Raw genomic sequence first — 72,089 nt, 5'->3', positions numbered from 1 at the left:
GAAGCTTTTTAGCTTGATATAGTCCCACTTGTTCATTTTTGCCTTAGTTTCCCTTGCCCAGGGAGATATGTTCATGAAGAAGTCACTCATGTTTATGTCCATGAGATTTTTGCCTATTTTTTCTAAGAGTTTTATGGTTTCATGACTTACATTCAGGTCTTTGATCCATTTCAAATTTACTTTTGTGTATGGGGTTTGGCAGTGAACCAGTTTCATTCTCTTACATGTAGCTGTCCAGTTTTGCCAGCACCATCTGTTGAAGAGACTGTCATTTCCCCATTGTATGTCCATGGCTCCTTTATCATATATTAATTGACCATACATGTTTTGGTTTGTATCTGGACTGTCTATCCCGCTCCACTGGTCTGTGGGCCTGTTCTTGTGCCAGTACCAGACTGTCTTAATTACTGTGTCTTTGTAGTAGAGCTGGAAGTTTGAAAGCAAGATTCTCCCCTGCTCTATTCTTCCTTTTCAGGATTGCTTTGGCTATTTAGGGTCTTTTGTAGTCCCATATGAATTTCAACACTATTTGTTTCATCTCGTTGAAGAATGCTGTTGGTATTTTGATAGGTGTTGCATTGAACCTGTTGATTGCTTTAGGCAGGATGGCCATTTTGACAATATTAATTCTTCCTAGCCAAGCGAATGGGATGAGTTTCCATTCGTTAGTGCTCTCTTTGATTTCTCTTAAGAGTGTCTTATAGTTTTCAGGGTATTGGTCTTTCACTTCCTTGGTCAGGTTTATTCCTAGGTATTTTATTCCTTTTGATGCATTTGTGAATGGTATTATTATCCAGATTTTTCTTTCTGTTAGTTTGTTGTTAGTGTATAGGTTGCAACAGATATTTGTGTATTAATTTGTATCCTGCAACTTTGCTGAATTCAGATATTAGTTCCAGTAGTTTTGTATTAGAGCTTTTAGGGTTTTTTTTTATGTACAATATCATGTCATGTGCAAATAGCGACAGTTTTGACTTCTTTACCAATATGGATTCCTTGTATTTCTTTGTTTTGTCTGATTGCCATGACCAGGACCTCCAGTACTTTGTTGAATAACAGTGGGGAGAGTGGGCATCCCTGTCTTGTACCCGATCTCAAGGGAAAAGCTTTCAGCTTCTCTCTACTCAGTATGATGTTAGCTGTGGGTTTATGATATATGGCCTTAATTATGTTGAGGTACTTGTCCTCTATACACATTTTGTTGAGAGTTTTTATGATGAATGTATGCTGTTTTGTGTCAAATGCTTTTTCAGCATCCATGGAGATGATCATGTGGTTTTTGTCCTTCTTTTTATTGATGTGGTGGATGATGTTGTTGGATTTTCGAATACTGTACCGTCCTTGCATCCCTGGGTTGAATCCCACTTGGTCATGGTGTATGATCCTACTACTAATGTGTTTTTGAATTCTGTTTGCTCATATTTTGTTGAGTATTTTTGCATCTAAGTTCATCAGGGATATTGGTCTGTATTCTTTTTTGGTGGGTTATTTGCCTGGTTTTGGTATTACGGGGATGATGGCTTCATAGAATGAGTTTGGGAGTATACCCTCCTCTTCTATTTTTTGGAAAACTTTAAGGAGAATGGGTGTCATCTCTTTGTATGTCTGATAAAATTCCGAGGTAAATCCATCTGGCTCGGGGGTTTTGTTCTCTGGTAGTTTTTTGTTTACCAATTCAATTTCATTGCTGGTAATTGGTCTGTTTAGATTTTCTGTTTCTTTCTGGGTGAGTCTTGAGAGGTTGTATTTTTCTAGAAAGTTGTCCATTTCTCCTACGTTTTCCAGCTTGTTAGCATATAGGTTTTAATAGTAGTCTCTAATAATTCTTTGTATTTCTGTGGGGTCCATCACGATTTTTGCAATCTCGTTTCTGATTCTGTTGAGGTGTGTTGACTCTCTTTTTCTCTTAATAAGTCTAGCTAGAGGCTTATCTATTTTGTTTATTTTCTCAAAGAACCAGCTCTTGGTTTCACTGATTTCTTTCTATTGTTTTATTCTTCTCAATTTTATTTATTTCTTCTCTGAACTTTATTATGTCCCTCCATCTGCTGAACATAGGCCTCATTTGTTCTTCTTTTTCCAACTTTGATAATTATGACATTAAACTATCCATTAGGGATTGGTCTTCGTTCTTTAAATATGCCTGGATTGCTATATACTTTTCTCTTAAGACTGCCTTTGCTGCGTCCCACAGAAGTTGGGGCTTTGTGTTGTTATTTGTTTCCATGTATTGCTGGATCTCCATTTAAATTTGGTCATTGATTATTTAGGAGCATCTTGTTAAGCCTCTATGTGCTTGTGAACCATTTTGCTTTCTTTGTATTATTTCTAGTTTTTCACCTTGTGGTTCAAAAAGTTGGTTGGTAGGATTTCAATCTTTTTGAATTTACTGAGGCTCTTTTTGTGGCCTAGTATGTGGTCTATTCTGGAGAATGTTCCATGTGCACTTGAGAAGAATGTATATCCTGTTGCTTTTGAATGTAGAGTTCTTTAGATGTCTGTTAGGTCCATCTGTTCTAGTGTGTTGTTCAGTGCCTCTGTGTCCTTACTTATTTTCTGTCTGGTGGATCAATCCATTGGAGTGAGTGGTGTGTTAAAGTCTCCCAAAATGAATGCATTACATTCTATTTCCTCCTTTAATTCTGTTAGTATTTGTTTCTCATATATTGGTGCTCCTGTATTGGGTGCATATATGCTTATAATGGTTATATCCTCTTTGGTTTGCCTGAGCCCTTTTGCATTGTGTAATGTCCTTCTTTATCTCGTCACTTTCTTTATTTTGAAGTCTATTTTTTCTGGTACTAGTATTGCAACACCTGCTTTTTTCTCTGTTATTTGCATGAAATGTCTTTCTCCATCCCTTGACTTTTAATCTGTGCGTGTGTTTGGGTTTGAGGTGAGGCTCTGTAAGCAGCATATAGATGGTTCTTGCTTTTTTATCCATTCTATTACTCTGTGTGTTTTGATTGGTGCATTCAGTCCATTTACATTTAAGGTGACTATTGAAAGATATATACTTACTGCCATTGCAGGCTTTAGATTCGTGGTTACCAAAGGTTCCAGGTTAGCTTGTTTACTACCTTACTGTCTGACTTAACTCACTCATTCAGCTGTTATAAACAAAGTCCGATGATTATTTCTTTCCCTTCTTTTTCCTCATCCTCCATTTTTCATATGTTGGGTGTTTTGTTTTGTGCTCTTTTTAGGTGTGCTCCCATCTAGAGCAGTCCCTCTAAGATACCCTGTAGAGGTGTTTTGTGGGAGGCAAATTCCCTCAACTTTTGCTTGTCTGGGATTTGTTTAATCCCTCCTTCATATTTAAATGATAATCGTGCTGGATACAGTGTCCTTTGTTCATGGCCCTTCTGTTTCTTTGCATTAAATATATCATGCCATTTTCTTCTGGCCTGTAAGGTTTCTGTTGAAAAGTCTGATGGTAGCCTGATGGGTTTCCCTTTGTAGGTGACCTTTTTTCCCTCTCTGGCTCTCTTTAATACTCTGTCCTTGTCCATGATCTTTGCCATTTTAATTATTATGTGTCTTGGTGTTGTCCGCTTTTGGTGACTTCTGTTGGAATTTCTGTGTCCTTTCATAGTCTGAGAAACTATTTCTTCCCCCCAGTTTGGGTAAATTCTCAGCAATTTCTTCAAAGAGAGTTTCTATCCCTTTTTCTCTCTTTTCTTTTTCTGGTACCCTTATAATGCAGAAATTGTTCCTTTTGGATTGGTCACACAGTTCTCTTAATATTGTTTCATTACTGGAGATCCTTTTATCTCTCTCTGCATCAGTTTCTATATGTTCCTGTTCTCTGGTTTCTATTCCATCAATGGCATCTTGCATCTTCTCCATTCTGCTTATAAATGCTTCCAGTGATTGTTTCAATTCTGTGATCTCCCTCCAGACATCATCCCTTAGCTCTTGTACATTTCTTTGCATCTCCATGAGCATGTTTTTTATTTCAATTTGAATTTTTTTTTCAGGAATACTGGTTACGTCTATCTTCTTCTCAGGGGTTGTGAGTTTGGTCTTTATCAAATTCTTCTGCCTTTTCATGGCAATATTGTTTGCAGAGCTGGCGCAAGTGATGGCTGGGAGAACATCCCTTCTTGCTGGTTTGTGGGCTTCCTCTCCTGGGAGAACAGCGACCTCTAGTGGCTTATGCTGGGCAGCTGTGTGCAGATGGGGCTTCTGATTCTTGCCTGGCCGCTGTGGAGTTTAGCTCCGTGGTTGCTGTGGGTGTGGCCTACTTCAGGCTGCTGCTCTGATATGGCGGAAAGCACTTGGAGGCTGTTTATCCCCGTAAGGGGCCTCTGAGCTGCACTGCTGCCCAGGGGGTTAGGATGCCGTGAGTTCCCTGGGATTCCCAGCTGCTGGGCTAAGTGTCCCGGGACACTTCCATCCAGCTGTGGGGTCCCTGTCCCTATACTTTCAAAAAGCACTCACTTTTCTTTTTCCCCAGGGTGCCAGCTGTGGGGACCCACTCACAAGTCTTACTGTTCTGTTTCCCAATTTCCAGCACCCAACTCACGCACTGTGTCTGCACTCTGGTGCGGATGACTGGGGCTGGGTGTTCAGCAGTCCTGGGCTCCCTCTCCCTCCCCGCTCCAACTCCTGTCCTTCTCCCTGAGAGCTGGGGTGAGGGGATTCAGCTCCCGCCAGGCCACGGCTTGTATCTTACCCCCTTGCTGAGGTGCTGGGTTCTTGCAGGTGTGGATATAGTCTGGCTGTTGTCCTGTGTCTTCTGATCTCTCTTTTAGGAACCCTTGTATTTTCAAAAATACATGTGGTTTGTGGGGAGATTTCTGCTGGCCTATTCAAGCTGCCACCTTGGCTCCTCCAGTAAATATTCTTAAGTGATGGATTTGGTTCAAGTTACTTATTCCAACTACAATACTTTCCAGTAAATCAGAACCACTTAATACCTGTAATTTTTCCTGGGAGGTATCAGTAATGTGCTGTTGAAGGTCTAATCTTTCTTGAGTCATATTGCCATGAGTTAACAATTGCCTTTTAACATTGTTCCATGGAAAATAAGAACAATTATAAGGTATAGGGGTAACACAAAACCCAGTCGTATTACAATCACATTTCATAGAAATTTGATGCTGCAGCCTAACAATTTGATCTCCTAACATAATAACTGCTTGTTGCAAATCAGTTAGTTGTGCATTAATTTAACTATATATTTGCCTTTGGGTGGTCCACAATTTTGATGAATAAGATTACCAGTTATTAACAAAGTCCACAGTCTGAATGTTTTGCTGAAGGGCAACTCCAGTGGTCATGGAAGTTGTGGTTATAGCTATGATTCCCAGGACAACTGCATTGATTAATCTAAACATGTTTAGTTATTTTCAGAAGATTTTAAGAGTATATTCAGGAAGCATCATACTTGGAGAATCTTGCCACTTCTGGTGTAGAAGACCTGGAAGCCAGAGACCTGCTCTAGCCTTAAGAATATAAAGACTATCTTTTGTGGAAGAGGCACAGAGTTATTAATACAGGTATAGAATGAACAATTTACACAGGAGATGGAATATCCATATCAAGTCCATGTTTGGGACCAATCATAATTAAAAAGGACACTCTGACACAGGCTGTAATATAATGAATTTCGTTTCTTGTAAAATTCAGTTGGCTATATTTTTGTAATAGTGTTATTCCAAATATGGTCTTTCCAAGCTGTGAGACCCCATAGAGCCAAGGGAATTTTCCATAAGTGATATTGTAGGGGCCCAAAAGATAAATGTGGGGCAAGAGGAGACATTCCACCTCCATGCTAATAAGTGGTCCCATTAGAAAATGTATAAATGGTGTAATTAGTGCCATTAATAGATTTATGCCATCTCGGGTTATGCCCCTGTCCTCTGGTCTGGGTGGTACCTTGAGGGCTCCAATCAATGACATTTCCATAGGAGGTATTAGGTACACTGTTATTCCAGGAATATACAAGAGGCCAGCTTCCAGAACTTTCTTCCAAGGTGCCAGAAGGGCCAGCCATTGCTGGTCCATGTGTCAAAATGTCCAGAGCCAGATTCATCCCACAGTGTCTCCAGAGCTTAATGCAGTAGGGACAGGCAGCAGCATGTTGCTCTGCTGGCCATATCATTGCTTCAATAACTCTTCTTCCATTTGGACATACAATTGTGTAGGAGATGCAAGAAGGTGTGTGAGCATATCCACAGGGCCCACAGCTCCTTTACTTGGCTTCCCATTCAAACGCTGCAACACTGTCCATAGGTGAACTGAACAATCCCACAGACTACTGGTGTAGTGTATGACTTCAGGCCAGATTTCAGCAAGCCATTGTACCTCTCTGTCATGCCTGCTCTGATATGATGATATGGTACATGAAATTTCTACTTTATTCCTAATTGTTGCACCCATTTTTGTAATCCAAGTCCAGTAAATTGGGTGCTTTGATTGCTCTCAGTCACCTGCTGCTGGCCATAAGCTTCAAAGAAAAGCTCCAGGCCCCTCTAGGTGGTTTTCTGACCTGTGCAACATGCAGGAAAAGTAACCATAGTCCAATACCTGTGTCCACAGAAGTCATGGCATACTGATTTTCTTCTGATATGGAAAGAGACCCAATATAGTCTATTTGCCACTGGACAAGTGGTATTGGCCCCCTTAGTATTGTTCCATGTTGCTGTGAGGCTTGGTGTAAGTCCCTATTAAAGCACACAAGGCACTTCTTTGCTGACTTCTTCAGAGGCCAAAGGCAAGCCCCACTGACAGCCTACATTGCTTTTTTGCTCTGCATGCAACAAAAGTTGGTGTAGTCATTGTGCAACATCAGAGGCAGGCTTTCCTTCAAGCCAACCCACCTGGGCCAGTGTGTCTGCTTCACCATTCCCTGCAGATGTGAAAGGCAAATGGCCAGTCACATGACACACAGTAACAGTCTTAGTCTGACCAGAGGCCCTAGGTCTTGCCACAACTTTTGCCCCAAAAGGGGCTGCTGACCCACCATCCAGTTGGCATGATACCATGTTGGCAGCCACAGAGTCAAGCCCTGATAGATGGCCCAGCTGTCAGTGCAGATCCTATGGGGGAAGGCTCCTGGGTGATCACAAGCCATACTGCCCACAACTCAGCCCATTCTCTGCTCTTACCCTCTCTATCCTTCATCCATATTGTCTCAGCTTCCCACAGCTGGAGCCATCTGTGTACCAAGGATCTTCACATATAGGGGCTTTTCTCTCTTGATAAGAAGTCTCAGCTACCAAGGCCTCAAAAGTAAGTCCTTCCTGTTTTCCACTGGTGTAAGTCACTGGCCTCCATAAGCGTTGGAGTTTTTCCACTTAAGGGGTTAGTACAGAAGGTGCTGAGCTGCTGTAAATACGTACCCCACTTGACCAGTGTCTGTGCCACGCCACTCCATGGCCTTTGGGTCCAGTCTCGTATCCACTCTGTGATGGGATAGGTGGTTATTACCTTGGTTGGAGCTGTTCCGGTGATGGGGTCCATAGCCAGCAAGGTAGGGAACACAGCAGCCAGTTTCTTCTCTATCAAGGTGTATCGAACCTCTGCTCCTTTCCCCATACTTGTGACCAGAATCCAATAGGTTGGTGTGTCCATTCAAGCTGCTACCAAAGACCCATCCATAACCATCTTTGGTTATAGGAACATCTAACTCACAGGGCCTTGATGAGTCCATTACTTTCAAGGTCTATATAGCCTTGACTGCTCTCTTGGCAGCAGTAAAAGCAGCTGCACATGTCTCATCCTAGTTCCACCTGATGCCCTTTCATACCAACCAGTATAAGGGCTTCAGAATTTGTGCCAAGTGTGGAATAAACACTCCCTAGTAGCCCAAAAGACCACAAAACTCTTGTAATAATGCCACAGTGGTAGGGGTGGGGAAAGCCTGGGCCTTGTCTGTGACTGCTTCATGATCAACTTTAGTTTTACCCGATCAGAGAACCTCCAATAATTTCACAGACAAACCAGATCCCTGAAACTTGGTGCTTTTTACAGCCCAACCTTTTTCCTGTAGATGTTGCAACACTCTAGGAACTGCCCCTTCTAAATCTGAAACTCCTTTAGCATTTCTCCACTTTCCTTGTGCCCCGCAGGCAATTTGTACTGCTTAATATTTGTCACCTGCCAAGGTACAGGCAGAGCTACAAATGGGTGCTTAGCATGTCCTCTCAGAAATGCCTTTACCACATGCACCCTCAGTCTGAACTTACTGGCAGTGACCTGTAACCAGAGGCCTGCAGGATATCTACCCCAAAGTTTATTCACAGATGGGAGAAATGTACTGCATACTCCATTGGGAGTAAATGCCTTATCCCCAATAGGATTTGGGCTCTCTTCACTCTAACTGCCTTGTCCCCATAGTCATCTATCACAGCAGTGGTCCCAGGAAAATGCTCAGGGTTGCCATGGATCAGAGAACATTCAACTCCTGTGTCCACCAGTACCAGGACATGTATGTTCACAGGGGACCAATGAATTGCTAATTCTAAATGTGTCATCTGGTCCCCACCATGTCTCCCAATGTGAGGACTTTGATCCCCCTCAGTCAAACTGCAATGCCCAATCATCCTGTGGGGTTGAGGGCTCAGGGCTGAGTACTGTCTCCCATGAAGTTCTTCATAGACACAGGCTGGGCATGAGGCCTTGACTCTGGTTCCCATGTCCTGGACCTCAGTGGCTGGAACAGTTACTCTGGCTTCAACTGGTGTCACAGTTCTAACAATATTCTATTGGGCTGCACACTGAGTTTTTCTTTCACCACCCCGACCTTTATCAAGTCAACCCACATCTGGGTTCTCAAGACCTTCACGGGGTCTTTAGCACCTCTCCTTTCAGTCGTGGCCCGTAGTTCCCTTTGTGCCCTTATTGTTTCAACCTTCCCCAGATCTGCTAACGCAGAGTAGCCTCACTTATGGGGTGCCCTAGGTGGTTGGCAAGAGTATTCAGTAGGGACCCAAAGACAGATGCTGAAGCTGTATGCAGCACCAGGTTTCTCATTCCTATAGTGAACACCACCTCATCAGGGCCCTGGGGGTCCAATTATACATGCTGTTTTTCATACCCAATTCCCACAGTACCTTTTGGAGGGCTGCATATATTTTACAACTACTGGGAAAATATGGTAAATCACCCTGATTAGGCCAAAATATCCTGATGACAGCTGTAGGCCATTGCAGCCGTGTCTGACTCTCTGAAGTATCATGTGCATTTTGCAACCACTGCTGGAGGGAAGGGTGAGTCATCAGGGAAGCCATTCCACTCATCTCAGTACCCAATACAACAATGCTTTCTGCCCCCATATCCCATAGTCATAAAAGCCATGAAGGCAGAGATTCCAATGGCCTCTGCCTATAACCGATGCTCATGTCCACCAGCTCATCCTGGGTTTAGAGGTGGAGCATAGAGTGCTCCACAACCTTGGGAGGGGGCTTCTCCTCCCCCAGACGAGTCCGTGGTTGTTTCATTTTTAATTTCTTGTTTATACCTGGGCGGGCCTTTAAAACAGGAGAAGATGGTACGTCAGGCTGTGCCCTGGGGAGCAGATCTGCCAATGACCCTGCCTCTTCTTCTCCCTTGGGCTTTTCAACCAACCACTCCTCCTCCACCCTTTCTGGGGTTGAAGGCCCTGTTCTTTCCTCCCCTCACCCAAGGCCTCCTGTAAGGTAGCCTTTCCTGCTATCTCCCCCCTTGATGCTGCTAAGGAATCTTCTAGGAGCATGACCTGCCTTTTCAGTAACTGTCTCTCTTCTTTAACAGCATCCCGTAGGTTATCATCCAGCTCCTCCAAGTGATGCTGAGGTATGTCTCTCTCCCAAGTCCCTTGATAATCCTCTCTTTCTCCTTATAACACTTTCCTTTATCTCAATGAAAAAAGATCCTACAATGCCAGCTACTATGTGGCCTGATAAGGTCCCCAAGCAGTTTTCCAACTCACAGAGGGTTAATTCTGCAGCTTCTGGTGTTTTCACCCTCCCGTAGTTCTGGGGAAGTCTCCACCCCACTAAGAGGTACTTTACCCTAGACAGTTCCCCACTAGGGGCTCCCAACTTGGAAGCTCCACTGCTGGGGGATAATAACAGGTGAAGTGGCACCCTCTGCTGCTGCATCCACTGGGACTTCCCCATTATCCACAGGATCAGCCCCCCAAAAGTTCACACCCATTATGACAGATTTTGGGTTCAGAGGCATCCTGCCAACTACACCAGATGTAACTCTAGGGAGAGGATATCCTGGGGCAAAATACCTCTAAAAACCAAAATTAGTCAAAGGGAGAAATAAAGTTTAAAATTTGTTTATTGCTCACAAACTGCAGTTTCAGGCTGTCTTTCTCCTCTGCTCTGGAAGAAGCAAGCAAGCAAGCTCTTCTCCTTAAACTCTCAGGTTCAGACACACTCTTGGTTGCCAAGGTAATTACCTAGTGATATGGAGATGAACTCTCCACCCCTGAGGATATGCAAATGCACTAACGCCAGGTGCGATGTTCTGGAAATGTTATAATATTACTGATAACAGTGTAAATAAATTTTACTGTATATTCAACATATTATAAGTCAGTAACAATATTAAGGGGGCTTGTAACAACTTGTAATATAATAACAGCATGTAATTCAACCTTTTGTATTAAGTGATAAGAAGTTTGGACAATTTTTGTTAGTGTTTCTACTGCTTTGCCTCCTTTATTAGTATCTGTATAAGAAGTATCAGCTTTTAGGAGAGGATGAGTTTTATTAATGTCAGTACAAATCAACTGAGTTTTTTAAGAAATTGAATACGTTTGGCTTTTGGAAAATGATTACTGATAGTTCCTAGATAATTAGCAAAGCTATTTGTTAGTTATCATTCTATTTCCAGTTGTCAGCTACTTGTGTGTTGGTAAGGGAAAAAACACTTTGGGAAGGGTCTAATGCAATCAAGGTAATGCAATTGTAAGTGCACACGAATGATTAACTAACAAATTTTCCCATATATGTAATTTCTTTGATGCCTTTTATGGTAAAAAATATCCATTCTAAAATTTTTCCTTTTTGCCATAAAATACCAATAGGGGAATGCTCAGAAGGGAATACTAGTAACTCAACATCATATTGTGTATCAGTACAACCTAAATAACTATTTCTCATCTGTTATTTTATACATTCTAATTCTTTTTTGGCTTGATGTGACAATTGTCCAGGGCTATTTAGTTCAGAATTCCCAGGTAAAGTATTAAATAAATGCTTGAGTGAATAGGTTGGAATTCCTAATGAAGGGTGAAGCCAACTGATATCATCTAAGAGCTTCTGAAAACCATTTTGAGTTCTAAGACTGTCTCCTAATTTGAATTTTTTTGTAGATTTTTGTTCTTTGAATTATACTTCCTAAATAATTATATGGAGTACAATACTGTACCTTTTCAGAAGTAATAATAAGACCATAAGTGGTTAATTCTGCAACAGCTTGCTCATAGAGGTTTAGCAAAATGGGCAAATTTTTATAAGCAATTAAAATATCATCCACATAATAACTAAGGAATCAGGACATTCTTCCCTAATTTTTTTTAAGGTTGAGTAACAAAGTACTGGCATAATACAGGGCTATTTAACATTACTTGAGGCAAAGCTTTCCATTGATATTGAGCGGTAGGTTTATAATTACTGAGAGATGGAATAGTGAAAGCAAATTTCTCACAATCAGAACAAGGCTGTAATGGAATGGTGAAAAAACCATTTAAATCAATTACTTCAATATTCCAATCTAGGGGAATCATACTGAATTGTGGCAGTCCAGGTTGTGAAGGACACATAGGTTGAATGACTGCACTTATTTTTCTTACATCTGTCAGCATTCTCTATTTTCCTAATTTTTTTCTTAATAACAAAACAGGAAAATTCCATGGACTAACAGATCCTTCTATATGTCCAGGAGACAGCTGTTCTTGTATTAATTGCTGTAATGCTAGAAGGTTCTCTTTTGTTAAAGGCCACTCCTCTACCCATATTGGTTTATTAGTAAACATTTTAAGGAAAGGGTGAAGCTATGTACAGTGGCCTCTGTTATAAATGTGAATAACCAATGGCAGATTGATCTATTTTGGGCTGAGTTATTATATTAGTTAAGTACCTTTTGGTTTTCTCCTAGACCCTTTCTAAAATCATAACTCACTTGAGCCATAGTATTTCTAGACTGGGGAGAGATAGATGGCATATTTATAGTTGTTCCACATTGGGACAATAAATCCTAACCCCAAAGATTAATTTGTATAGGTTCAACAAAAGGTTGCATCATAGACTTTTGTCCTTCAGGCCCAATACATTGATAAGTTGACACACTTTTAAAACTCTCTGTAAGTGTTCCTATTCCTGTAAATGTAGTGGACACAGGAGTCAAAGGCCAGGTAGAAGGCCAATCCTCTTGAGATATTATAGAAACATAAGCTCCTGTATCTACCAACCCTTTAAAGGGAACATTATTTATATAAACATTCATCTTGTGTTGATTGTCATTCACACAAGTCTGCCAATGTATCTTTTTACCAGTACTGCGAAATCCACCTTGTCTTTGAATGGGGTCAGATTTTCCCTGTTTGTAAGGCAATAAAAGGAGTTGTGCAGTTCTCTGTCCTGCCTCTAACAACACTGGTTTATTGGTACTCACCATAATTTGAATTTTGCCTTCATAATCACTGTCTATAACTCCCAAATGAACTTGAATTCTTTTACCCGTAAGACTGCTCCTGCCAATTATTAATCCAACAGAAGTTTTGGAATGAGGCCATAAATTCCAGTTGGTACTTTAACAATGCCAGCTTCAGGTAGTAAACATAAATGACCTAAAGTAGGAATATCTAATGCTGCACCCCCTTTTGTGGCATGAGTAAGGTCATTGATTGAGCGATGGCATGATCCTTGCCATTGCTCAGTTGCTGACTGGATATTGCTGAATGTCATATTGTTTTACTTGGGGCCCTGAGCTGGGCCCATATTTCAGTTTCCCTGTTTCTGTAAAGGTTTCCCATCTTTATCCCGATTTGACCTACATTCATTAGTTCACTATTTCCCTTTTCAAGGGCATGCATTGGGGGGAGGCTTCTTTCCTTCTTTCCTTCTTATCAATCTATTTTTTTCTGCAGTCTTTTCAAAGATGACCCAATCCATTACTAGTTAACTATTCTGAAGTTATTGGTAATTGATTGCCCTGGTTTCTCCTAGCTACCTGCTCTGCCTCATCTATCCACTATAACAGTTAGTTTTATTTTTATTTAATGTATCTTTAAGACCCATGGCCAATAAATGAGCTTTATAAGGTTCACTTGCAACATCCAGACAAGCTTTGATATACTTGTCTAGAGGGGCATTTTTGGCTTTTAAAGGATGAAGGATCTTTTGACATTCTACATTAGCATTTTCAAAAGGAAGTGTTTGCATCAAAAGGTCTTGGAGTTCTGGGTGGGAAATGGTTTCTTGAATAGCATCTTTCAATCAGGATAAAAAAATCCACATAAGGCTTCCCTTGGGATTGAATCACTTTAACGTAAGACTTAGCAGCATTCTGGGTGGTTCAATTCTATCCCAAGCATGGATGCAACAATAAAAGACTTGGGCAATAGCCTCATTAGGATATTGTAATTCTGCTCTAATCACGAATCACTCTCCACCACCAGTTAATTGTTCTGAAATTATTGGGAACTGATCAGCCTGGTTTCTCCTAGCGACCTGCTCTGCCTCATCTATCCACCATGTTTTAAATTGCATATAGTGGCTGGAATCTAAAACTGTTCTAGCTAACATATCCCAATAATGAGGGATTAAGCAGAATTCTGGAGCTAATCCTTGTAACAGCTCTTTAACATAATTAGATTGTATCCCATACATAGTCACTGCTGGTTTCAAGTCCTTTATAACTTTAAAAGATAATGTTAATGCTTATATCCCTGAGGATATTGATCATTACCAGGCATTTGTTGTACAGTAACAGGGAATGCAGAAACTGTGATAAGCAGTGGGAAAGCATCAAGATATCCTTCTTTTGTTGTTTTTGTTTTTCTTTTTTCTTTCTTTCTTTCTTTCTTTCTTTCTTTCTTTCTTTCTTTCTTTCTTTCTTTCTTTCTTTCTTTTTTTCTTTCTTTCTTTCTTTCTTTCTTTCTTTCTTTCTTTCTTTCTTTCTTTCTTTCTTTCTTTCTTTCTTTCTTTCTTTCTTTCTTAATTTTGGTATCATTAATATACAATTACATGAGTAACACTATGGTTACTAGACTCCCCCCATTATCAAGACCCTGCCACATACCCCATTACAGTCACTGTCCGTCAATGTGGATGGTGCTATAGAATCACTACTTGTCTTCTCTGTGCTATACTGCCTTCCCTTCCCCTCCCTGCTGCATTATGAGTGTTAATCATAATGCCTCTTATTCCCTTTCCCCCTCCTTTCCCACCCACACACCCCCAGTCCATTTCCCTTTGTCTGCTGTTAGTCCATTCTTGGGTTCTGTGAGTCTGCTGCTGTTTTGTTCCTTCAGTTTTTGCTTTCTTCTTATATTCCACAGATGAGTGAAATCATTTGATAGTTCTCTTTCTCTGCCTGTGTTATTTCACTGATCTTATAATACCCTCTAGTCCCATCCGTGTTGTTGGAAATGGTAGGATATTTTTTCTTCCTGTGGCTGAATAATATTCCATTGTGTATATGTAGCACATCATCTTTATCCATTCATCTACTGATGGACACAGGTGGTTTCCATTTCTCATCTATTGTAAATAGTGCTGCGATAAACATAGGGGTGCATATGTCTTTTTAAAACTGAAAAACTGCATTCTTAGGGTTAATTCCTAGGAGTGGAATTCCTGGATCAAATGGTGTTTCCATTTTTAATTGTTTGAGGAAACTCCATACTGTTTCCCACAATGGGTGAACTAGTTTACATTCCCACCAGCAGTGTAGGAGGGGTCCCTTTTCTCCGCATCCTCACCAGCACTCGTTGTTCCTATTCTTTTCTATGTTGGCCATCCTAACTGGTGTGAGGTGATATTTCACTGTGGTTTTAATTTGCACTTCCCTGATACTTAGCAATGTGGAGCATCTTTTCATGTGTCTGTTGGCCATTTGAATTTCTTCTTTGGAGAACTGTCTGCTCATATCCTCTGCCCATTTTTTAATAGGCTTATTTGTTTTTTGAGTATTGAGGCATATGAGATCTTTATATATTTGGATGTTAACTCCTTATCAGAAATGTCATTTACAAATATATTCTCCCATACTGTAGGATGCCTTTTTGTTCTGATAATAGTGTCCTTTGCTATACAGAAGCTTTTTTTGCATGATGTAGTCCCATTTGTTCATTTTTGCTTTTGTTTCTCTTGCCTGAGGAGATGTGTTCAGGAAAAAGTTGCTCATGTTTGTATTCAATATATTTGCCTATGTTGTCTTCTAAGAGGTTTATGGTTTCATGACTTAATTTAGGTCTTTAATCCATTTTGAGTTTACTTTTGTGTATGGGGTTAAACAATAATCCAGTTTCATTCTCTTGCACTTAGCCATCTAGTTTTGCCAACACCAACTGTTGAAGAGGCTGTAATGGCTCCATTGTATACCCATGGTGCCTTTGTCATATATTAATTGGCCATATATGCTTGGGTTTATATCTGGGCCTCCTCATCTGTTGCATTGGTCTATGGGTCTGTTCTTGTGCCAGTAGCAAACTGTCTTGATTACTGTGGCTTTGCAGTAGAGCTTGAAGTTAGGGAGTGTATAGATATTTACAATAGTCATATCCTTTTGTTGAACTGACCTTTTCATCCTTATATTATTTCCTTCTTTGTATCTTGTGACTTTCTTTGTTTTGAAGTCTATTTTGTCTGATACAAGTACTGAAACTCCTGCTTTTTTCTCCCTATTAGTTGCATAAAATATCTTTGTCTATACCTTTACTTTCAGCCTGTGTATGTCTTTGGGTTTGAAGTGACTCACTTTTAGGTAGTATATAGACAGGTCTTGCTTTTTTTATCCAATCAGTGGCTCTGTGTCTTTTCGTTGGTGCATTCAGAATGTTTACATTTAGGGTGATTATGTGTAAGAATGTACTTATTGCCATTGCACACTTTAGATTAATGGTTACCAAAGATTTAAGGGTAATTCCCTTAATATGTAACAATCTAACTTTAGCTCACTTAGTATGCTATTACAAACACAATATGAATGTTCTTTTTTCTTTCCTCCTTTTTCTTCCTCCTCCATTCTTTAAATGGTAGGTATCATATTCTGTACTGTTTGTCTATCCTTTGATTGACTTTGGGGGTAGTTGATTTGATTTTGCATCTGCTTAGTAATTAATTGTTCTACTTTGCTGTTGTTTGACATCCCCTGGTGACATCTATTTAGCCTTAGGAGCACTTATATCTATAGGAGTCCCTCCAAAATGCACTGTACAGGTGGTTGTGGAAAGTAAATTCTCTCAGCTTTTGCTTATCTGAAAATTGTTTAATCCCTTCTTCAAATTTAAATGATAATCTTGCTGGATAGAGTAATTTGGCTAAATGCCCTTCTTTTCTATTGCATTGAGTATATCATGTCACTCCCTTCTGTCCTGTAATGTTTCTGTTGAGAAATATGTTGATAGTCTGATAGGTTTTCCTTTGCATGTGATCTTTTTTCTCTCTATATCTTATTTTAAAAATCTGTCTTATCCATGACCTTTGCCATTTTAATTATTGTGTCTTGACATCTCCTTCTTTTCTTGCATTTAAGGTGAATTGAGCTATTTGTGAAGCTTGAGGAATGGGAACAATTAACTTAGGTGAAATTTCCAGATATGGAGGTAGAAGAGGGCCTGTAAAGAGAAGCTCCCTTTCTCTACTATGAACAGCTTACTGAATAGATGTATCCATCATCTTCCTTAATTGAAGGATGTTTGACTTTGCTTCTTAATGGAGTTAGTGTTGAAATTAGTTTGTCCAATAATGTTGTCAAAATAACTATTTGCTTTTCAGTCAAATGCTGAGAGCATTATTTAAAGATGGAGTTTCTGCACACAGCTGAGAAAAGCTATGTTTTTCTATCCCTTGTTAGCTCCATCCAAGAATCCTCTTCCATATCTGATTCCTTATCAGGAAATAATGATTCCATGTGTAAAGTCCCTAGACTTTCTTATTGACCTGCATAAGATTCATGAGTATTTTCTGGGACTCACCTTCCTTTTCATTTTGATCATTAAATACAGATTGACTGCCCTCACAGATTCTTCAGACTCAGATTGCAAACTTTCCATCGCTAAACTAATTAAGTTACACAGAGACCAGAAATTCAGGACAACTTTCACTTGTGGCTTAACCAATAACAATGTTTTTTTTAACACATTCAAAGAACTCTATCATGGTTGATTTCTTTACTTTAAACCCAGAACTTTTAAGGAAGGTATGGAATAAAACAGCATATTGCTGTTGGATGGTCTAGGAATTTCCCGTGGCTCAGCAAAAATAGCTTCAAAAGTTTCACTTACATCAGAGTGTAGATTTCCCTTTTGGTTCTGACCAGCCTGAAGTCAATCAAAGCCAGTCATTTTGAGCCCCACATTGGGCACCAGATGTTGCAGTTGGGGAACATGAAAATGAGAAGCCAAGTCAGAATGATGTTTAATGTAGAGGGCTTAGACTTCCTCTGGAAACTAAGCACCAAGTCAGCACTCCCCTGTTATTAAGGTTCTTAAGTTACAGCAAGCAAAAAGACAGAATTATAGGATAATTTTTGTCATCAAGCTAAACAATTGCAAACTAATCCTCTTAAAGTTTCTCTTATGACTTGTCAGGTCATCCAGCCACATGAGTCTCACAGTGTGTTCCTTATCTGGATTTGCCTCAGAAGGAATCACAAGAAATGTTTGCAGTCCTTGTAACACTGCTCATGACTCACACCATATTCCAAGACACAGCACCTCTTGTTCTTTCCTCTTAGATTAGTTTAGGCTATAGATTAAGCTCAAGCAGGAACTAAACTACAGCGAGGTTAACCTCTGGGGTATCTATGGAAGAAAACACAGGGAAAAATCTCTTGAATATAAACATGAGCAACATTTTCCTGAATGAATCTTCTCAGCAAGGGATACAAAAGCAAAAATGAACAAATGGACAAATGGGACTACATCAAGCTAAACAGCTTCTGTATAGCAAAGCCACCATCAGCATATCAAAAAGGCATACTACATATGGGAGATTTTATTGGTAAATCACATATCCAACAAGAGGTTAACAACCAAAATATATAAAGAAGTCACACACCTCAACACCCAAAAAACTAATAACCCTATTAAAACATGGGTGGAGGATATGAACAGACAATTCTCCAAAGAAGAAACTCAGATGGTCAAAAGGCACATGAAAAGATGCTCCACTTCGCTATTCATCAGGGAAATGCAAATTGAGACCACAATCACCTTACACCAGTTACGATGACCAATATAGAAAAAAATAGGAACAACTAATGCTAGTGAGGATGTGGAGAAAGTGGAACCCTCCTATAATGCTAGTGGGAATGTAAACCAGTTCAACCATTGGGGAAATTAGTATGGAAGTTTCTCATAAAAACTGAAAAAGAAATACCATCTGATGCAGTTAATCCACTCATAGGAATTTACCCTAAGAATGCAAGATCCCAGTTTCAAAAAACATATGCACCCCTATGTTTATTGCAGCACTATTTACAATAGCTAATATATGGGAGCAACCTTAGTGTCCATCAGTAGATATGGATAAAGAAGATGTGGTACATATACCCAATGGAATACTATTCAGCCATAAGAAACAAATCCTATGATTTGCAACATGGATGGAGCTGCAGGGTATTGTGCTCAGTGCAGAGAAAGACAAATACCAAATGATTTCCCTCATTTGTGGAGTATAATAATGAAGCAAAACTGAAGGAACAAAATACAAGCAGGCTCACAGACTCCAAAAAGGGACTAGTGGTTACCAAAGGGGGTGGGGAAGGCAGGTGGGTAGAGGGATGGACAAGGGGATTGTGGGATATCATGACTGGTGCACATGGTGTGTGTGGGGTCACAGGTAAGACAGTGTAGCTCAGAGAAGACAAATAAGGGCTGTGGCATCCTACTACATTGATGGAGAGTTACTGCAATGGGTGATGGGAGGGACTTGATAATAATGGTGAATGTAAGAACCACATTATTTTCCTGTGAAACCTTCATAAGAGTGTATGTCAATGGTACATTAGTAAAAATAAAATGATAATGGTCTGATTTCATTCTGCATTTGTTAATGGTTTCCCAACACCATTAGTTGAGGAGACTATCCTTTCCCCACCGTGTTTCTTGGTCCTCTTGCCACATATTAGTTGGCCAAATACACAGAAATTTAATTGTATTTCATTGATCTATGTACCTACTTTTCTGCTATAACATACTGCTTTATTAGTGTAGCTTTGTTTCATGGTTTGAAATCAGAGAGTATGACACCTCCAGCTTTGTTTTTCTTTCTTAGAATTGGTTTGGCTGTATGAGGTCATTTGTGGGTCCATACAAATTTCAGAATTCTTTTTTGTTCCTATGTGAAAAATGTCATTGGAATTCTTCAAGAGGTGATGCTGAGTCTGCAGAGGCTTTGTGTAATAAGAGTATTTTAAGAATATTAATTGTTTAATCCATGATCATTGGATATCTTACATTTGCTTACATGTTCTTCAATTTGTTTAGGCAATTTTTTTATTGTAGTTTTCATTGTACAGATTTTCCCTTCATTAGTTAAATATACTCCTAGGAACTTCATTGTGTCTCATGTTGTTGGGAATTGGATGGTTTTCTTCATTTCTTCTTCAGGTGCTTCATTATTAATACATATAAATGGAAGTAATTTCTGTATGTTGACTTTATATCCTAAAGTTTTTGAACTTGATAAGTTACATCAGTTTTGGGCTTGAGTATTCAGGACTTTCTATATATCACGTCATATCATCTGCACATAATAACAATTTTACTGCTTTGTTTCTATTTTGGGTACCTTTCATTTCTTAGTCTTGCCTAATTAGTCTATAGAAGACCTCCATCCAGTACTATATTGCATGAATGGTGTGAGTAAACATCCCTGTCTTGTTTTTTGATCAAAGAAAAAAGCTTTCAGATTGTCAGCACTATGTATAATGTTTATTGTGAGTTTTATCTGACCCTTATGTTATTGAGGTATGCTCCTACTACACCCAATCTGTGTGGGATTTTATAGTAAAAGAATATTGTTTTTTATCAGTATTTTTCCATCTATTGTGATGACCGTGTGATTTTTATCTTCTATTCTATTAATTTGGTAGATTACATAGATTGATTTGTGAATACTAAGCCTTATTTGTATACAAGGGATAAATCACATATGTTCATGGTGCATAATTGTTTTAACATGTTTTCAGTTTGGTTTGATAATATTTTGTTGAGAATATTTGCATTTTATTTATGAAGGGTGCTGGTCTATAATATTCTTTTGTAGTATCCTTCCTAACTTTTGTATCAGGGTAATGCTGACCTCATAGGATAAGTTTAGAAGCGTTCCTACAATCTCTAAGGTTTTTAGAGAGTCTGTAAAAGACTGACATTAATTCTTTAAATATTTAGTGGAATTAGAAGCTCTTTGGCAGTGGGATTTTCTGACTTGCGAGGTTTTGTTTTATTAATTTTGTTTGAAATTAACATATTCATATATAATATGTAGATTCCACATCAGCAACATTGTGGTTTCAACATTCATTCATATTATATATTTTTCTGCATCTATAAAATATCATTTTTCCCTCTGGCATGTTGAACTAAGTATATTTTATATATTAGTAAAGTCATTATAGTTCTCCTTTGACTATTTTCATAGAACATATTTTTCCATCATTTCACTTAAACTACTTGTGTTTAGTGCTAAAATTGGTCTCCTGAAGATTAACACATAATTGGCTCCTGTTTGATAATCCGTTCTGCAAAATTATTTTAGGTTGGAGGTTTTAATCCATTTATACTTGAAACAATTTAATCGATTCTTCAAAGAGGGCAGAAGAAGATGAATCCACCTTCTCCTACCTAGATGCAGAAAGTACACCTATACACAGAGTTATTTCCCGTGAATAAGAATGAAGAATGAACACCTATATAATGAGAGACAGAGAAATCACATTGAAAAACAAAATGGCAGGAGTGAAAGGACATGATAACTACGGGAACCCCACCCAGCACAGCAATTGGCAGAGGGGAAGGGAAGGGATATCACTGAGAAAGACAGCTGCAGACTCCCTGACATGAGGCATAAGAAAAAGCCTCATGGTTTAAAGTGCAGCAAAACCATCGCCCAAATATAAGAACCAAATATCTGCTCTTAAGCAAAAAGATTGTTGGAAGCAATCCAGGATATGATGAACTGGCTAGTGCAAAAGACAGACAAATCCCATCAAGAAACCTAAATGAAACAGACTTTTAATCAACCTACCTGACAAAGAATTTAAGGCAATGGTTATGAAGATGCCAATTAGACTTGAGAAAACAACAGCAGAATTCAGGGTGTATGTCAATAGAGAGATTAAAAAAGAACCAATCAGGATGAAGAATTCAAAGATGAAATGAAAAATGAATAGGGAGTGAAGAGCAGCTGTAGGATGCAGAAGAACAGATAAGTGACATGGAAGATAGAGTAACGGAAGCACTGTACCTGAACAACAAAAGGAAGAAAGAAATGATGATAGCGTAGGAGAGCTCTGGGATGTCAAATGTCCTAATATTCACATTACAGAGTCCTAGAAGAAGAAAGAAAGGAGTAGGTTTATTTGAAGAAGCAGTACCTGAAAACTTCCCAAACCTGGGAAGGAAACTAACAATTACAGGAAGCACAGAAAGTTCCAAATAAGATGAACCCTAGCAGGTCCACAGCAAGACACAGTGTGGTCAAAAAGCCAAAGATTGAAGACAAAGAGAAAAAATTTAAAAACAGCAAGAGAAGAGCAATGAGTTACATATAAGGAAACACTGTAAGGTTATCAGTTGACTTTTCTGCAAAAATCTGCAGGCTAGTAGGGAATGATAAATTTCAAAGTGCTGAATGGAAGAAACTCCAACAAAGAATACTCTACCCAGCAAAGTTATTCAGAAAACAAGGAAGGATAAAGGGCTTCACAGATAAACATAAGTTAAAAGTTTAGCACTAATAAACCAGCATTTCAAGAAATTTTAATGGGTCTTCTCCAAGAGAAAAGGACCCTAACCTACCAGAAGCAAGGAACGTGGAAAAATTCCACTGGTAGAACAAACATACAGAAGTACAGGATCAGTTATTTCAAAGCTAGTATCAAAGTCAAAGACACGAGAGTAGCAAAAGCAAATATATCTAAGAATTAGATAAAGAGATCACTGAATAAAGGGTGTAAAAGAGCATATTGCATACATAAAAGATGGAGGACATACGGTGCTCTTAGAATGAATTTAAACTTAAGTGACTGTCAGCTTTATTATACATTGTTATATTTATAGCAGATCAAAAAGAACCCAATTTAACACAAATCAAAACTTATAATAGATACCAAAAAGTAAAGGGAAATGGAACCCAAAAAACACCATAGTCATAAAACACACAAGAGAGCAATAAAGGAGAAAGGAATCAGAGAAGAGCAACAAATACAACCAGGCAACATAAAAAAAAATGGCAAGTAGAACAGAACCCAAGAATGGACAACAGTTACCGAAGATAAAGGGACTGGGGAGAATGGGTGGGAAGGGAGGGATAATGGGGAAAGGAGGGGATTACGAATAGCACACATAATGTAACGGGGAGCGGGGAACATGGAGAAGTCAGTATATACAGAGAAGAAAAGTAGTGATTCTATAGCATCTTACTATACTGATGGACGGTGTAATGGGGTATGAGGGTGGAACATGATAACAGGGAGAGACTGGTGCAACTAATTGTACATTAATGATAAAAAATGGCAAGTACAGTCATATAAATAATAACTAAATGTAACTGGCATAAATGCTCCAATCAGTTCAAGGTGATTGAATGGCTAAAAAAATAAGATCCATCTATTTGGTGTCTACCTGGCACTCACTTCAAAACTGAACAAAACACAAAGAATGAAAATGAAAGGATAGAAAAATATGTACCTTGCAAATATGGATGAAAGAAACCTGGAATTGCAATAATTTCTATTAAACAGAATAGATTGCAAAAGAAAGTAACAGCAGATAAAGGACATTATATAATGATAAAAGGGGGTTAATCCAGTATGAGAATATACCAATAGTGAACATTTATGCCTTCAACATAAACACACCTCTCTTATCTATCACATATCTATCTATCTATCTATCTATCTATCTATCTATCTATCTATCTATCTATCTATCTATCTATCTATCTATCTATCTATCTATCTACCTACCTATCTATCTATCTATCTATCTATCTATCTATCTATCTATCTATCTATCTATCTATCTATCTATCTATCTGTCTACCTATCTATCTATCTATCTATCTATCTATCTATCTATCTATCTATCTATCTATCTATCTATCTATCTATCTATCTATCTATCTATCTATCATCTATCATCACCTATCATCATCTATGTATATAATTAACAGAAGTAAAGGGAGAAGTAGACAGCCACACAATCAGAGGATTTTAAATCCGCACTTACATCAAGGAACAGATCATTCAGGTAGAAAATAAATCAGGAAATAGAGACACAGAATAACACATTAGACCAAATGAACATAATTGATATATATTGAACATTCCACCCAAAAGCAGCAGGATTCATACTTTTCTCAGGTGTACCTAGAATGTTCTGCAGAAAAGTCATATGTTAGAACACTAAAAGTGCCTCAGCAAATGCAAAAAATATTGAAATTGTGTCAACCATCTTTTCAGATCACAATGTATGAAACTAAAAATCAATTACAGGAAGAAAACAAACCCCCACAAACATGTGTAGAACTAAACAACATACTTGTAAATAATCAATGGATGAATGAGAAAATAAAAGGAAATCAAGCAATACACGGAGACTAATAACAGAAACGCAATACTTCAAAATATGTGGGATGCCATAAGCAGTAAGATAATCCCATATAAACAGTGTAAACTCGTAAGTAAAGGAACTAGAAAAAATAAATGAAACCCACAGTTAGTATAAGGAGGGGCATAATAATCATCAGAGCAGAAATAAAACAGAATAAGAATACAATTTAACAAAGTCACTGAAACCAAGACCTGGTTCTTTGAGAAGATATACAAAATACATGACCGTTAGCCAGATTTTATCAAGGAAAAAAAGGACTCAAATAAATAGAATCAGAAATAAAAACAAATTAGAAGTGACCCCACATAAAGATGATTACTAGACAATTCTATGAAAAATTATATGCCAATAAATTGGAAAACCTAGAAAAAATGGACATTTTAGAGAAATAGATTCTTCCAAGGCTGACCCAGGAAGAAACAGAAAATCTGAAAAGACCAATTAGCAGCAATAAAATTGAATTGGTAATCAAAATGTCCGAATAAACAAAAGTCCGAAACCAGATAGCTTCCCAGCTAATTCCCCCAAACATTTAAAGAGATAACACTCATCCTTCCTAATCTATTCATTCTATGAGGCCTGCATCATTCTAATACTAAAACCAAAGCTGCTGCAAGAGAATAAAATTATAGGCCCATATCATTGATGAGCATAGATGCAAAAATCCTCAACAAAATGTAAGCAAACAAAGTTCAAAATCACATCAAAAGAATCATCTGTCATGGCCAAGTGAGATATATTTCAGGGATGCAAGGATGATACAATATTAATCAATCAATCAATCAATCAATCAATCAATCAATATTCACTACATTGACAAAGAGAATAAAAACTACATGATCCTCTCTAATGCTGAAAAAGCATATGACAAAATCAACATCCATTCATGATAACAATTCTCAACAAAGTGTGTATATAGACAACACCCCTCCAAATAATAACCATATAAGACAAACCCGCAACTAACATTATACTTAATAGTGAAAAAATGAAAGCTTTCATTTAAGAATGGGAACAAGACAAGGATGTCCACTTTTATTCAACACAGTAGGGAGGTCCTAGCCACAGCAATCGTACAAGAGATAAAAGGCATCCATACTGGTAAGGAGGAAGCTAAACTGTCACTGTTTACAAATGATATGATACTATGTATCCCTAGAGACAACCTCCCAAATTATTAGAACTAATAACTGGATTAGTTATTATAACTAAAAATAACTGAATTCAGCAAAGCAGAAAGATACAAAGTTAATACACATAAATCTGTTGCATTCTTATATTGTAACTACAAAGTAGCCGGAAGAGAAATCAGGAATACAACTACACTTACAGTGGAACCCAAAGTAATAAAATACCTTGGAATAAACCCAAGGAAGTGAAAGATACTGATGAAGTAATTTAAAGACACAAATCAATGAAAACCTCTCTCACCCTGATGGATAAGAGTAATTAATATTGTCAAAATGGCCGTCCTGCCGAAAGCAATTTACAGATTCAGTGTAATGCCTAACAAAATGCTAACGGGATTTTTTTTGTTCTCATTAATCTACACTCACATGAAGAACATAATGTTTACTAGGATCCCCCCCTTCAACAAGTCCCCACCACCACCACCACCATTACAATAACTGTCCATCAGCATAGTAAGATGCTGTAGAATCACTACTTGTCTTCGCTGTGTTGCACAGCCCTCCCCATACCTCCCCCCACCCCACATTATACTTGTTAATCGTAATGCCCCCTTACTTTTTCCCCACCCTTATCCCTTCCTTCCCATCCCTCCTCCCCAGTCCCTTTCCCTTTGGTAACTGTTAGCCCATTCTTGGGTTCTGTGATTCTGCTGCTGTTTTTTTCCTTCAGTTTTTCTTTGTTCTCGTACTCCACGTATGAGTGAAACCATTTGGAACTTATCTTTCTCCACCTGGCTTATTTCACTGAGCATAATACCCTCTAGCTCCATCCATGTTGTTGCAAATGGTAGAATTTGTTTTCATCTTATGCTTGAATAATATTCCATTTTGTATATGTACCACATCTTCTTTATCCATTCATCTACTGATGGACACTTGCTTTTATTTCTTGGCTGTTGTAAATAGTGCTGTGATAAACACAGGGGTGCATCTACCTTTTTCAAACTTAATATTGTCAAATTCTGAATTCTCTTGGTTCAAATGGTATTTCTATTTTGAGGTATTTGAGGAACCTCCATACTGCATTCCACAATGGTGAATTAATTTACATTCCCACCAGCAGTGCAGGAGGGTTCCCTTTTCTTCACAATCTCACCAACATTTGTTGTTTGTCTTTTGGATGGTGGTGATCCTTACTGGTGTGAGGTGATATATCATTGTGGTTTTAGTTTGCATTTCTCTGATGACTAGTGATGTGGAGCATCTTTTCATGTGCCTTTGGCCATCTGAATTTCTTCTTTGGAGAACTGTCTGTTCAGCTCTTCTGACCATTTTTTTAATTGGATTATTTGCCTTTTGTTTGTTGATGTGCATGAGTTTTTTTATATATTTTGGGTGTCAACCCTTTATCGGATCCGTCATTTATGATTATATTCTACCATACTTTAGGGTGCCTTTTTGTTCTATTGATGGTGTCCTTTGCTGTACAGAAGCTTTTCAGCTTGATATAGTCCCATTTGTTCATTTTTGCTTTTGTTTCCCTTGACCGGGGAGATACGTTCATGAAGAAGTCACTCATGTTTATATCATGAGAATTTGAAGTTGGGGAGCGAGATACCGCCCACTTTATTCTTCCTTCTCAGGTTTGCTTTGGCTATTCGGGGTCTTTGGTGTTTCCATATAAATTTTTGAACTACTTGTTCCAGTTCATTGAAGAATGCTGTTGGTAATTTGATAGGGATTGCATCAAATCTGTGTATTGCTTTGGGCAGGATGGCCATTTTGATGATATTAATTCTTCCCAGTCAGGAGCATGGGATGAGTTTCCATTTGTTACCTACCTCTATAATTTCTCTTAAGAGTGTCTTATAGTTTTCAGGGTATAGGTCTTTCACTTCCTTGGTTAGGTATATTCCTATGAATTTTATTACTTTTGATGCAATTGTGATTGGAATTATTTTCCTGATTTCTCTTTCTATTGGTTCACTGGTAATATATAGGAAAGCCACAGAGTTCTGTGTGTTAATTTTGTATACTGCAACTTCGCTGTTTTCTGATACCAGTTCTAGTACTTTTGGAGTGGAGTGTTTAGGATTTTTATGTACAATATCATGTCACCTGCAAATAGTGACAGTTTAAATTCTTCTTTACCAATTTGGATTGGTTGTTTTTCTTTATTTTGTCTAATGGCCATGGCTAGGACCTCCAGTACTATGTTGAATAACAGTGGGGAGGGTGGGAATCCCTGTCTTTTCCCGATCTCAGAGGAAAAGCTTTCAGCTTCTAGATGTTCAGTATCATGTTGGCGGTGGGATTATCATATATGGCCTTTATTATGTTGAGGTACTTGCCCTGTATACGCATTTTGTTGAGAGTTTTTATCATGAGTGGTGGATGTTGATTTGTGTCAAATGATTTTTCAGCCTCTATGGAGATGATCTTGTGGTTTTTTTCTTTCTTTTTGTTTATGTGATGGATGGTGTTGATGGGTTTTTGTATGTCGTACAATCCCTGAATCCCTGGGATGAATCCCACTTGGTCATGTTGTGTGATCCTTTTGATGTATTTTTGAATTTGGTTTGCTAATATTTTGTTGAGTATTTTTGCATCTACATTCATCAGGGATAGTGGTCGGTAATTTTCTTTTTTGGTTGGGTCTTTGCCTGTTTTTGGTAGTACGGTGATGTTGGCTACATAGAATGAGTTTGGGAATATTCCCTCCTCTTCTATTTTAAGGAGAATGGGTATTATGTCTTCTGTGTATGTCTGATAAAATTCTGAAGTAAATCCATCTGGCCCGGGATTTTGTTTCTGAGTGGATATTTATTACCACTTCAATTTCTTTCTGGTAATTGGTTTGTTTAGATTTTCTGTTTCTTCTTTGGTCAGTCTTGGAAGGTTGTATTTTTCTAGTAAATTGTCCATTTCTTTTTCGGTTTTCCAGCTTGTTAGCGTATAGGTTTTCATAGTATTCTCTAATAATTCTTTGCATTTCTGTGGGGCCTGTTGTGATTATTTCTTTCTTGTTTCTGACTCTGTTGATGTGTGCTGACTCTCTTTTTCTCTTAATAAGTCTGGCCAGAGGCTTATTTATTTTATTTATTTTTCAAAGAACCAGCTCTTGGTTTCATTGATTTTTTTCTATTGTTTTATTCTTCTCAATTTTATTTATTTGTTGTCTGATCTTTATTATGTCCCTCATTCTGCTGACTTTAGAACTCATTTGTTCTTCTTTTTCCAATTTCGATAATTGTGACATTTAAGTATTTATTTGGAATTGTTCTTCCATCTTTAAATATGCCTGGATTGCTATATACTTTACTCTTAAGACTGCTTTTGCTGCGTCCCACTGAAGTTGGGGCTTTGTGTTCTTGTCGTCATTTGTTTACATATATTGCTTGATCCCTACTTTAATTTGGTCATTGATCCATTGATTATTTAGGAGCATGTTGTTAAGCCTCCATGTATTTGTGAGCCTTTTTGCTAGTTACAGTTTTATTCCTTTGTGGTCTGAAAAGTTGGTTGGTAGAATTTGAATCTTTCTGAATTTGCTGAGGCTCTTTTTGTGGCCTAGTATGTGGTCTATTCTGGAGAATGTTCCATGTGCACTTGAGAAGAATGTGTAGCCTGTTGCTTTTGGATGTAGAGTTCTGTAGATGTCTATTAGGTTCATCTGTTCTAATGCGTTGTTCGGTGCCTATGTGTCCTTACTTGTTTTCTGTCTGGTGGATCAATCCATTGGAGTGAGTGGTGTGTTAAAGTCTCCCAAAATGAATGCATTGCATTCTATTTCCTCCTTTAATTCTGTTAGTATTTGTTTCACATATATTGGTGCTCCTGTATTGGGTGCATATATGTTTATAATGGTTATATCCTCTTGTTGGAACTGAACCCTCTATCATTATATAATGTCCTTCTTTATCTCTTCTTACTTTCTTTGTTTTGAAGTATATTTTATCTCATAGTAGTACTGCAACACCTGCTTTTTTCTCCTTGTTGTTTGCATGGAATATCTTTTTCCATCCCTTGACTTTTAGTCTTTTCAATGTCTTTGGGTTTGAGGTGGGTCTCTTGTAAACAACAAATATATGAGTCTTGCTTTTTTATCCATTCTATTACTCTGTGTCTTTTGATTGGTGCATTCAGTCCATTTACATTTAGGGTGAATGATATGTACTTATTGCCATTGCAGGCTTTAGAATCGTGGTTTCCAAAGATTCAAGTTTAGCTTCTTTTGTATCTTACTGCCTAACTTAGCTCGCTTATTGAGCTATTATAGACACTGTCTGGTTCTTCTTCTTTTCTCTCCCTTCTTATTCCTCCTCCTCCATTTTTTATATGTTGGGTGTTTTATTCTGTGCTCTTTTTTGTTTCCTTTAGCTGCTTTTGTGGGGTGTTGATTTTATTTTTTACCTTTAGTTAGTATTTGGTTGGTCTGCTTTCTTTGCTGTCATTCTATTTTCTCTGGTGACATCTGTTTAGCCTTAGGAGTACTCCCGTCTGGAGCAGTCCCTCTAAAATTCCCTGTACAGGTGATTTGTGGGAGGAAAATTCCCTCAACTTTTGCTTGTCTGGGAATTGTTTAATCCCTCCTTCATATTTAAATGATAATCTTGCTGGATACAATATTCTTGGTTCAAAGGCCTTCTATTTCATTGCATTAAATATAACATGCCATAGTCTTCTGACCTATAATGTTTCTGCTGAGAAGTTGCCTGATGGGTTTTCCTTTGTAGGTGACTGTTTCCTCTCTCTAGCTGCCTTTAAAACTCTGTCCTTATCCTTGATCTTTGCCATTTTAATTATCATGTGTCTTGGTATTGTCCTCCTTGGTTCACTTCTGTTGGGAGTTCTGTGTACTTGTGTGGTCTGAGTGATTATTTCCTCACCCAGTTTGGGGAATTTTTCAGCAATCATTTCTTCAAATGCACATTCTATCCCTTTTTCTCTCTCCTCTTACTGGTACCCATATAATGTGGATATTGCTCCTTTTGGATTGGTCACACAGTTCTCTTAATATTGTTTCATTCCTGGAGATCCATTTATCTCTCTGTTTGTCATCTTCTATGGCTTTCTGTTCTCTGGTTTCCATTCCATCAGTGGCCTCTTGCATCATATGCATTCTGCTTATAAATCCTTCCATAGAGTGTTTTATTTCTGTAGTCTCCCTCTCCACTTTGTCCATTACCTCTTGTATTTTCTCGCAGCACCATCAGCGTGGTTATGACCTTACTTTTAAATTATTTTTCAGGAAGATTGGTTAGGTGTATCTCTCCAAGCTCCTTCTCAGAGGTTGTCCATGTTATTTTAGTCTGGATCAAATTCTTTTTCCTTTTCATGGTGATAGAGGTAGTTGTGGGGAGCTGGTGTGTGTGTCAGCTGGGAAAACGTCCCTTCTCGCTGGTGTGTGGCCTTCCTCTCCTGGGAGAGCAGCAACCTCTTGCAACTTGTGCTGGGCAGCTGCATGCAGAGGGAGTCTCTGATTCTTGCCCAGCCACAGTGAAAGAAGCTCTGCGTGGCTGCTCTCAGGCTGCTACTCCAATAAGGCGGATCTGCGTTGGAGGGGAAACGTGCGGGAGGCTGTTTATCACCATGAGGGACCTCCAAGCTACACCGCTGCCCACAGGGTTAAGGCACCCAGAGTTCCCTGGGATTCCCAGTTGCTGGACAATGTGTCCTGGGACACTTCTGTCCAGCTGTGGGGTCCATGACTCTTTAAGACTTTTGAAAAGCACTTGCTTTTCTTTGTCCCAGGGGCCCCGGCTGTGGGGACCCACTCATGAGTTTTACTGTCCTGTTTCCTTAGTATCCTACATACCACGCACTGTGCATCTGCGCACTGGTGTGGAGGCCTAGGGCTGGGTATTTTGCAGTCCTGGGCTCCCTCTCCCTCCCCGCTCCGACCCCTCTCCTCCCGCCATGACCTGGGGTGAGGGCGATCAGGTCCTGCCAGGCTGTGGCTTGTATCTTACCCCCTTCATGTGGTGCTGGGTTCTCGCATGTGTGTATGTACCCTGGATGTTGTCCTGTATCTTCTGGTCTCTCTTTTAGGAGTAGTTGTATTTCTTTTATTTTCAAAAATATATATGGTTTTTGGAGGAGATTTCCACTGCTCTTATTCATGCCACCATCTTGGCTCCTCCTCCCTAGTACTCTACCAATGGGATTTTTTCAGGGACTAGAGTAAAGATCCCCAAAATTCATTTAGAACCACAAAGACCATGACTAGCCAAAGTAATGGACAATGACAAAGCTGTGTGTATCATGCTTCTCATCTTGAAGCCATACAACAAAGCTATAATAAACCAAAACAGTATGATACGGGCACAAGAATGGATCTGTAGATAAAAACAACAGAAATAAACCCACATATACTTGGTCAATAATATATGAAAGATGAGACGATATTATATAATGGGGAAGTAACAATCTCTTCAATAAATGATGTTAAGAATAATGGACAGTTATATGCAAGAGAATGAAACTGGATTTCTAACTCTATACACAACTATAAATTCAAAAAGACATGAACCTATAAAACTTAGAAGAAAACATACACAAAATGCTCTCGAACACAACCATGAACAATTTTGTCATCATCCTAGGTAGGGAAACAAAAGCAAAAATGAACAAGTAAGGATGGTGGCGTGAGTAGAGCAGTGGAAATCTCCTCCCAAAAACACATAGAGCTATGAAAATATAACCAAGAAAAATCTTCTAAAATAGAGACCACAGGACACAGGACAACATCCAGACCACATCCACACCTGCAAGAACCCAGCACCTTGTGAAGGAAAGTGCTTTTTGGAAGTCTTAAAGGAGCAGGACAGGTCACTTAGACCAGAGGCAGGGAATCTGGGGATCTCAGGGCACTCTAACCCCCTGGGCAGCAGGGAGCACAGAGGCCCCTTACGGAGATAAATAGCCTCCCGGCCACTCCCCCTCCAATGGGGCTCCACCATTTTGGAGGAGCAGCCCCAGCCAGGCCAAGCCCACAGCAACAGCGGAGATAAACCCCATAGAAACCAGGCAGGACGCAGAAGCCCTGTCTGCACACAGCTGCCCAGCACAAGCCACTAGAGGTCGCTATTCTCCCAGGAGAGGAAGGCCACAAACCAAAAAGAAGGGAAGCTCTTCCAGCGGTCACTTGTACCAGCTCTGCAAACTCTATCACCATGAAAAGGCAAAACTACAGGCAGACAAAGATCACAGAGACAACACCTGAGAAGGAGACAGACCTAACCAGTCCTCCTGAAAAAGAATTCAAAATAAAAATCATGAACATGCTGACAGAGATGCAGAGAAAAATGCAAGAGCAATGGGATGAGATGCAGAGAAAAATGCAAGAGCAGTGGGATGAAGTCCGGAAGGAGTTCACAGATGTCAGGAAGGAGATCACAGAAGTGAAACAATCCCTGGAAGGATTTATAAGCATAATGGATAAGATGCAAGAGGCCATTGAAGGAATAGAAGTCAGAGAACAGGAACGTATAGAGGCTGACATAGAGAGAGATAAAAGGATCTCCAGGAATGAAACAACACTAAGAGAACTATGTGAACAAGCCAAAGGAATAATATTCGTATTATAGGGATACCAGAAGAAGAAGAAAGAGGAAAAGGGATAGAAAGTCTCTTTGAAGAAATAATTGCTGAAAACTTCCCGAAACTCGGGGAGGAAATAATCGAACAGACCATGGAATTACACAGAACCCCCAACAGAAAGGATCCAAGGAGGACAACACCAAGACACATGGTAATTAAAATGGCAAGGATCAAGGACAAGGAAAGAGTTTTAAAGGCAGCTAGAGAGAAAAAGGTCACCTATAAAGGAAAACTCATCAGGCTAACATCAGACTTCTCGACAGAAACCCTACAGGCCAGAAGAGAATGGCATGATATACTTAATGCAATGAAACAGAAGGGCTTTGAACCAAGGATACTGTATCCAGCACGACTCTCATTTAAATATGATGGCGGGATTAAACAATTCCCAGACAAGCAAAAGCTGAGGGAATTTGCTTCCCACAAACCACCTCTACAGGGCATCCTACAGGGACTGCTCTAGATGGGAGCACCCATAAAAAGAGCACAGAACAAAACACACAACATATGAAGAACGGAGGAGGAGGAATAAGAAGGGAGAGAAGAAAAGAATCTCCAGACAGTGTATATAACAGCTCAATAAGCGAGCTAAGTTAGGCAGTAAGATACTAAAGAAGCTAACCTTGAGCCTTTGGTAACCGCGAATCTAAAGCCTGCAATGGCAATAAGTACATATCTCTCAATAGTCACCCTAAATGTAAATGGACTTAATCCACCAATCAAAAGACATAGAGTAATAGAATGGATATAAGAGCAAGACCCATCTATGTGCTGCCTACAAGAAACTCACCTTAAACCCAAAGATAAGCATACACTAAAAGTCAAGGGATAGAAAAACATATTTCAGGCAAACAACAGTGAGAAAAAAGTAGGGGTTGCAGTACTAATATCAGACAAAATAGACTTCAAAACAAAGAAAGTAACAAGAGATAAAGAAGGATAGTACACAATGATAAAGGGCTCAGTCCAACAAGAGGATATAACCAATCTAAATATATATGCACCCAATACAGGAGCACCAGCATATGTGAAGCAAATACTAACAGAACTAAAGAGGGAAATAGACTGCAATGCATTCATTGTAGGAGACTTCAGCACGCCACTCACCCCAAAGGACAGATCCACCGGGAAGAAAATAAGTAAGGACACACAGGCACTGAACAACACCCTAGAAGAGATGGACCTAATAGACATCTATAGAACTCTACATCCAAAAGCAACAGGATATACATTCTTCTCAAGTGCACATGGAACATTCTCCAGAATAGACCACGTACTATCTCACAAAAAGAGCCTCAGTAAATTCCAAAATATTGAAATTCTAGCAACCAATTTTTCAGACCAAAAAGGTATAAAAGTAGAAATAAATTCTACAAAGAAAACAAAAAGGCTCACAAACACATGGAGGCTTAACAACATGCTACTAAATAATCAATGGATCAATGAACAAATCAAAATAGAGATCAAATAATATATAGAAACAAATGACAACAACAACACTAAGCCCCAACTTCTGTGGGATGCAGCGAAAGCAGACTTAAGAGGAAAGTATATAGCAATCCAGGCACACTTGAAGAAGGAAGAACAATCAAAAATGAATAGTCTAACATCACAATTATCAAAACTGGAAAAAGAAGAAGAAATGAGGCCTAAAGTCAGCAGAAGGAGAGACATAATAAAGGTCAGAGAAGAAATTAACAAAATTGAGAAGAATAAAACAATAGCAAAAATCAATGAAACCAAGAGCTGGTACTTCGAGAAAAGAAAATAGATAAGCCTCTAGCCCAACTTATGAAGAGAAAAAGAGAATCAACACAAATCAACATAATCAGAAATGAGAATGGAAAAATCACGACAGACTCCACAGAAATACAAAGAATTATTAAAGACTACTATGAAAACCTATATGCCAACAAGCTGGAAAACCTAGAAGAAATGGACACCGTCCTAGAAAAATACAACCTCCCACGACTGACCAAGTAAGAAACACAAAAGTTAAACAAACCAATTACGAGCAAAGAAATTGAAACGGTAATCAAAAAACTACACAAGAACAAAACCCCGGGGCCGGACGGATTAACCTCGGAATTTTATCAGACACAGAGAGAAGACATAATACCCATTCTCCTTAAAGTGTTCCACAAAATAGAAGAAGAGGGAATACTCCCAAACTCATTCTATGAAGCCAACATCACCTTAATACCAAAACCAGGCAAAGACCCCACCAAATAAGAAACTTACAGACCAATATCCCTGATGAATGTAGATGCAAAAATACTCAATAAAATATTAGCAAACAGAATTCAACAGTATATCAAAAGGATCATACACCATGACCAAGTGGGCTTCATCCCAGGGATGCAAGGATGGTACCACATTCGAAAATCCATCACCATCATCCACCACATCAACAAAAAGAAAGACAAAAACCACATGATCATCTCCATAGATGCTGAAAAAGCATTGACAAAATTCAACATCCATTAATGATAAAAACTCTCAGCAAAATGGGAACAGAGGGCAAGTTCCTCAACATAATAAAGGCCATATATGATAAACCCACAGCCAGCATTATACTGAACAGCGAGAAGCTGAAAGCATTTACTCTAAGATCGGGAACCAGACAGGGATGCCCACTCTCCCCACTGTTATTTAACATAGTACTGGAGGTCCTAGCCACGGCAATCAGACAAAACAAAGAAATACAAGGAATCCAGATTGGTAAAGAAGAAGTTAAACTGTCACTATTTGCAGATGATATGATACTGTACATAAAAAACCCTAAAGACTCCACTCCAAAACTACTAGAACTGATATCGGAATACAGCAAAGTTGCAGGATACAAAATTAACACACAGAAATCTGTAGCTTTCCTATACACTAACAACGAATCAATAGAAAGTGAAATCAGGAAAACAATTCCATTCACCAATTCATCAAAAAGAATAAAATACCTAGGAATAAACCTAACCAAAGAAGTGAAAGACTTATACTCTGAAAACTACAAGTCACTCTTAAGAGAAATTAAAGGGGACACTAATAAATGGAAACTCATCCCATGCTCATGGCTAGGAAGAATTAATATCGTCAAAATGGCCATCCTGCCCAAAGCAATATACAGATTTGATGCAATCCCTCTCAAATTACCAGCAACATTCTTCAATGAATTGGAACAAATAATTCAAAAATTCATATGGAAACACCAAAGACCCCGAATAGTCAAAGCAATCCTGAAAAAGAAGAATAAAGTAGGGGGGATCTCACTCCCCAACTTCAAGCTCTACTACAAAGCCATAGTAATCAAGACAATTTGGTACTGGCACAAGAACAGAGCCACAGACCAGTGGAACAGATTAGAGACTCCAGAAATTAACCCAAACAAATATGGTCAATTAATATTTGATAAAGGAGCCATGGACGTACAATGGCAAAATGACAGTCTCTTCAACAGATGGTGCTGTCAAAACTGGACAGCTACATGTAGGAGAATGAAACTGGACCATTGTCTAACCCCATATACAAAGGTAAACTCAAAATGGATCAAAGACCTGAATGTAAGTCATGAAACCATTAAACTCTTGGAAAAAAACATAGGCAAAAACCTCATAAACATGAGTGATCTCTTCTTGAACATATCTCCCCGGGCAAGGAAAACAACAGCAAAAATGAGCAAGTGGGACTACATTAAGCTGAAAAGCTTCTTACAGCAAAAGACATCATCAATAGAACAAAAAGGAACCCTACAGTATGGGACAATATATTTGAAAATGACAGATCCGATAAAGGCTTGATGTCCAGAATATATAAAGAGCTCACACGCCTCAACAAACAAAAAACAAATAACCCAATTAAAAAATGGGCAGAGGAACTGAACAGACAGTTCTCCAAAAAAGAAATACAGATGGCCAAGAGACACATGAAAAGACGCTCCACATCGCTAATTATCAGAGAAATTGAAATTAAAACTACAGTGAGGTATCACCTCACACCAGTAAGGATAGCTGCCATCCAAAAGACAAACAACAACAAATGTTGGCGAGGCTGTGGAGAAAGGGGAACCCTCCTACACTGCTGGTGGGAATGTAAATTAGTTCAACCATTGTTTAAAGCAGTATGGAGGTTCATCAAAATGCTCAAAACAGACCTACCATTTGACCCAGGAATTCCACTCCTAGGAATTTACCCTAAGAATGCAGCAATCAAGTTTGAGAAAGACAGATGCACCCCTATGTTTATCGCAGCACTATTTACAGTAGCCAAGAATTGGAAGCAACCTAAATGTCCATCAGTAGATGAATGGATAATGAAGATGTGGTACATATACACAATGGAATACTACTCAGCCATAAGAAGTGGAAAAATCCAACCATTTGCAGCAACATGGACGGAGCTGGAGAGTATTATGCTCAGTGAAATAAGCCAAGCGAAGAAAGAGAAATACCAAATGATTTCACTCATCTGAGGAGTATAGCAACAAAGGAAAAACTGAAGGAACAAACCAGCAGTGGAATTACAGAACCCAAAAATGGACTAACAGGTACCAAAGGGAAAGGAACTGGGGAGAATGGGTGGGCAGGGAGGGATAAGGGGGGCGGGGGAGAAGAAGCGAGGTATTAAGATTAGCATGCGTGGTGGGGAGGGAGAAAGGGGAGGGTGGGCTGCACAACACAGAGAGGACAAGTAGTGACTCTACAACATTTTGCTAAGCTGATGGACAGTAACCGTAATGTGGTTGTTAGGGGGGACCTGATATAGGGGAGAGCATAGTAAGCATAGTATTCTTCATGTAAGTGTAGATTAAAAATTAAAAAAAAAAAAAGAAAGAAAGAAAGAAAAGGGGGATTACTCCTTGACAGGATAAAACTATTGGTAAATCAAAGATCAATGCATGCTTTAAATATCCTTAATGTTGATCACTTAAAGGGTGTCAGATGATCGGCTATGGAGGTACTCTTTTCTGATAATATTCCTTTCTCTTAATATCAAAAAAGAAGAAAAAGCAGTTACTGTGTGCTGACCTCCAATGAGTTCTACACAGTGGTAAAGAGGGCATGTCAAAATGTGGGCCAGGGGTCTGTTTGTTTCTATGCAGAAGATCAATGCCAACTTGGATACCCAGAAAATGAACTAAGATATGATATGAGGAGGAGCTTCCGGCATCAGCACTCTCTGGAGGACTTGTGCCGGGGGATGATCATCAAAAAGCCTCCACAGGGATCCGGACGATGCTGCAGGTGTGGCTGCATCCAGTCCACCGTCTCCTGGACTTGCCATAGGAATGAGGAGGGAAATGTCTAGGCTGGCATGTGCATACAGTGAGACATCGAATTTGACCGGATCTGTACTGTTGGAACTCAACCAGGAGTTGGGAGGGGTGCAAGTTGTAGCACTCCAAAATCTCATGACTATAGACTATCTACGGTTAAAAGAACATATCGGATGTGAACAGATCCCAGAAATGGGCTTCTTTAATTTGTCTGATTTTTCTCAGCCTGTTCAAGTACAGTTGGACAATATCCATCATATCATAGATAAATTTTCACAAATGCCTAGGGTGCCTTAATGGTTTTCTTGGCTTCACTGGAGATGGATGGTAATTATAGATTTGCTTTGTTTATGTCACCGTATTCCTATTATGTTAATATGTGTGTGCAAATTAGTAGTTTAAAACCTATACATTCTTAAGGTTCTCTACAAGAAGATATGTCAAAGAAATGATCAATCCTCCCATATTTCCTTCCATATGCTACATCTATAGCTTTTCTTCTTCCTTCCTAATTACAACCCTTAAATAGAATTCGTGCCTCATATCGAATTTACCGAGTATCATAATTCCTCCAGGTGGTAAAGATACCTCGAAACAAGTGCTTGGCACAGAAGCCACAGGGCATAAATCTGCAAAGTAAAAAGCTAACCTTTTCAAACATTATGGCTTCTGTCTCACTTACCAACTTTTCATTTCCCTGTATGGCCCCAGAAGATGACTGGTTAGCCAGAGACGGGTAAGATTCCTCAAGGGAGGAACAACCTAAGACAGGCACAGTCGCAGGGGGGCCATCAGGTGAGAATTTGGGGATCAACAGAGGTGAGGCTCAGAACCTCACCCCCCCTACTTTGAGAGAAATCTTCTGCATCCGTGGATGTCTTGCTGCCCTTGTCTAGCCTGGATTAATACTTAGTCCATAGGCACACACCTGATCATCTGATCATCTACATTTGCCCTCTTACAGCACTAAACTATGTTTTCTACCTTTATCTTGCATCTACCTACCACTTCAGCATTTTATTAAAAATAAAAATAATAATAATAATAGAGGGAGAAATGTGGGATCAACATGTAAATCAGGTATAAAAATCAAATGAATATTCATATTTGACCTGATTGTTTATAGGTCATAATGCTTGATCAAAACCGAACGTTTCTGTGATGAATGCCCTTGTACTGTTCACCATGTCAGAATTCGTTCACCATGTAAGAACTTGTTCGTTACGCTTGAGAAGATTAAAAAAAAAAAAGATTGACAAATAAGCACATCGAAACATGCTCAAGATCAATATCATTACAGAAAAGTAAATATAACAAAAAATGATAATGAGGTACTACGCACATCTATTAGAATGACTACAATTTAAGATACTAAATACTGGCATAGACACAGAGTTTCCAGACTCAACACTGCTAGTAAGTGTGCAAAATGGTACAACGACTTTGGAAAATAGTTCATCAGTTTCTTAAAAAGCTTCTTTTAAGGCAAAAGAATTGTATTTTTTTTGAAATGCCAGTGTAATAAAAGACTTAGGGTTTAAAATGTTCCAGATTAAAGGAGTCCAAAGGAACGTGTCAGTGAGCAGCAATTCCTCACCCTGGGCTGGCTCTTGTGCTGGAGGGTGAAATGTGACAAAGGACATTATTCAGTCAACTGACAAAACTGGAACACGGAGGGGGGCAGATTCAAGTGTGGTATCAACGCTAACTTTACTGAGTTACATCAGTGTATACACGTCATCATCAAGGTGTACACTCAGATTTGTGCATTTTATTATATGTACCTCAATAAAAAAATAACAAAAAAAGTTCACTGAATGTGGTAAATTATAGAGAAGAGTATTCTTCATGACATACTGAAAGAGAAAACATGATAAAGCCAATGGGCTCAAATGTTAAAGCAGGGGCATCTCAGAAAAGGATATTGGGTGTTTCGATACCATTTTATTTTTTGCAATTTTAAAAATAAGTTTTAAGTTATTTTAAAATAAAAAATTTTAATGCTAAAAAAAAATGAACAAGTGTCGCTACATCAAACTTAAAGTCTCTGTGCAGCAAAAAATACCATCAGCACAATGAAAAGGCATCCTATAGTATGGGAGAATATATTCATATACAATTCATTAAATGTTAACATTCAAATTATACAAAGAATCATATGACAACACACACACATGGAAATCCATATATAATCCAATTAAAAAATGGGAAGAGGACCATGAGCAGTAATTTGCGTGTGTGTGTGTCTGTCTGTGTGTGTGTTTGGTATCATTAATCTAGATTTACATAGGGATCGTTATGTTTACTATACTCCGCCATCACCCAGTTCTCCCCACATACCCCATTACCATCACTGTCCATCAGCATGGTAAGATATAGAATCACTACTTGTCCTCTCTGTGTTGTACAGCCCTCCCCGTGCTCCCAACCCACATTATACATGCTAATCATAATACCTCCTTCACCCCTTACCCCCTTATCCCTCCCTTCCCACCCGTTCTCCCAATTCCTTTCCCTTTGGTAACTGTTTATCCTTGGGTTCTGTGGGTCTTCTGCTGTCTTGTTCCTTCAGTTTTTGCTTTGTTCTTCTACTCCACAAATGAATGAAATCATTTAATACTTGTCTTTCTGCACCTGGCTTATTTCACTGAACATAATACCCTCTAGCTCCATCTATGTTGTTGCAAATGGTAGGATTTGTTTACTTCTTATGGCTGAATAATATTCCATTGTGTATATGTAACACATCTTCCTTATGCATTCATCTACTGATGGACACTTAGATTGCTTCCATTTCTTGACTGTTGTGAATAGTGCTGTAATAAACAAAGATGTGCATATGTCTTTTTCAAGCTGGGCTGTTGAATTCTTAGGGTAAATTCCTAGCAGTGGAATTCCTGGTTTAAATGGTATTTCTATTGTGAGCTTTTTGAGGAACCTCCATACTGGTTTCCATGATGGTTGAACTTCATTACATTCCCACAAGCAGTGTAGGAGGATTCTCCTTTCTCCACATCCTCACCAGCATTTCTTGTTTTTTGCCTTTTGGATGGTGGCGGTCCTTCCTGTTGTGAGGTGATATCTCATTGTGGATTTAATTTGCATTTCTCTGATGACTAGCGATGCGGAGCATCTTTTCGTGGGTCTATTGGACATCTGAATTTCTTCCTGAAGAACTGTCTGTTCAGCTCTTCTGGCCATTTCTTGATTGTATTATTGGCTTTTTATTTGTTGAAGTGCATCAGCTCTTTATATATTTTGAGTGTGAACCCCTTACTGGATCTGTCATTTATGAATATATTCTCCCATACTGTAGGATGCCTTTTTGTTCTATTGATGGTGTCCTTTGCTGTACAGAAGCTTTTCACCTTGATATAGTCCCACTTGTTCATTTTTGCCTTTGTTTCCCTTGCCCGGGGAGATATGTTGATCAAGAAGTCACTCATGTTTATGTCTATGAGATTTTTTGCCTATGTTTTTTTCTAAGAGTTTTATGGTTTCATGACTAACATTCAGGTCCTTGATCCATTTTGAGTTTACTTTTGTGTATGGGGTTAGACAATGATCCAGTTTCACTCTCTTACACTAGCTGTCTAGTTTTGCCAACACCATCTGTTGAACAGACTGTCATTTCCCCATTGTATGTCCATGGCTCCTTTATCATATATTAATTGACCATTCTGTTCCACTGGTCTGTGGGTCTGTTCTTATGCCAGTATGAAATTGTCTTGATTACTGTGGCTCTGTAGTAGAGCTTGAAGTTGGATAAGCAAAATCCCTCCTGCTTTATTCTTCCTTCTCAGGATTCCTCCTTTCTGATTCCATATGAATTTTAAATCTGTTTGTTTCAGTTAATTGAAGAAAGCTGTTGGTATTTTGATAGGCATTGCATTAAATCTGCAGATTGTTTAGGCAGGTTAGCCATTTTGACGATATTAATTCTTCCTAGCCAAGAGCATGGGTTGAGTTTCCATTTGTTAGTGTCCTCCTTAATTTCTCTTAAGAGTGTCTTGTACTTTTCAGGGTTTAGGTGTTTCACTTTCTTGGTTAGGTATATTCCTAGCTATTTTATTCGTATTGATGCACTTGTTAATGGAATTGTTTTCCTCATTTCTCTTTCTGCAAGTTCATTGTTAGTGTATAGGAAAGTAGCAGATTTGTGTGTATTAGTTTTGTATCCTGCAACTTTGCTGAATTCAGATATTACTTCTAGTAGTTTTGGAGTGGAATACTCAGGGTTTTTTATGTAGAATATCATGTCATCTGCAAATAGTCACAATTTGATTTCTTCTTTATCAGTGTGGGTGCTTTGTATCTCTTTGTTTTGTCTAATTGCCATGGCCGGGACCTACAGTACTTTGTGAATAACAGTGGGGTGAGTGGGCATTCCTGTCTTATTCCTGATCTTAGAGGAAAAGCTTTCAGCTTCTCACCGTTAAGTATGATGTTGGCTGTGAGTTTGTCATATATGGCCTTTATTATGTTGAGGTACTTTCCCTCTGTACCAATTCTGTTGAGAAGTTTTATGAAGAATCGATGTTGAATTCTGTCAAATGCTTTTTCAGCATCTATGGAGATGATGATGTGATTTTTGTCCTTCTTTTTGTTGACGTGGTCGATGATGTTGATGGATTTTCAAATGCTGTAGCTTCCTTCCATCCCTGAGATGAATCCTACTTGGTCATGGTGTATGATCTTCCTGATGTGCTTTTCAATTCGGTTTGCTAATATTTTGCTGAGTATTTTTGCATATATGTTCATCAGGGATATTCGTCTGTAATTTTCTTTTTTTGTGGGTCTTTGCCTGGTTTTGGAATTAGACTGATGCTGGCTTCATAGAAAGTGTTTGGTGGTCTTCCCTCCTCTCCTACTTTTTGGAAAACTCTAAGGAGAATAGGTACTATGTCTTCTCTGTATGTCTGATAAAATTCAGCTGTGAATCCATCTGGCCCAGGGGTTTTGTTCTTGGGTAGCGTTTTGATTACCAATTCAATTTCATTGCTGGTAATTGGTCTGTTTAAATTTTCTGTTTCTTCCTTGGTTAGTATTGTAAGTTCGTAGTTTTCTAGGAAGTTATCCATTTCTTCTAGGTTTTCCAGCTTGTTAGCATGTAGATTTTAATAGTATTCTCTAATAATTCTTTGTATTTCTGTGGGGTCCATCTTTATTTTTTCTTTCTCCTTTCTGATTCTGTTGATGTGTGTAGATTCTCTTTTTCGTTTAGTAAGTCTGTCTGGGGGCTTGTCTGTTTTGTTTATTTCTCAAAGAACCAGCAGAGCAGACATTTTTACAAAGAAGAAATTCAGATGGCCATAGGATACATGAAAAGATGCTCCACATCAGTAATCATCAGGGAAATACAAATCAAAACCACAATGAGGTATCTATCACCTCACACCCGTTAGAATGGCCACTATCTTAAGGACAAGAAATAACAAGTGTTGGTGAGGTTGTGGAGAAATGAGAGCCCTCCTGCATGCAGCCACTGTGGAAAGCTCTATGGAGGTTCCTCAAAAAACTACAAATAGGAATATAATGTGAGCTAGTAATTCCACTTGTAGGAATTCACCAGAAGAAAACAAAGTTCCTAATTTGAGAAGATAAACACACACCTGTGTTTATGGCCATGTTCTGTGCAATAGCTAAGATACCGAAGCAATCAAAGAGTCTATCAATAGATGAATGGAATGAGAAAATGTGGTACATAAGCACAATGTAATATTCAACCATACAAAGGAAAGAAATCCCGATATTTGCCACCTACAGGGTGGATAGACCTACAGGGTATTATGCTAAATGGAATGACTGAGGTGGAGAAAGACAGATACCATATGACTTCACTTACATGTAGAATCTTTAAAAAAAGAAATAGCAGTAGATTCAAAGACACTGAGAAGTACCTTGTGATTACCATGGAAAAGGTTTTAGGTGGGAGGGTGGGGAAAGGGAGTGGGATAAAGGGCATGAAAGGTCAATCATAAATTATATAGTTATGTGGATAAAAGTACAGTATATTGATAGAATAGAGTCAGTGGTTCTGTAACATCTTTCTATGCTGACAGTAACTGCACTATTTGGGGTGAAGATTTAATAAGGTGGGAAACTGCTGAATCAAACTGTTGTATACTGAAAATAATACAAGATTGTACATCCCCCTTATCAGTCCCTTCCCCCTCACCCTCCCCAGTCCCTTTCCCTTTGGTAACTGTTAGTCCATTTTTGGGTTCTGTGAGTCTGCTGCTGTTTTGTTCCTTCTGCTTTTGCTTTGTTCTTATACTCCACAGATGAGTGAAATTAATTTTACTTGTCTTTGCCTGCCTTATTTCACTGAGCATTATGATTAGTACACATGATGTAGGTGGGGGTGTTTCATGGGGACAGCAATACAACACAGAGGAGACAAGTAGTGATTCTGTAGCATCTTACTATGCTAATGGACAATGACTGTAATGGGGTATGTGGTGGAGACTTTGTAATGGGGGGGAATCGAGTAAGCATAATGTTGTTCATGTAAGTGTACATTAACTAAACCAAATGAAAGATTGTATGTCACCTATACATCAATAAGAAAATAAAATTTAAAAAGACCTACAATATGATCCAGCAAAGCCTTCTACTGACTCAAGGAAACAACACTGACTCAGGAAGGTGTCTGCATTGTCATGTTCACTAAAGCATTATTCACAAATTCCAGCACATTGAAACAATCTACATGTCCACTGACAAATAAATGTATAAAGAAAATACATAAACAGAGGCACACACACACACACACACATACAAAAGCCTGCCATTTTTGAGAATAGGGATGTCAGGTCCCCATGATACAGTATAAAAGGCAAACGTAAATAAAAAGCCAAACACAGAGAAGCAGAGCAGAAATTTGGTCTCAAATGGCTGAGGGGTGGAATAAATTGGAGGATATTCATCACAGATATGTGTCCTGTTTTAAGATAAATAATATTTGTTGTTCTAGTACTCAGGGTAAACTGTAGTTAACAATATGGTATTATATACTTGAGAGATGTTAGGACAGTATCTTAAGTGTTCTTATCACATACACACAAAGTGGTAATTATATAAGTTGATAGATGTGTTAACTAACTTTATTTTGATAATCATTTTTCAATGCGTGAAAGTATAAAATTATCACATTGTCTAAACAGTGTCATAGATACATTTCAGAAAGCTGAAAAATTTTGAGGAAAACAAGACAATTATGGTCTTCATTGTTTGATACAGAGTTATAGGAAGAAAATCAAACATGTAAAAGCATGTTAATCAATGGGGAGCCAAGATGGTGGCCTGGGTAGAGCAGCGGAAATCTGCCCAAAACATGTATATTTTTGAAAATACAAGAAATGCAACTCTTCCTGAAAGAGAGACCAGAAGACACAGAACAACAGCCAGACTACATCCACACCCATGAGAACCCAGTGCCTCGCGAAGGGGGTAAGATACAAGCCACAGTCTGGTGGGACATGAGGCCCCTCCACCCAGCTCTCGGCAGGAGGAGAGGAGTCAGAGCACAGAGGGGGAGGGAGCCCAGGACTGCTAAACACCCAGCCCTAGCCATCTGCACCAGAGCACAGACACACAGTGCATCGGGTGCTGGGTACTACAGAAACAGGACAGTAAGACCTGTGAGCAGGTCCCCGAAGCCAGTGCCCCTGGGACAAAGGAAAGTGAGTGCTTTCTGAAGGTCTTAAAGGGATAGGGATGCCACAGCTGGATGGAAGTGTCCCAGGACACTTAGCCCAGCAGCTGGAAATCCCAGGGAACTCCAGACACCCTAATCCCCTGGGCAGCAGCACTGCTTCGAGGCCCCTCAAGGTAATAAACAGCCTCCTGCTGGTTCCCCCTCTGGCCTGCTCCACTATAAGTGGCAGAGACCACACCCACAGCAACCACGTGCGGAGCTTCCTTCACAGCAGCAGGGCAAGAATCAGACCTCATCTGTGTGCAGCTACCCAGCACAAGGAGCTAGAGTCCGCCATTCTCCCAGGAGAGGAAGGCCACAAACCAGCAAGAAGGGACATTCTCCCAGCCAACACACGCGCCAGTCCCCACAACTACCTGTATCGCCATGAAAAGGCAAAAGGATTTGATACAGACCAGATTAACCCAGACAGCCTCCCCTGAAATGGAATCTGGGGAGATAGTCCTAACCAATCTTTCTGAAAAAGAATTTAAAAGTAAGGTCAAAATCATGCAGATGGACCTGCAGAGAAATATGCAAGAGCTAAGGAGGGAGAATACAGAAATAAAACAAATTCTGGAAGGATATAAAAGCAGAATGGATGAGATGCAAGAGGCCATTGATGAACTAGAAACCAGAGAACAGGAATGCATAGAAGCTGATGCAGAGAGAGAGAAAATGATCTCCAGGATTGAAACAACATTAAGAGAACTGTGTGACCAATCCAAAAGGAGCAATATCCACATTATAGGGGTACCAGAGGAAGAAGAGAGATAAAAAGGGATAGAGAGTGTATTTGAAGAAATAATTGCTGAAAACTTCCCCAAACTGGGGGAGGAAATAGTTACTCAGATCACAGAAATACAAAGAATCCCCAACAGAAGGGACCCAAAGAGGACAACACCAAGATGCATAATAATTAAAATAGCAAATATTAAGGACAAAGACAGACTATTAAAGGCAGCCAGAGAGAGGAAAAATGTCACCTACGAAGGAAAATCCATCAGGCTATCAACAGACGTCTCAACAGAATCCTTACAGGCCAGAAGAGAATGGCATGATATATTTACTGCAAAGAAACAGATGGGCCTTGAACCAAGAATACTGTATCCACCATGACTATCATTTAAATATGAAGGAGGAATTAAACAATTCCCAGACAAGCAAAAGCTGAGGGAATTTGCCTCCCACAAACCAGCTCTACAGGGTATTATAGAGGCACTGCTCTAGATGGAAGCACTCCTAAGGCTAAATAGATAAAGCCAGAGAAAATAAAATCACAGCAAAGAAAGGAGACCAACCAATTACTAACAAAAGGCCAAATATAAAATCAACTACCCACAAAAGCAGTCAAAGGAAACACAAAAGAGCACAGAATAAAACACGCAGAATAGAAAGAATGGAGGAGGAGGACTAAGAAGGGAGAGAAATAAAGAATCATCAGACAGTGTTTATAATAGCTCAAGAAGAAAGTTAATGTAGACGGGAAGATCTTAAAAAAGCTAACCTTGAACCTTTGGTAATCACGAATCTAAAGCCTGCAAATGGCAGTAAGTACATATCTTACAATTATCACCCTAAATGTAAATGGACTGAATGCACCAATCAAAAGACACAGAGTAATAGAATGAGTAAAAAAGCAAGACCCATCTATATGCTGCTTACAAGAGACTCACCTTAAACCCAAAGAGAGGGACAGATTAAAAGTCAAGATATGGAGAAAGATATTTCATGCAAACAACAGAGAAAAAAGCAGGTGTTGCAATACTTGTATCTGATAAAATAGACTTCAGAATAAAGTAACAACACATAAAGAAGAACATTACATAATGATAACGGGCTCAGTGCAACAAGAGGATATAACCATTCTAAACATATATGCACCCAATACAGGAGCACCAATATATGAAAAACAAATAGTAACAAAATTAAAGGAGGAAATAGAATGCAATCCATTCATTTTGGGAGACTTTAACACATCACTCACTCCAATGGATTCATACACCAGAGAGAAAATAAGGACACAGAGGCACTGAACAACACACTAGAACAGATGGACCTAATAGATATCTAAAGAACTCTACATCCAAAAGCAACAGGATATACATTCTTCTCAAGTGCACATGGAACATTCTCCAGAATAGACCACATACTAGGCCACAAAAAGAGCCTCAGTAAATTCAAAAAGATTGAAATCCTACCAACCAACTTTTTGAACCACAAGGTAAAAAACTAGAAATAAATTGTACAAAGAAAGCAAAATGGTTCACAAGCACATAGAGGCTTAACAAGATGCTCCTAAATAATCAATGAATCAATGACCAAATTTAAATGGAGATCCAGCAATATATGGAAACAAATAACAGCACAAAGACCCAACTTCTGTGGGACGCAGCAAAGGCAGTCTTTAGAGAAAAGTATATAGGAATCCAGGCATACTTAAAGAACGAAGACCAATACCTAATGGATAGTTTAATGTCATAATTATCAAAGTTGGAAAAAGAAGAACAAATGAGGCCTATGTTCAGCAGATGGAGGGACATAATAAAGTTCAGAGAAGAAATAAATAAAATTGAGAAGAATAAAACAATAGAAAGAAATCAGTGAAACCAAGAGCTGGTTCTTTGAGAAAATAAACAAAATAGATAAGCCTCTAGCTAGACTTATTAAGAGAAAAAGAGAGTCAACACACCTCAACAGAATCAGAAACGAGATTGCAAAAATCGTGACGGACCCCACAGAAATACAAAGAATTATTAGAGACTACTATCAAAACCTATATGCTAACAAGCTGGAAAACGTAGGAGAAATGGACAACTTTCTAGAAAAATACAACCTCTCAAGACTCACCCAGAAAGAAACAGAAAATCTAAACAGACCAATTACCAGCAATGAAATTGAATTGGTAATAAAAAAAAAAAAAACCAGAGAACAAAACACCCGAGCCGGATGGATTTACCTCAGAATTTTATCAGACATACAAAGACATGACACCTATTCTCCTTAAAGTTTTCCAAAAAATAGAAGAGGAGGGTGTACTCCCAAACTCATACTATGAAGCCATCATCCCTGTAATACCAAAACCAGGCAAATAACCCACCAAAAAAGAATACAGACCAATATCCCTGAGGAACTTAGATGCAAAAATACTCAACAAAATATGAGCAAACAGAATTCAAAAACACATTAGTAGGATCATACACCATGACCAAGTGGGATTCAACCCAGGGATGCAAGGACGGTACAGTATTCGAAAATCCATCAACATCACCCACCACATCAATAAAAAGAAGGACAAAAACCACATGATCATCTCCATGGATGCTGAAAAAGCATTTGACACAAAACAGCATACATTCATCATAAAAACTCTCAACAAAATGTGTATAGAGGACAAGTACCTCAACATAATTAAGGCAATATATGATAAACGCAGAGCTAACATCATACTGAGTAGAGAGAAGGTGAAAGCTTTTCCCTTGAGATCGGGTACAAGACAGGGATACCCACTCTCCCCACTGTTATTAAACATAGTACTGAAGGTCCTGGTCATGGCAATCAGACAAAACAAAGAAATACAAGGAATCCACATTGGTAAAGAAGTCAAAACTGTCACTATTTGCACATGACATGATACAGTACATAAAGAAAACCCTGAAAACTCCAATACAAAACTACTGGAACTAATATCTGAATTCAGCAAAGTTGCAGGATACAAATTAATACACAAATATCTGTTGCAACCTATACACTAACAACAAACTAACAGAAAGAAAAATCTGGATAATAATACCATTCACAAATGCATCAAAAGGAATAAAATACCTAGGAATAAACCTGACCAAGGAAGTGAAAGACTAATACCCTGAAAACTATAAGACACTCTTAAGAGAAATAAAAGAGGGCACTAACGAATGGAAACTCATCCCATTCGCTTGGCTAGGAAGAATTAATATTGTCAAAATGGCCATCCTGCCTAAAGCAATCAACAGGTTCAATGCAACACCTATCAAAATACCAACAGCATTCTTCAACGAGATGAAACAAATAGTGTTAAAATTCATATGGGACTACAAAAGACCCTAAATAGCCAAAGCAATCCTGAAAAGGAAGAATAGAGCAGGGGAGAATCTTGCTTTCAACCTTCCAGCTCTACTACAAAGCCACAGTAATTAAAACAGTCTGGTACTGGCACAAGAACAGACCCACAGACCAGTGGAGCGGGGTAGACAGTCCAGATACAAACCAAAACATGTATGGTCAATTAATATATGATAAAGGAGCCATGGACATACAATGGGGAAATGACAGTCTCTTCAACAGATGGTGCTGGCAAAACTGGACAGCTACATGTAAGAGAATGAAACTGGTTCACTGCCAAACCCCATACACAAAAGTAAATTTGAAATGGATCAAAGACCTGAATGTAAGTCATGAAACCATAAAACTCTTAGAAAAAATAGGCAAAAATCTCATGGACATAAACATGAGTGACTTCTTCATGAACATATCTCCCTGGGCAAGGGAAACTAAGGCAAAAATGAACAAGTGGGACTATATCAAGCTAAAAAGCTTCTGTACAGCAAAGAACACCATCAATGGAAGAAAACGGTATCCTACAGTATGGGAGAATATATTCATAAATGCCATATCCGATAAAGGACTGACAACCAATATATATAAAGAGCTCATGCACCTCAACAAACAACCAGCAAATAATCCAATTAAAACGTGGTCAGAGGAGCTGAATAGACAGCTCTCTAAAGAACAAATTCAGATGGCCAACAGACACATGAAAAGATGCTCCACGTCACTAATCATCAGAGAAATGCAAATTAAAAGCACAATGAGATATCACCTCACACCAGTTAGGATGGCCAACATCCCAAAGACAAACAACAACAAAGGTTGGCGAGGTTGTGGAGAAAAGGGAAACCTCCTACACTGTTGGTGGGAATGTAAATTAGTTCAACCATTGTGGAAAGCAGTATGGAGATTCCTCAATATGCTCAAAATAGAAATACCATTTGAACCAGGAATTCCACTTCTAGGAATTTACCCTAACAATGCAGCAGCCCAACTTGAAAAAGACAGATGCACCCCTATGTTTATCGCAGCACTGTTTACAATAGCTAAGAAATGGAAGCAACCTAAATGTCCATCAGTAGATGAATGGCTAAAGAAGATGTGGTACGTATACACAATGGGATATTATTCAGCCATAGGAAGAAAACAAATCCTACCATTTGCAACAACATGGATGCAACTAGAGGGTATTATGCTCAGTGAAATAAGCCAGGCAGAGAAAGACAAGTACCAAGTGATTTCACTCACATGTGGAGTAAAAGAACAAAGAAAAACTGAAGGAACAAAGCAGTAGCACAATCACAGAATCCAAGAATGGACTAACAGTTACCAAAAGAAAGGGACTGAGGTGGATGGTGGGAAGAGATGGATAAGGGTGGGGGAAAAAGAAAGGGGGCATTGTGATTAGCATTTGTACTGTGTGTGGGCGCACAGGGAGGGCTGTGCAACACAGAGAAGACAAGTAGTGATTCTACAGCATCTTACTATGCTGATGGACAGTGACTGTAATGGAGTTTGTGAGGGGGACTTGGTGATGCGGGGAGCCTAGTACACATAATGTTCTTCATCTAATTGTAGATTAATGATACCTAAAAAAAAACAATTTAAAAAAAGCATATTAATTTTAGGGCTCTTGATGATAAATGGCTATTGCTTCCCAAGAAAAAAGAAAACATAGTACAAATATCCAGTAGTAAAAATGATTTGTCCTATGAACATTAGTAGAAGGTTATGTTTCTTTTAACAGATTCTGACATGACCTTTTCTTTTTAAAAAAGAAACGTTTTGTGTTTTAAAATGTATTAATGTGGTATTGCTTTGTGGTAGCCAAAGTTCAATTAGGGGGACTTAAGTTACCTTAATCTAATATAAATGTTGTCATTCTCATAAGACTTCTGTTTCAGGTTATTATGTTAGAAAAATATAGGATGAAACCTCTGATAATTCTGTTTTTCAAGGGTGAACATTCATAAATAACTTATGTGCTAGACTGCAAACATAGTGTTAAAAGTATGATTAAACTAAAGATAGTTTTTTTTTTTGTTTTTTGTTTTGCTAATTCTGTAATTAGAGTTGAGAACACAAAAATTAAAAATAATTTACTTAGAAGTAATGATTGAGTTAAAATAACTGTAAAGTCACAGGGGAAAAATCAAGTTCATTAGCAATTGTTTCCAAGCTTTGAAAGAAAATTTAATAAATTTTATGACTAGCACTATCTTAATGAATGACATACAGTATCCTAAGGAAAGAACCCATCTTACTCAAAGAGTGTTGGTAAAATCTCAGTTGCTCATTTATATTCTGTAACTTTTCTCGAGATTTTAGGTTAAATTACAGCACTTCAGGCCAAGTTTCAGTATGTTCTGGTAGTACTTTGAGCATCTTGGATGTGGATACTGATAGAAAAGGAGCATATCAGATAGTTTATGATTAGCTTTATGATAATTAATGAGTCACAACAATTCAATAAAAATTTCAAGATACTGATATTTTATATATTTAATATATTGGTATTGATACCAATATTATCATCACATTTTTCTAAAAACCGAATGCTGTAATGTAGAGTTTTAGGACCCCACTTCTGTCTCTTATCAACTATTTGCTCATTTGACAAGTGCTCATTTTCACTGCTGACCAGCAGGAGAAATTAATGGCAGCATATAGCAGAGTGATCACAATAAGCATCAGTATTTTACCTTTAGTGTTGCTAATAAGCTGCATTTCTCCAGAACCCCAGCCATGCTGCCGACAATGACACATGACTAAAAAGAAGGGCATACTCTTTAGTTTCAGAGATGTGATAAAAAGTATCAGTCACTACACACGAGGTAATCTCCAAGCAATACCATATCATGAGGCAGATGAATTCTATTACCTGCAGTTTAATGTGACTGTTGTCATACTTGATGTGGATGGCCAGTATATTGCAGCATACTTGATCTAAATGGCCCCATACATAACTGATATTAGGAGAAATGTCATCATCAGTGCTATTGAAAATAAACATAGAATTATTAGGAAATATTTTCATAAATGATAATATCCTGTTATTCTAATATTTAAATTGTCATTTTAAGGTATCTCCTCTTGACTGTTAGAAAGGTAGGTTGGCAAATTTTTCAATTGTTCAAGAAATAAGTAATTATTAATCTATAATTAGAGACATCATAAACATGCCAATGTAAACCATATATTTTCCCTGGGAAAAACAACAAACATATACATACGTACATTTTTACATATATATGCACAGTTACTCAAAGGAAAGAATTACACAAATGAGATTAGAGATGGAAATTTTATCTAATTTTGTAAGGTGTGTGCTAGAATAGGAACCAGTTTAAATTTTATTCAAAGTAAAAAGCCATTAAGATGCTTTAAAAAGGGGAGTCACATCATCTTCTTTATCAAAAAGATATCTGTTCTTTACAGAAAATATGGTAAAAGGCGAGAGTGCATAGTTTACCAGAGTCTTGTCTATCCACTTGCAAGTTAGGAGGCTACTATAACATGGAATGTGCTCTAGACCATCATGATAGGAGGAAAAAAGTATAAGCTGTGGAGTTCAAGGAAATCCTCAAGATGGAATGACAGCTTTTAACATTATGTTAATTAAAATAAAATAATAAAATATAGGTTAAGTATAACTACTTTACATATAACATAATTATATAAAATACATATTAGTATGAATACTCCTTTTGGTAGGAAAAGATTATTAAAGAAGGACAGGAATCAATAATTTAGAGATTTAGATATGGATGTTTTTCAGTCATATTATCAGAAACAGAATTTTCCACAAGCAAAATTAATTTTATTTCAACACTGTTGTCTCAGAAGTTACAAAAATAAGCATGGAAGATAATCATGAAGGAATGGAATACTCCATTTAAGTAACTTTTTATTAAATTCAATTGAAAGAAAGTGCAAATTCCTTTGCAATACACATGTGTCATGTACAGAGAATAAATCACACTGGTTTCACTAAAAACACTTTCTGAATATAATGCAATTAAGCCAAAAGAACAGAATAAAAGAGACCAAATAGTTATTCCCATATAAATTAAAGTAAGAAATCAAAATTTGTTATACAACAGTTAGAAACTAGTAACATTCCCTGTATACTTTTTTTTTTTTTGAGAGGCTTCTCATACTTATAGATCAAATGGTTGTTAACAACAATAAAATTCTGTATAGGGGACTCAATGCACAATCATTAATCAACCCCAAGCCTAATTCTCAACAGTCTCCAATCTTCTGAAGCATAACGAACAAGTTCTTACATGGTGAACAAGTTCTTACATAGTGAATAAGTTCTTACATGGTGAACAGTGCAAGGGCATTCGTATCAGAGAAACTTTCGGTTTAGATCACGCATCATGAACTATAAACAAGTCAGATATGATTATTCGTTTGATTTTTATACTTGATTTATATGTGAATCCTACATTGCTCCCTTATTATTATTATTGTTGTTGTTGTTGTTGTTGTTGTTGTCGTTGTTGTTATTTAAAAAAAAATGGTGAAGTGGTAGGTAGATGCAAGATGAAGGTAGAAAACATAATTTAGTGCTGTAAGAGGGCAAATGTAGATAGATGATCAAGTCTGTGCCTATAGACTAAGTATTAATCCAAACCAGACAAGGGCAACAAAACATCCATAGATGCAGAAGATTTCTCTCAAAACAGAGGGTGGGGGTGAGGTTCTAAGCCTGACCTCTGTTGATTCCCAATTACTCACCTGATGGGTCACCTGCGACTGTGCCTGTCTTAGGTTGTTCCTCCCTTGAGGAATCTTACCCGTCCCTGGCTAATCAGTCATCTTCTGGGGCCATACACATTCCCTGTATACTTTGAAGAATGGTCAAAATGAAATTCTAAAAACACTAAAAACCTTAACTGCATTTATGAGCAAACAAGATTTGAAATAAATGCCAAAATTAAGTCTTATGAAGTAAAATTAAAGTTCCACGGAAGCAGAAGAAATTAATCAAGAAAAACATATTAATTAATTTCAATTTAACTCTGGATATGAATTTGAAAACAATAGTAAGAAAAAAATATTGCTAATACACAACTTTAAGAATAACAAAGAAACCAACTGAAAATCAATAGGGAATATTCAAGATTACATGAGAATCATTTAAAGCCATTTGCACAGTTTTATAATTTATAAGTAAATATAAATATTTATATTAGGTCAATATTTGATTTTAAGGGAAAAATATTAAAATTGATTCAAACAAAGAGTCCATTGTCCTGACAGAAATTTTGAAGGTTTAAAAAAAAGTCTTTCTAAAATTTCAGGTTGTCATTTGGAGAAATTTTACCAAACTAGAGTATACCTTCCTAAATTATTTCATTATGTGAAAATTATATAAACAAGAACAAATATAATGAATATATAATAAGTTCTTCCATGAGCTTGGCAATGTTTTAAGTATTTAAATATACTTTTTACAAGTTTATATCATAAAATTTTCACAAGTTTATATACAAATATCTACATTTTGTCCATACAGGGATAAGGAAATAGGAATTAAGGAACTAAAAAAAAAAAAGATACTTTAGTTGGTAGGAGGAAGAGCACGAACACAAATGCAGGTACACTGTCTACAGATCCTGCCTGTTTGTACAACCGTACTGCTATCTAATGCTATGAAACTAATATATCCTTAAAGTAGAATTACTAAGAATAACCTAAGAAAGGCAGATATCAAGCTCCACATATGGAATTATAAGAACTTACTTTAATCTGTGCTTACTTACATATATTAACTTTTCTTGAAAATATTTTCTAACTGTAGATTCTATTTGAGGTCATTTCATTCCAAAGCATAAATATTTATCTCATCCCTTGTTGTGTTACATTGGGTTTTAGATCTATTTAGGCAATATATGTCTTATCTTGAAAGCTTAACATAATTAAATGATTTAGGACACATAAAGTAGTGTATCTAATTTAATTCCATTGTCCATGTTCACTTTCACCTCTTTCTTTGATGAACTCAAATTTTTACCCTGAAAGTGGTTTTGCGCTAGAGTTTACCCTCAATGCATTTCAAAATGACTATTCCTTCCTATTTTCTTCTCTAGACAAGTGTTAGAACCATCTTTCCTTTTTAAAAATAAAAGGTAGCTAAATGTTATAATTGTATTTCCTTTTATTTACAGATAATTTCAGATGATATCTGATATCAAATGACATCTTTGTAATTATGTATTAAGAGTTCTCTACCTATGTCTTTAATGATGTTTTATTTGTATTAAACTTTGAAATTCAAAAATCACTTTTCCTTTTAAAATATTAATTGAATTTTCCTCTTCAATGCTAAATGAAAAAAATTTGATTTGTTTCATCTACAAGCTAGTCAACTATCTCTGTAGTCACTTATTAAGAGATTTATTCATTCTTTCTCTTCATCTAGTCTGCCAAACTATTAGCAAGATATATATTTAAATGTATATATGTGTGGTGACATTTTTAAAATTTCTATTCTAAAATAATTATAGACTTACGGGAAGTTGTAAAGATAGTACAGAGAAGACCTGTATCCACTTTACACTTTTCCCACCATTGCTTCATCTTATTATAGTAAAACATTATTAACAGGAAATTGACATTGGTTAATGTGTGTGTGTTACTTGGTTAATAGTTCATTTGTTTTATCACCAAAAGCTTAATATAATTAAATGATGTAGGATATATGAAATAGTATTATCTCTTATCCATTTTATCCAATTGTAGATTTATATACTGCCATTACGATTACAGAAACAAAATCATTCCTCAGGTAAATCTCATACAATTTTATAATTTAATTTCTTATTTTATTTTTCCAAATTTTTAATCTTTCAGAGTTTTTACATTTGTCATTAGAAGAATTAGTGTTTTCTAAAAGCATGTTATGGTATTATGTTTCAGAAGGAAATTTTTCTTCTTCTACCTGATATCTAAATTAACATTGAGTTTAGTTTCACCTTTCAGGACTGACGAAATTGATGCTAACTTTCCATTTATATTAATTTTCTCAAGCTTGTAGCAGTATTCATTTGTACTTAGTACTCAAATAAACTCGCAGAAAATCAGGATTACAAAAATTTAGTACAATCATGGTTAAGAACAAATATTTCAACTTGTCAATTTCCATCGTCACCTCATTATGCCCTATCGACATTTTGTGGAACTTTCTTTCAGGTTCAAAAAATCAAACTAACGTCTCCCCAAAGGTAACTCTTACACTGAGAGTGATATGTAACTGAAACACAAATTGTGAAATAGAACCAAGGAAGGCCTGTATCGCTGCCACAAACTCAAAAGCCCCTGCACTGCATGGAAACACCATAGATGGAAAGAACAATCTCTTTTTAGCATCACCTTCCTCCTTCTGATGGCAACTTGTGCCTCCTTCTGTTTAAGCCTCTTCAACAATTAATACTAATTCATAATGGTCTCAAATACCTGTTAGAAAGATGTTATGAACAAGATTAATATTTCTTGATACATGTGTAGAAATATTTGAAATGTTGTTAATTAGGGGAATCACCAATCTAATAGTTAAATATAATCAACCAACACTAAATCTCCTGTCATGTTGTTACTGATTTTACACTCTCAGTTCCAAATCTCTCATTTTAACATAAAAAATAATAAATACATTCTTATATAAAAATTCAAACAATGGAATAGAAACTAAAGATCCCTTCATGCACAGTAACTTAGTTTACCTCTTCAAAGTTAGTTTGTTATTTTTAATTGGGTTCATAACCTAGTTTTTTTCCATACCTTTATATTTCCTTTACATAAATATTAAAGGTATTTTCTGAAAGAAATAGTGCTGGTGATATGTTCCAATAACTTATTTTTTTTCTGATAAATATTTCTGGGTGTTTTCACCTGATGCAGCTCTAACTGTTCCAAAGGTCTCAGAGTCATAAGTGCATTATTTGGATTTATTAATTTTCTATTGATAAGCTGTGGCTTCTTTGGCATCTATGCTAGCATGTGGTCTTAAATGATGCAATGAAAACTTGATGCAGTCAGATGTGAGTGACAAGAGCAAATAAATAAATACTCTTTGGTGGAATTTAACTTCAGGGTAGTCCTCAAAGAAATTCAAACTGAAATTCTATGGAAATGAGCAAATCATTACAGAAATATCACAAAACACAAAGAAAAAAAGTCTCCATGAATGAGAAACATAACAATTTCCAAATACTTCACGTATAAAACTGATCAGACACAGAACACAAAATAAATACATGAAATATGTTTAAAAAATAAAATAGTTCACAAATATGGAAGAGGCTATTTCTGATTATAAGCAAAGTTTAAGAACTAGCATAACTGCCAGTAAACAATATGTAATAATTGAAATGTTTTTAAAAGTTGGATGGGTTAAATTAAAAGTGTTGGAGAACTGGAAGTCAGGTCCCATAAAATTATCAGAAATACTGTTTATAGAGAAGGAAGCTGTAAAATGTGAGAGAAATGTATGGGACACTTAAGGGTGAGGAAATCCATATTTCTAATTGGGGTTTTAAAAGGAATTGGGAATAGCAATATTTCAAAAAAGAATGATTCACTAAACTTCACATCGTTAAAACTATGAGTTCACAGATTAAGAGTTGTATGTAGACAGAAAGGACAAATAAAGAAAAAACAAAGATTGAGAAAAGATACATTTCCAGTATTTCAATGAGTGCAAATAGACTAAGGTTGCCAGTTAACAGATACAGAACATCACACACGTACTATTTACAAAAAATACAACAAAGCATAAGAACACGGAAAGCATAAAAACACATCTTAAGAGGCGGAGCCAGGATGGCGGCGTGAGTAGAGCAGTGGAAATCTCCTCCCAAAAACACATAGAGCTATGAAAATATAACAAAGAAAAATCTTCCTAAAATAGAGACCACAGGACACAGGACAACATCCAGACCACATCCACACCTGCAAGAACCCAGCGCCTTACGAAGGGGGTAAGATACAAGTCCCGGCCCGGTGGGACCCGAGCGCCCCTCCCTCCGGCTCCTGGCGGGTGGAAAGAAACCAGAGCGGTATTTTTTTGGAGAGTGCTTTTTGGAAGCATTAAAGGGACGGGCACCTGTTGCTAGGGAGGCAGGGTAGCGAGACCGGTGAGCAGGTGCCTGGGACCAGCACCTGAGGACAAAGAATATCCCGCATTTCTTCCTGCAGGACCGGCGGGCGGGTGCCTGAGACCGGTGCCTGAGGACAGAGGAAATCGCGCTTTTTCCCCCCCCTTTTTTTTTTTCTCTTTTTGGCGAGCGCTTTTTGGAAGCCTTTAAGGGACAGGGATCCCGGTGCTAGGGAGGCAGGGTGGCGGGACTGGTGAGCGGGTTCCTGGGACTGGCGCCTGAGGACAAAGAATATCCCACGTTTTCCCCTGCGGGACTGGGGGGCAGGTGCCTGAGACCGGCACTTGAGGAGAGAGGAAATCACGCGTATTTCCCCTTTTTTTTTTCTCTTTTTTGCGAGTGCTTTTTGGAAGCCTAAAAGGGACAGAGACCCCGGTGCTAGGGAGGCACGGTGGAGGGACTGGTGAGCGGGTGCCTGGGACCGGCGCCTGAGGACAAAGAATATTGCGTGTTTTTCCCTGTGGGACCGGGGGGCGGGTGCCTGAGACCGGTACCTGAGGACGGAGGATATCGCGCGTTTTTTCCCTTTTTTTCTCTCTTTTTGGCGAGTGCTTTTTGGAAGCCTTAAAGGGACAGGGACCCCGGTGCTGGGGAGGAAGGGCGGCAGGACTGGTGAGCGGGAGCGTGAGTCCAGCGCCTGAGGACAAAGAATATCGAGCGTTCGTTCCCTGCAGGACCGGTGGGTGGGTGCTTTTTGGAAGCCTTGAAAGGACAGGGACCCTGGTGCTGGGGAGACAGGGCAGCAGGACCATTGAGCGGGTGCCTGGGACCGACACCTGAGGACAAAAAAAAAAAAAAAAAAATCACGTGTTTTTTCCTTTTTTTTCTTTCTGTTCCCTCTCTCATTGTTGCTGTTGTTGTATTGGTTTGGAGAGTGCTTTTTGGAAGTCTTAAAGGGGCAGGACAGGTCACTTAGACCAGAGGCAGGGAATATGGGGATCTCTGGGCACTCTAACCTCCTGGGCAGCAGGGAGCACAGAGGCCCCTTATGGAGATAAATAGCACAACGGCCGCTCCCCCTCCAACGGGGCTCCACCATTTTGGAGGAACAGCCCCACCCAGGCCAAGCCCACAGCAACAGCAAAGATAAACCCCAAAGCAACTGGGCAGGAAGCAGAAGCCCTGTCTGCGCACAGCTGCCCAGCACAAGCCAGTAGAGGTCGCTATTCTCCCAGGAAAAGGTCACAAACCAAAAAGAAGCGAAGCTCTTCCAGCGGTCACTTGTACCACCTCTGCAAACTATCTCTATCACCATGAAAAGGCAAAACTACAGGCAGACAAAGATCACAGAGACAACACCTGAGAGGGAGACAGACCTAACTACTCCTCCTGAAAAAGAATTCAAAATAAAAATCATGAACATGCTGCCAGAGATGCAGAGAAAAATGCAAGAGCAATGGGATGAGATGCAGAGAAAAATGCAAGAGCAGTGGGATGAAGTCCGGAAGGAGTTCACAGAGGTCAGGAAGGAGATCATAGAAGTGAAACAATCCGTGCAAGGATTTATAAGCATAATGGATAAGATGCAAGAGGCCATTGAAGGAATAGAAGCCAGAGAGCAGGTACATATAGAAGCTGACATAGAGAGAGATAAAAGGATCTCCAGGAATGAAACAACACTAAGAGAAATATGTGACCAATACAAAAGGAATAATATTCGTATTATAGGGATACCAGAAGAAGAAGAAAGAGGAAAATTGATAGAAAGTCTCTTTGAAGAAATAATTGCTGGAAACTTCCCCAAACCGGGGGAGGAAATAATCGAACAGAGCATGGAATTACACAGAACTCCCAACAGAAAGGATCCAAGGAGGACAACACCAAGACACATAGTAATTAAAATGGCAAGGATCAAGGACAAGGAAAGAGTTTTAAAGGCAGCTAGAGAGAAAAAGGTCACCTATAAGGAAAACTCAACAGGCTAACATCAGACTTCTCAACAGAAACTCAACAGAAGAGAATGGCATGATATACTTAATGCAATGAAACAGAAGGGCCTTGAACCAAGGATACTGTATCCAGCACGACTATCATTTAAATATGATGGCGGCATTAAACAATTCGCAGATAAGCAAAAGCTGAGGGAATTTGCTTCCCACAAACCACCTCTACAGGGCATCCTACAGGGACTGCTCTAGATGGGAGCACCCCCAAAAAGAGCACAGAAGAAAGCACACAACATATGAAGAATGGAGGAGGAGGAATAAGAAGGGAGAGAAGAAAAGAATCTCCAGACAGTGTATATAACAGCTCAATAAGCGAGCTAAGTTAGGCAGTAAGATATTAAAGAAGCTAACCTTGAACCTTTGGTAACCACGAATCTAAAGCCTGCAATGGCAATAAGTACATATCTCTCAATAGTCACCCTAAATGTAAATGGACTTAATGCACCAATCAAAAGACATAGAGTAATAGAATGGATATAAGAGCAAGACCCATCTATATGCTGCTTACAAGAAACTCACCTTAAACCCAAAGATAAGCATACACTAAAAGTCAAGGGATGGAAAAACATATTTCAGGCAAAAACAGTGAGAAAAAAGCAGGGGTTGCAGTACTAATATCAGACCAAATAGACTTCAAAACAAAGAAAGTAACAAGAGATAAAGAAGGATACTACATAATGATAAAGGGCTCAGTCCAACAAGAGGATATAACCATTCTAAATATATATGCACCCAATACAGGAGCACCAGCATATGTGAAGCAAATACTAACAGAACTAAAGAGGGAAATAGACTGCAATGCATTCATTTTAGGAGACTTCAACACACCACTCACCCCAAAGGATAAATCCACCAGGGAGAAAATAAGTAAAGACACACAGGCACTGAACAACACACTAGAACATATGGACCTAATAGACATCTATAGAACTCTACATCCAAAAGCAACAGGATATACATTCTTCTCAAGTGCACATGGAACATTCTCCAGAATAGACCACATACTACCTCACAAAAAGAGACTCAGTAAATTCCAAAATATTGAAATTCTACCAACCATTTTTACAGACCGCAAAAGTATGAAAGTAGAAATAAATTCTACAAAGAAAACAAAAAGGCTCACAAACACATGGAGGCTTAACAACATGCTACTAAGTAATCAATGGATCAATGAACAAATCAAAATAGAGATCAAGGACTATATAGAAAAAAATGACAACAACAACACTAAGCCCCAACTTCTGTTGGATGCGGCGAAAGCGGTCTTAAGATGAAAGTATATAGCAGTTCAGGCACACTTGAAGAAGGAAGAACAATCAAAAATGAATAGTCTAACATCACAATTATCAAAACTGGAAAAAGAAGAACAAATGAGGCCTAAAGTCAGCAGAAGGAGGGACATAATAAAGATCAGAGAAGAAATAAAAAAAATTGAGAAGAATAAAACAATAGCAAAATCAATGAAACCAAGAGCTCGTACTTCGAGAAAAGAAAATAGATAAGCCTCTAGCCCAACTTATTAAGAGAAAAAGATAGTCAACACAAATCAGCATAATCACAAATGAGAATGGAAAAATCATGACAGAATCCACAGAAATACAAAGAATTATTAAAGACTACTATGAAAACCTATATGCCAACAAGCTGGAAAACCTAGAAGAAATGGACAACTTCCTAGAAAAATACAACCTCCCAAGACTGACCAAGGAAGAAACACAAAAGTTAAACAAACCAATTACAAGCAAAGAAATTGAAACAGTAATCAAAAAACTACCCAAGAACAAAACCCCGGGGCCGGACGGATTTACCTCAGAATTTTATCAGACACACAGAGAAGACATAATACCCATTCTCCTTAAAGTGCTCCAAAAAATAGAAGAAGAGGGAATACTCCCAAACTCATTCTATGAAGCCAACATCACCCTAATACCAAAACCAGGCAAAGACCCCACCAAAAAAGAAAATTACAGACCAATATCCCTGATGAATGTAGGTGCAAAAATACTCAATAAAATATTAGCAAACAGAATTCAACAGTATATCAAAAGGATCATACACCATGACCAAGTGGGCTTCATCCCAGGGATGCAAGGATGGTACCACATTCGAAAATCCATCACCATCATCCACCACATCAACAAAAAGAAAGACAAAAACCACATGATCATCTCCATAGATGCTGAAAAAGCATTTGACAAAATTCAACATCCATTCATGATAAAAACTCTCAGCAAAATGGGAACAGAGGGCAAGTTCCTCAACATAATAAAGGCCATATATGATAAACCCACAGCCAGCATTATAGTGAACAGCGAGAAGCTGAAAGCATTTACTCTAAGATCGGGAACCAGACAGGGATGCCCACTCTCCCCACTGTTATTTAACATAGTACTGCAGGTCCTAGCCACGGCAATAAGACAAAACAAAGAAATACAAGGAATCCAGATTGGTAAAGAAGAAGTTAAACTGTCACTATTTGCAGATGATATGATACTGTACATAAAAAACCCTAAAGACTCCACTCCAAAACTACTAGAACTGATATCAGAATACAGCAAAGTTGCAGGATACAAAATTAACACACAGAAATCTGTAGCTTTCCTATACACTAACAACGAATCAATAGAAAGTGAAATCAGGAAAACAATTCCATTCACCATTGCATCAAAAAGAATAAAATACCTAGGAATAAACCTGACCAAAGAAGTGAAAGACTTATACTCTGAAAACTACAAGTCACTCTTAAGAGAAATTAAAGGGGACACTAATAAATGGAAACTCATCCCATGCTCATGGCTAGGAAGAATTAATATCGTCAAAATGGCCATCCTGCCCAAAGCAATATACAGATCTGATGCAATCCCTCTCAAATTACCAGCAACATTCTTCAATGAATTGGAACAAATAATTCAAAAATTCATATGGAAACACCAAAGACCCCGAATAGTCAAAGCAATCCTGAAAAAGAAGAATAAAGTAGGGGGGATCTCACTCCCCAACTTCAAGCTCTACTACAAAGCCATAGTAATCAAGACAATTTCGTACTGGCACAAGAACAGAGCCACAGACTAGTGGAACAGATTAGAGACTCCAGAAATTAACACAAACAAATATGGTTAATTAATATTTGATAAAGGATCCATGGACATACAATGGCAAAATGACAGTCTCTTCAACAGATGGTGCTGTCAAAACTGGACAGCTACATGTAGGAGAATGAAACTGGACCATTGTCTAACCCCATATACAAAGGTAAACTCAAAATGGATCAAAGACCCGAATTAGGTCATGAAACCATTAAACTCTTGGAAGAAAACATAGGCAAAAACCTCTTAGACATAAACATGAGTGATCTCTTCTTGAACATATATCCCCAGGCAAAGAAAACAACAGCAAAATTGAGCAAGTAGGACTACATTAAGCTGAAAAGCTTCTTACAGCAAAAGACACCTTCAATAGAACAAATAGGAACCCTACAGTATGGGAGAATATATTTGAAAATGACAGATCCCATAAAGGCTTGATGTCCAGAATATATAAAGAGCTCACACGCCTCAACAAACAAAAAACAAATAACCCAATTAAAAAATGGGCAGAGGAAATGAACAGACAGTTCTCCAAAAAAGAAATACAGATGGCCAAGAGACACATGAAAAGACGCTCCACATCGCTAATTATCAGAGAAATGCAAATTAAAACTTCAATGAGGTATCACCTCACACCAGTAAGGATAGCTGCCATCCAAAAGACAAACAACAACAAATGTTGGCGAGGCTGTGGAGAAAGGGGAACCCTCCTACACTGCTGGTGGGAATGTAAATTAGTTCAACCATTGTGGAAAGCAGTATGGAGGTGCATCAAAATGTTCAAAACAGACCTACCATTTGACCCAGGAATTCCACTCCTAGGAATTTACCCTAAGAACGCAGCAATCAAGTTTGAGAAAGACAGATACACTCCTATGTTTATAGCAGCACTATTTACAATAACCAAGAATTGGAAGCAACCTAAATGTCCATCGGTAGAAGAATGGATAAAGAAGATGTGGTACATATACACAATGGAATACTACTCAGCCATAAAAGTGGAAAAATAGAACCATTTGCAGCAACATGGATGGAGCTGGAGAGTATTATGCTCAGTGAAATAAGCCAAGCGGAGAAAGAGAAATACCAAATGATTTCACTCATCTGAGGAGTATAGGAACAAAGGAAAAACTGAAGGAACAAACCAGCAGTGGAATTACAGAACCCAAAAATGGACTAACAGGTACCAAAGGGAAAGGAACTGGGGAGGATGGGTGGGCAGGGAGGGATAAGGGGTGAGGGAAGAAGAAGCGAGGTATTAAGATTAGCATGCATGCGGGGAGGGAGAAAGGGGAGGATGGGCTGCACAACACAGAGAGGACAAGTAGTGACTCTACAGCATTTTGCAAACCTGATGGACAGTAACCGTAATGTGGTTGTTAGGGGGGACCTGATATAGGGGAGAGCATAGTAAACATAGTATTCTTCATGTAAGTGTAGATTAAAAATTTAAAAAAAAAAAAAGAAAGAAAGAAAGAAAGAAAGAAGGAAAACGGGGATTACTCCTTAACAGGATAAAACTATTGGTAAATCAAAGATCAACGCATGCTTCAAATATCCTTAATGTTGATCACTTAAAGGGTATCAGATGATCAGCTATGGAGGTACTCTTTTCTGATAATATTCCTTTCTCTTAATTTAAAAAAAAAAAAAAAGCAGTTACTGTGTGCTGACCTCCAATGAGTTCTGCACAGTGGTATAGAGGGCATGTCAAAGTGTGGGCAAAGGGTCTGTTTGTTTCTATGCAGGAGATCAAGGCCTAGCTTGGATACCCAGAAAATGAACTAAGATACGGTATGAGGAGGGGCTTCCGGCATCAGCACTCTCTGGAGGACTTGTGCCGGGAGATGATCATCAAAAAGCCTCCACAGGGATTCGGACGATGCTGCGGTTGTGGCTGCATCCAGCCCACCATCTCCTGGACTTGCCATAAGAATGAGGAGGGAGATGTCTAGGCTGGCATGTGCATACAGTGAGACAACGAATTTGACCGGATCTGTACTGTTGGAACTCAACCAGGAGTTGGGAGGGGTGCAAGTTGTAGCACTCCAAAATCTCATGACTATAGACTATCTATGGTTAAAAGAACATATGGGATGTGAACAGATCCCAGAAATGGGCTGCTTTAATTTGTCTGATGGTTCAAGTACAGTTGGACAATATCCATCATATCATAGATAAATTTTCACAAATGCCTAGGGTGCCTAAATGGTTTTCTTGGCTTCACTGGAGATGGATGGTAATTATAGATTTGCTTGGTTTATGTCACCGTATTCCTATTATGTTAATATATGTGTGCAAATTAGTTAGTAGTTTAAAACCTATACATACTTAAGGTTCTCTACAAGAAGATATGTCAAAGAAATAATCAATCCTCCCAAGTTTCCTTCGTATGCTACATCTATAGCTTTTCTTCTTCCTTCCTAATTACAACCCTTAAATAGAATTCGTGCCTCATATCGAATTTACCGAGTATCATAATTCCTCCAGGTGGTAAAGATACCTTGAGACAAGTGCTGGGCATAGAAGCCACAGGGCATAAATCTGCAAAGAAGTAAAAAGCTAACCTTTGCAAACAATATGGCTTCTCTCTCACTTACCAACTTTACATTTCCCTGTATGGCCCCGGAAGATGACTGGTTAGCCAGAGACGGGTAAGATTCCTCAAGGGAGGAACAACCTAAGACAGGCACAGTCGCAGGGGGGCCATCAGGTGAGAATTTGGGGATCAACAGAGGTGAGGCTCAGAACCTCACCCCCCCTGCTTTGAGAGAAATCTTCTGCATCCGTGGATGTCTTGATGCCCTTGTCTAGCCTGGATTAATACTTAGTCCATAGGCACACACCTGATCATCTGATCATCTACATTTGCCTTCTTACAGCACTAAACTATGTTTTCTACCTTTATCTTGCATCTACCTACCACTTCAGCATTTTATTAAAAATAAAAATAATAATAATAGTAGGAGAAATGGGGGATCAACATATAGATAAGTACAAAAATCAAACAAATATTCATATTTGACCTGATTGTTTATAGGTCATATTGCATGATCAAAACTGAAAGTTTCTGTGATGACTGCCCTTGTACTGTTCACCATGTAAGAATTTATTCACTATGTAAGAATTCGTTCACCATGTAAGAACTTGTTCATTATGCTTCAGAAGATTGGAGACTGACGAGAATTAGGCTTGAGATGGATTAATGATTGTACATTGAGCATTGACCCCCCTATACTGAATTTTACTGTTGTTAACAACCATTTGATCAATAAATATGAGATGCCCTCTCAAAAAAATAAATAAATAAATAAATAAATTAAAAAAAAAGAAAGAATAAAAGAAAGAAAAGGGGGATTACTCCTTGATAGGATAAAACTATTGGTAAATCAAAGATCAAGGCATGCTTTAAATATCGTTAATGTTGATCACTTAATGGGTGTCAGATGATCAGCTATGGAGGTACTCTTTTCTGATAATATTCCTTTCTCTTAATTAAAAAGAAAAAAAAAAGCGGTTACTGTGTGCTGACCTCCAATGAGTTCTGCACAGTGGTATAGAGGGCATGTCAAAGTGTGGGCAAAGGGTCTGTTTGTTTCTATGCAGAAGATCAAGGCCTAGCTTGGATACCCAGAAAATCAACTAAGATACGATATGAGGAGGAGCTTCCGGCATCAGCACTCTCTGGAGGACTTGTGCCGGGGGATGATCATCAAAAAGCCTCCACAGGGATCCGGACGATGCTGCGGTTGTGGCTGCGTCCAGCCCACCGTCTGCTGGACTTCCCATAGGAATGAGGAGGGAGATGTGTAGTCTGGCATGTGCATACAGTGAGACAACGAATTTGACTGGATCTGTACTGTTGGAACTCAACCAGGAGTTGGGAGGGGTGCAAGTTGTAGCACTCCAAAATCTCATGTCTATAGACTATCTACGGTTAAAAGAACATATGGGATGTGAACAGATCCCAGAAATGGGCTGCTTTAATTTGTCTGATGGTTCAAGTACAGTTGGACAATATCCATCATATAATAGATAAATTTTCACAAATGCCTAGGGTGCCTAAATGGTTTTCTTGGCTTCACTGGAAATGGATGGTAATTATAGATTTGCTTTGTTTATGTCACCGTATTCCTATTATGTTAATATGTGTGTGCAAATTAGTTAGTAGTTTAAAACCTATACATACTTAAGGTTCTCTACAAGAAGATATGTCAAAGAAATAATCAATCCTCCCATGTTTCCTTCATATGCTACATCTGTAGCTTTTCTTCTTCCTTCCTAATTACAACCCTTAAATAGAATTCGTGCCTCATATCGAATTTACGGAGTATCATAATTCCTCCAGGTGGAAAAGATACCTCGAGACAAGTGCTGGGCATAGAAGCCACAGGACATAAATCTGCAAAGAAGTAAAAAGCTAACCTTTGCAAACAATATGGCTTCTCTCTCACTTACCAACTTTACATTTCCCTGTATGGCCCCGGAAGATGACTGGTTAGCCAGAGACGGGTAAGATTCCTCAAGGGAGGAACAACCTAAGTCAGGCACATTCGCAGGGGGGCTATCAGGTGAGAATTTGGGGATCAACAGAGGTGAGGCTCAGAACCTCAACCCCCCTGCTTTGAGAAAAATCTTCTGCATCCGTGGATGTCTTGTTGCCCTTGTCTAGCCTGGATTAATACTTAGACCATAGGCACACACCTGATCATCTGATCATCTACATTTGCCTTCTACAGCACTAAACTATGTTTTCTACCTTTATCTTGCATCTACCTACCACTTCAGCAGTTTATTAAAAATAATAATAATAATAATAATAGGAGAAATGTGGAATCAACATATAAATCAAGTCCAAAAATCAAACGAATATTCATATTTGACCTGATTGTTTATAGGTCATAATGCGTGATCAAACCGAACGTTTCTGTGATGAATGCCCTTGTACTGTTCACCGTGTAAGAATTTATTCACTATGGAAGAATTCGTTCAACATGTAAGAACTTGTTCGTTATGCTTCAGAAGATTGGAGACTGATGAGAATTTGGCTTGAGATGAATTAATGATTGTACATTGAGCGTTGACCCCCCCATACTGAATTTTATTGTTGTTAACAACCATTTGATCAATCAATATGAGAGATGCCCTCTAAAAAAAAAATATTGAAAAAAAAATTGAAAAAAAAAGAAAAAATAACCACATCTTAAAATGAGACCATTTTTAATACTAAAGTATTTCAATTAATTTCAAAGACAACTTACGGTTTAGAACTAATTTTTTGATATAATATGACTGCTGTATTTCCTTCTGTTACAACATAACAGTAGTCTAATAATGAGAAGAATATCAGAAAATTTGCAATAAAGAAATAAATATGTTTTGGGTAACTTTGAAGTCCATGTTATACATTATCTCTATATCATTCTTGCTTCTAATATAAAAGTGTCTCTTTCTCCTGCCCTCCATCTTCAATTATCTAAACTAACATATGTAAGTTTTCTTCATTAAATTGAAGTATAGTGGTGTATGATACTATATTGGTTTCAGGTGTATAATGTAGTGATTCGGGTTTTTTCAAGAAAGGTTTAAAGATTCACCTATATCTTTGGAAATGTAAAACAAAACTGAGTCTGAATTTCTATCTAGCATTATGAAAAGCAAACATGCAATGAAAACGTAAAAAATGTATTCTGTTGAATTTTATTACCTTCAAAAGGGAGAAGGGAAAAGGAAAATAACTAACAGAGGAAAGAAAGGAGATGTCTGAGAACTTTAACAGCTGCAATATTAAATATTTAATTCTACTAATTTAGGTAAATCATCCATATTTTAATTTATTTACTATTTTTTATTCAAGTATCATTGATTTACAATCTTATGATTTCACATAAACAAAGCAGTGGTTCAACATTTGCCCATATTATCAAGCGCTCACCCCCACCACTGCAGTCACTGCGTATCAGTATAGTAAATTGCTACAGAGTCATTCTGTTCTACATGGTGCACTGCCATCCCACCGACCTATGTTGTGACTGTGAATTATAGAGCCTCTTGATTCCCTTTGCCATTGCCACCACCCTCTCCAATCTTAGTCTTTGGAACCACTAGTCCCTTCTCAGTGAATCTTCTGCTTTTTTTTTTTTTTTTGGTACCATTAATCTACAATTACATGAGGAACATTATGTTTACTAGGCTGCCCCCATCACCAAGTCCCCCTCCCACAAACCCCATTACAGTCACTGTCCATGAGTGTAGTAAGATGATGTAGAATCACTACTTGTCATCACTGTGTTGCACAGGCCTCTCCATGCCCCCCCCCATTACAGATGCTAACCATAAGGTCCCCTTTCTTTTCTCCCCACCCTTATCCCTCCCTTCCCACCCATACTCCCCAGTCCCTTTCCCTTTGGTAACTGTTAGTCCATTCTTGGGTTCTGTGATTCTGCTGCTGCTTTGTTCCTTCATTTTTTGCTTTGTTCTTGTACTCCATATATGAGTGAAATCATCTGGTACTTGTCTTTCTCCACCTGTCTCATTTCACTGAGCATAATACCCTCTAGCTGCATCCATGTTGTTACAAATGGTAAGATTTGTTTACTTCTTATGGCTGAATAATATTCCATTGTGTATATGTACCACCTCTTCTTTATCCATTCATCTACTGATGGACACTTAGGTTGCTTCCATTTCTTGGCTATTGTAAACAGTGCTGTGATAAACACAGGGTTGCATCTGTCTTTTTCAAACTGCGCTGCTGCATTCTTAGGGTAAATTCCTAGAAGCAGAATTCCTGGGTCAAATGGTATTTCTATTTTGAGCTTGTTGAGGAACCTCCATACTGCTTTCCATAATAGTTGAACTAGTATACGTTCCCACCAGCAGTGTAGGATGGTTCCCGTTTCTCCACAACTTCGCCAACGTTTGCTTTCTGCCTTTCGGATGGTAGCGATCCTTACTGGTGTGAGGTGACATCTCATTGTGCTTTAAAGTTGCATTTCTCTGATGACTAGTGATGTGAAACATCTTTTCATGTGTCTGTTGGACATCTGAATTTCTTCTTTGGGGAAGTGTCTGTTCAGCTCCTCTGACCATTTTTTAATTGCATTATTTGCTATTTGTTGAGGTGCATGAGCTCTTTATATATGTTGGATGTCAACCCTTTATCAGGTCTGTTGTTTATGAATATATTCTCCCTTACTGTAGGATGCCTTTTTGTTCTATTTGTGGTGTCCTTTTCTGTACAGAAGCCCTTCAGCTTGATATAGTCGCACTAGTTCATTTTTGCTTCTTGTTTCCTTTGTCCGGGGAGGTATGTTCATGAAGAAGTCGTTCACGTTTATGTCCAAGAGATTTTTGCCTATTTTTTTCTAAGAGTTTTATGGTTTTATGACTTACATTATGGTCTTTTGATCCACTTGGAATTTGCTTTTGTGTATGGGGTTAGATAATGATCCAGTTTCATTCTCCTACATGTAGCTGTCCAGTTTTGCCAACACCAGCTGTTGAAGAGACTGTCATTTCCCCATTGTATGTCCATGGCTCCTTAATCATATATTTAATTGACCATATATGTTTCAGTTTGTATCTGGACTGTCTACTCTGCTCCACTGGTCTGTGGGTCTGTTCTTGTGTCAGTACCAAACTGTCTTAATTACTGTGGCTTTGTAGTAGAGCTTGAACTTTGAAAGCAAGATTCTCCCCTGCTCTATTCTTCCTTTTCAGGATTGCTTTGGCTATTCAGGGTCTTTTGTAGTCCCATATGAATTTTAACACTATTTGTTCCATCTTGTTGAAGAATGCTATTGGTATTTTGATAGGCGTTGCATTGAATCTGTTGATTGCTTTAGGCAGGATGGCCATTTTGACAATATTAATTCTTCCTAGCCAAGCGCATGGGATGAGTTTCCATTCGTTAGTGCCCTCTTTGATTTCTCTTAAGAGTGTCTTATAGTTTTCAGGGTATTGGTCGTTCACTTCCTTGGTTAGGTTTATTCCTAGATGTTTTATTCTTTTTGATGCATTTGTGAATGTAATAGTTTTCCTGATTTTTCTTTCTGCTAGTTTGTTGAACAGATACCTGTGTATTAATTTTTATCC

Source organism: Manis javanica, chromosome Y (assembly GCF_040802235.1).
Source record: "Manis javanica isolate MJ-LG chromosome Y, MJ_LKY, whole genome shotgun sequence".
Taxonomy (NCBI): Eukaryota; Metazoa; Chordata; class Mammalia; order Pholidota; family Manidae; genus Manis; species Manis javanica.
Note: the sequence above shows the minus strand (reverse complement) of the source record.